This window comes from Gossypium arboreum, chromosome 1, assembly GCF_025698485.1.
Source record: "Gossypium arboreum isolate Shixiya-1 chromosome 1, ASM2569848v2, whole genome shotgun sequence".
Lineage (NCBI taxonomy): Eukaryota > Viridiplantae > Streptophyta > Magnoliopsida > Malvales > Malvaceae > Gossypium > Gossypium arboreum.
The window spans coordinates 9,558,545-9,630,633 of NC_069070.1; the positions used below are offsets into that span (position 1 = coordinate 9,558,545).

General features: G+C 32.9%; 2 protein-coding genes across 2 annotated transcripts; both read right to left on the reverse strand.

Annotated features, from left to right (window-relative positions):
• Window positions 1-37,712: 37,712 nt before the first annotated feature.
• On the reverse strand, window positions 37,713-38,411 carry LOC108482522 (copper transporter 1-like). The gene has a single exon (XM_017785656.2). It carries the CDS (start codon window positions 38,313-38,315, stop codon window positions 37,830-37,832), a length of 486 nt encoding a protein of 161 aa, XP_017641145.1. The 5' UTR covers window positions 38,316-38,411; the 3' UTR covers window positions 37,713-37,829.
• Window positions 38,412-43,896: 5,485 nt separating this feature from the next.
• LOC108480284 (copper transporter 6-like) lies at window positions 43,897-44,633 on the reverse strand. Its single transcript, XM_017783222.2, has one exon. It carries the CDS (start codon window positions 44,521-44,523, stop codon window positions 44,044-44,046), a length of 480 nt encoding a protein of 159 aa, XP_017638711.1. The 5' UTR covers window positions 44,524-44,633; the 3' UTR covers window positions 43,897-44,043.
• Between the last annotated feature and the right edge of the window lie 27,456 nt (window positions 44,634-72,089).

Sequence of the window (72,089 nt, forward strand, 5' to 3'; positions counted from 1 at the left end):
TCGGTTTATTTGATGATGCACTACGATATCAGATTGAGATGTAGGGAAACTAATTCATGTATCTGTTTTGGGTCTGTGTTGGTTAATAGGGTTGTAAACGAATGAATTGCTTAAATGATATGTGAAGTGATATATGAAATTGAATTATAATATGCAAAAAGAATTGAAAACGAGCCAACGGATTGAGTGAAAATGAGAGAGCCAATAGGCCCAAAAATAGCTAAAAATTAGGAAAAAGCCTAAAAATGATCCTCACGATTTGAAAAGATTGTTAAAACTCTTTTAAAAGAAAACTTTAAGAGAAATTTTAAAAAGAATTTTATTAACTTAAAGTGAACAATGAATGAATTAATTGAATTGTGTACAATGAATATGTCTTTATATAGGCCTCGGGTAAGGTTTTTCGGCTTGGGCCCGACTTGACCCGACCCAAATTTTCAAAAAAACCCTGTTGTTTTTGCTTTCCCACTTTTTCCCACTATTTTGCTACCATTTCACTATTATGTTGCGACTATTTTGTTGTTAATGTTTGGATATTATACAAAACTTGTTTTATTGTTAATTTTCTTTAGAGGCATTTGTTTGTTAAGTTGCACTTATCTTAATGTTATTTAAGTATAAAGAATTTTAAAATTTTTTTTTCAATTTGTTTGGAAAATTTTATTTTAATATTTTTAGTGTATTTGATATATTATGTTTTTTAAATTTTTTACATAAAAATAAAATTAAAAATTAATACTGGTTGGGTCGGGCTCGAGTTTTAGTATTTTTATTTGGGCCGAGCTTGTGCAAAAATTTAGGCTTATTTTTCGGGTTGGACCCGAGCCTAACAATCGGGCCTCAAAATTTTGTTAGAGCCCGGCTCGAGCCCATCACATGGACAACTCTAATTGAAACTCTAGTTAATCTAAACAACAAATAGTTTTAAACTAAACTTTTTATTAACATAAAACTCCTAAATAACTTAAAATACTTAAAATTTATCCAAAATTGAATAAATAAATAAACTTAATAAATACAATATTGAGTTCATATATAATAAAAAATAAGCCTAAAACTCGAACCTAATATGATCTAAACTTGAATTAAAAGGCCAAAACTTGTAATTTCCATAATAATCCTGTTCAGAAATTTTACCCGTCCGGTCTTCATTAAAACAACCATAACTTGAGTTCTCGAACTCGAAATCGAGTGATTCATAGTGAAGTGCAAAGCTAAGAGACAAGTCTTTGATCGATACGAAGACATATTGACTCAGAAATGCCTAGATCCTTTCCAAAAATGCACCGCAAGTCAACTGATTATAATATGACTAGGCGTGTGGGCTTAATTGGGGTCATTGAAGTGTAACGCCTAAACTTGTTAACATCTTCCATATGAGATTGTTATCATGGATTGAGGTTTTAAGTCCATGAACAAAATTGGTCCCTTCTAATTCATCCTTGCTCCATATTGAACTCCAAAGTTCATTGTTTTGAATCTTCAACTTTTCTTCTCAAAATTTTTTCGTGATAAAATTTTAAACGAATAAGTTGAATTTTGACTTCAGCTAATTAAATTTGGATCTCGCAATTCAACTTTGAGAGAAACTAAGCCCATTATGTTCATGAACTTGAAATTGTGCCCTTGAGACTCGTACCAAATGGAAAACTATAACATTTAAATATAAAATTTGATTAATTTAAGTAAATCAATTAATTTACTAATCGAATGAAATTAATTGATAATCCAATTATTATTTTTAAATATATCTTTCATTAAGGGTTTAGTCGGTTGAAACAAAATAATACACACCTTTACGTACCAAAAGTTTAAAGGGTAATTACAAAACTAGTCATTTATGTTTAAGTTTACATTCTGATCGCCGAATTTTCAATAATTACTAATTAGTCTCTAACAAAATTGATTTATCATGTTATAATTACTTAACAATTAAGGGTGTAAGGGCCTTTAATAAAGTTGGTATTATCATTTTAATTTTAAACACTAAATATAAAAGCATTTTTTTCTTTTTCATTTCTTCCATAGTTTCTACAAAAATGTAAAAACTCAATCAAATTAGAAAAAAAAAATCCAACAATGATTTGTTGAAAAATTAAAATTGTTGCATTGTCACCAACTAGAAATTGAGGGAAAGACAATCTCAGGGGAATAATTCAAAATTCCATTTTAGATCATCACTATAATTAAGGAGGTGTAAATTTGGTATTTAGTTCTTCTAAAATTTCTTACTATTATTATCTTGAATTTGTAAAATATTTGGATCAATAGGGCTTGGTTAGGTGTTGATGCCAAAATCAAGAGATTCTATTTCTCCATTGCTAAAATGAGTTTCAACCTTTCTTTCCAGGTTCCATCTTCCGGTAAATGCTACCTACACTTATATTCCCATATTCTCCATTCCTTTTTCTCTTTCTCCAATCTCCCATCTTTACTAATTTTTTTTTAATTTAACCCGATAAATTATGGCCCTCCCAAAAATATAAGTGGGCTCCCCTAAGGTTTAAGATTTTTGCAATTTCTCCTTTTGTATATATATTATAGCCCTCCTAAAAAATATAAGTAGGTTCCTCTAATATTTTTATAGTATTAAAAATAATATTAAAAATTATTCTTGATGAAAGTAAAGGAAAATCTTCTTGAAAAACTAAATTATTTATCATAACTTTTGAATGATATTTTTATTAAATAATAACTTAATATTTATTTAATATTTTACTTAAAATAATATTTTATAATTAATATAATAATATATATAAAAAGAAAAGAAAAGAAAAGAAAAGAAAAGATGGACATATTTCTATCATTTTCTTTTTCATATTCGTGCCTAGCAAGAAAAGAAAAAAAATAATTATTCACCATTTTCCTCTAAATTTTAAGCATAAGGTATGTTTTCTTCAAATATTTCATAGATTTTAAATCTTTAAAGCTTGTTTTACATATATGTACCAATAGTTTCTTTTTTTTTATCAAGTGTATTAAAAGTTGTTATTAAAGGATATTGATGAAAACTTATAATATTAAGTGAAATGTGTATGTTTTTGGATGGAAAATGATAATGAGACGGTTTTTAACTTGTTAGAAGTGTAAAAAATGAAACAAAAATAGCTAGATAATGTTATAGTAAGTTTCGACCAAATTTAAGGGGAGAGTGAAGGGAAGGAAGAAAACCTTAGTCACTTTGTTTAAAATTATGTCAAATGATAGCTTTTGAATACTGCTTCTTTTGAATAAATGGTTTGTATGTTTAAATCGATTGTCATATTGTATAATATTGCATGTTTAAATCGATTGTCATATTGTATAATATTGCTTCTTTTGAATCGATTGTTTTTATGTTTAAATCAATTGTTATGTTGAAATATTGCTTCTTCTTATTTTGAATCGATTGTTTATATATTTAAACCGGTTGTTATGTCGGAATACCGCTTCTTTTGAATTGATTGTTTATATATTTAAATCGAATATTACGTAGCACGTCTAATTTTAACTTGCCCCCTAAAATTAACATCCTAACTCTGCCACTGTTTACTATTTACCTTCAACTAATTTCACTTGATTTATCAATAGTAGTATATCAGTGTATGTGGGAAATAATTTCCAATTCACCTATGACTGGCCAAGGATGATATTGGTCCAACCTTTTTCCTTGTTTATCTATCCATAAAGCTTCATCTTGTGTTTCTTCGGTAGCGTCAAAGCTTCGCAAAAGATCAAGTCTAAGATTACATACACCATTATCACTATCAGCATTATTGTGACTTTCACATAATAATCTAAGAAGTATTCTGTCAATCCAATATAACGTTCTCTAATATGTTTATGCGTTTGACTTAACACCTCATTTCAATGACAGCACATTATTTTTAATTAATCACATATATTAACCTAAACATACTATTGTTGTTCCGATTCACAATAGTACTTGAAGAAGGAAAGTTCGAGATTTTCATACGATTCTATCAATAAATATATAGTTTATATTATATATATTTAAAATATTTACAGATATCAATATTTTTATTAATCTTATTTTATAATTTATTATTACATATAATTATTTAAATCTGATAAAAAATTTTTGATTTTTCAAGGTATCCACTAAAGCGAGCCTAGTGATTAATCTTTTCCATTCTGTAGGTCGATTAAGGGGTAGACATTAACCATAAGTTTTAAATCTGCTCTATACTCAAAGTGAGAATTGAACACTCGACTACTGGTTAAGAAATATTATCATTTATTTAATTCAGTATAACAATTTCATTTAATATTATAGAATTATGTATTTCATTCAACTAATCAAACTCGGTCTTTTCTAACCATGTTTGTTAATGACTTATTGCTAAGTTAGCAATCATTATTTGAACAAACGGCTAAGACAAATCTTGGGGCTCAAACTCCCTATTAGAAGACAATGTGAAAAATATTATACATTTGAGAGAATTTAAATGCTTAATTAGGGGTTCAACCTTTTTGAAAAGGGAATTTTAGTATCTAATCCTTTTGGACATTTGGGGATCAAATTCATGGCATTGCTAAAAACCATGGAACATGATAAATTATGCTCCCAAAAGAAGCAGAATCCAGTCCCATCAGCATGTGCAAATTAACCCTTTATATATAGCAAGTCAATTATCATAGCAAAAAGGGGGAAAACATAAAATGTATTTTTCTTGACACACTTTTTTTTTTTGGTATATTTGATAACAAACATTCCATTATGAACATAGCAAAAAATTTGGATATGCAAGTCATATATACATATCTCTTCCCACATATTTTTCTTAAGATTTTTATTTATTTATTGGCTATTATTGTATTCACCTTTTAGCATGTTTGATGCGACTTAAATCTTATTCCATGCAAAGGCTTCTACTTGTGGGAGGCAGAGCATGTAGGGTCGGTTCGGAGCAGCGAGGCCGATTACCGACCTAAAATTTATATCAACATAAAATGTGAAATTCACATCAACCTCAAATGAAAAATGTTTATACTTTAATTAAAATTAAGGGGTTTTATGGCTAAAAATCTATAAACATATTTCAAAGTGTTTTACTCAATTGGTATAATGGGTCAAGTAGACATTAACTTAGTTACTGAAATTAATAAAATACCTTCTTATATATAAATTAAGTTATATTGTAATGAGTGTGTTTTTATCTTTCTATATAATAAATCAATAAAAATTTGATCGTAATGGGATTTAAACTCTGAACACCATGCATAATAAACAACTTATTTTATCTGTAATGTCCTATACTAGACCCGATTTACCGGATCCAAATATACGGGGTCATAATTTTTACATACTTAACAAATAAATTTTTAAAACTAGCAAGGACCCTTTTGAATATATCTCTTAATTATTTATTTTCTAAGCCAAAGATTTTGACTGAAACATTTATAAATTACTACAGTTTCTCAAATACTAGTATAAGACATTACAACTTAAATATTTAAAAATAAGATTTAATATATAGTGGCTTAAAAATACTATAAGCTATATTTCCAAAAGTTCTTCTATGTATGCATAATATCGCCTTACAAATAGACACCAAGGCACATTCCTAAAGGTGTGCATGGGCCGGGTCACCCGGCCCAGCTTGAAGGCCCCCCGAAATTTAGGAGGGTTTGGGCAAAAATATAGGCCCGAAAAATGGGCTTAGGCAAAAAAATTAGGCCCATTTTAAAAACGGGCCAGCCCTCAGGTAAGGCATTTTTGGCTCGAGCCCAACCCTACCCGGCCCGAATTCACTACATGACAAAAATTCTATTTTTTAATATTATTTCCTTATTGTTTTCTCCCTATTTTGCTACTATTTTACTATTATGTTGCTACTATTTTGTTGTTATTGTTTGGATATTGTATAAAATTTATTTTATTGTTAATTTTTATTATTATTTTAAACACATTTGTTAATTTTGTTATTATTTTAGAAGCATTTGGTTGTTAAGTTGCATCTATTTTAGTGTTATTTAAGCATATATATTTTTGAAATTTATTTTCAATATGTTGAGAAATATTTATTTTAATGTTTTTAGTATTTTTGATAGTTTATATATATATATATATATATATATATATATATATAAAATTACATAAAAATAATATAAAAATTAATATAGGCGTAATGAATTGGGCTGGGTTTTAACATTTTTATTCGGTTCGGACTTGGGCAAAATTTCAGGCCCATTTTTCGCGTCAGGTCGGGCCCAGGCCAAGCAAACCGGCCTAAATTTTTAGTTGTGCCCTGCCCGAACCCAGCCCGGCCCTGCCCATGCACACCTCTACACATTCCTAGTTTGGTCCCTTCTGGCGAATTGGTTCAAACCTAATAACATACATTGCAAATAAACACTCATAAGTTCAATAGAGCTTAATGAGTCCTCAACTAGTGTTACCTTTTAGCGTTATTGTTGAAACCCTTGACTTTAAGATTCTGGACTTCCTTTCAGACATTGGCGGATACTTTTTTGATTCCTGGTTTGTGGATAATCATACGTCAATCTCTACACTTAACCATCTTATACATATTTTGCCCGATTGGCAGATCACAAACTTCACACCATATTTTGAATCCCAGTACACAATTTCTCTACAGATAGTAGTTGGATACACTTCTCAGAATGAGGCTCAACAGATGCTACTCTTGACGGATTACATTACAGGATCCAGCGATTATTAGAACACCAGTTACATTGTGTCTTCAAATCGATTCAAACAAATAGACTTGCTTAGAAGAATATAATATTTTAATTCAAGTAATAGAATCCCAAATGTCTTCAATACAAGACCTAATAAATCCCAGGTTTGGCGGAAACTTGCACCACCTAATATTCTAAATACACAAAGTTCCCTATCATGGCAGATCACTATGGCTGATTCCTCGATCGGTTACACTATCAAGAAGTCTATCATGTAACATTCCTAACCCATATCCGTCGCCAGACTAGGGTTACGAAGCATTACTGAACAAAAACATAATTCCGGACGTTATATTCAAACAAATTAATAATCATATTGCATTTACTAATCATACTTCAGATTTAACCGAATCTATACCATTCAAATAATCACATTTTCATTAACAAATATATATATATATATATATATACACGTATACTTTTATTATAAACCAAACCATTATGGCAAGCTTCATTCGAATACACAACATGTACATATATATATAATTAACATCTTATTAAAATTCATATATCTCCCATAGTGCATTATTACTCATATCACTATTCATTTGGTAAATATCTTTATCTCACTTACAATCTATATTCAATAACTAATCACTTTAAATATAGATACACTTAACATGCAAACCGAACTAAGTTCTTTTCATAAAAACAAAACATACCCTATATCATGCATATCAAAATATCTTCTAAACAAGCAACATATGAACTTCAATTTATAATTAACTATACATATTCCAAAATCAAATCATATTTATTTAAAATATAAATACTCATCATGATCGAAATATCAACCACAACCAATTCCAACTATCATTTTCAAGCTATTTCCAAAACATATAGCACCATTGACATATACTGTTCATCCATTTCACATAACATTATAATCAAAATGAGCATAAACCATTACCAAATATAACTGAATCCAAACTTTAAAGATAAGCCATATTCGCATGGCTCAATATATATACATATTCAAAGTTGAACAAAATACATATTAGCCTATACATGCCATAAGTTCAAAAATAGACTTTTAAAAGTACCGAAAGTTGACGATAGTGTGGATGACTTTGATAATGATCCCCGAGCTCGTAACTTACAACCAAAATCTATAAAACAGAGTAACAAAAACACACACAGAGTAAGCTAGCTTAGCTTAGTCTTAAACAAAATAAAAAACTCACTGAATAATCAAAACATTCAAACTAACCAAATTATATCAATAATGTTATACTTTAACATATTAAGATACCTTGGTCGAATGTTCAAAAATCAATTATATAACATCACATAAATAATATAGCCGATTATACAAGATCAATTATATCATCACATAGACATTTACATATAAGGTCGAATACACAAAATTTATTATATCATTACAAGTGGCCGAATATATAAAAGTTAAATAAAATATCACATGTAACTTATAGTTCAAATTCAAAAGAACATCACATATGGCCAAATATGCATATTTAAGATAACTTCACATATATCCGAGTATACAATTTCAATATAAGTTCACATGTAATCGAATACTAAAATTCAATTATAACCTCACATGCAGTAGAATATACAAGTTCAATATAAGCTTATATGTACTTACCTATGTGGCCGAACATATACAAGGTAATTTATCTCAATTTCACTTGCTTAATATCCACAATAATTTGAACTGTTATAATCACAGACTTGTAAACAAATCACCAGTATAAAACCTGCTAGGCATAAGCCTGAATCACACACCGGCACAAGGCCTGCTAGACCCAAGGTCTGATATTTATTCACCGACAATCAGTCTGCTAGGCAATAAGCCTGCTAAGCATAAAGCCCGATCAATGTCACCAGCACAAGGCTTGCTAGGCTCAAAGCCCGAATATCCCAATTATAGAATCATTCCACAACATTTCATATATCGAATAGTCAAATATTCCATGTAACACATACACATTTTCAAGAGTTTTGAATCAGTTGAATAAAATTCAACCACATTAAATCTTTGATATATCACATTAGGCTAATACTAACAAATTATAAAATTTAAATCATCTCAGTAGAAACAGTTTATATTCAAAATAAACCATGTTTAATTGCTTAAAGACTTACCTCGGATATCAACGGACGTTACAAATTGGCTATTCGACTATTTTTATTTTCCTCGATCCAAGTCTGATTTCCTTTGTTCTTGATTTATATAATTTCAAATTAACCTCATTTAAACACAATTTCACTCAATTAAATCCAACTTACCATTTTACCCCTGATATTTCATACTTTTACAAATCAGTCCTAATTGCACAAAACACAAAATACACTAAATCTCACAACAATGTAGTTGGGCCAAAATTTCTATATAACCATACTAATCCATATATTTCTTCTATTTTACATTTTAATCCCTCAATTTATTATTTTTGCAATTTAGTCCTAATAACTCAAAATCATCAAAAATTCCAATACAAAACATGTTAATCTAAAACATATTTTTGATATTTCATCATCAAACATCACAAAACACAAATATTCATCAATGGCATAACACAAGATATTCACTGAAATCAAAAATTCGAGCATGGGTCGGGTAGTATTCGAAGCAACGATCTCAAAAATGTAAAAATTATAAAAAACCGAAACAAAACATACCTTAATCTAGCCAAAACTCTTGCCGAAACCTATCTTGGTGTTTTTCTTTTCTTTCCTTGCTATATTCGGCCAAACTAAACATAAAATGACATTATTTTATGTTTTATTTTAACATAGTATAACATTTAATATAATTACCTAATTAACCTTTGTTAAAATGTTATAATATTATTTATTCCATGACCATTGCTGTCCATTAGCTTAGTAGTGGCCCAATTACAACATAAAAACTTCATATTAAAAATACATTAACAATTCAGTCCTCACACATTAAACCATCAAGTTTTCATTTTACGTGATTAAGCCCTTTTTTTAATTAAACACACAAACAATCAAATTTTCATACGAAATTTTCACACATGCTAATTCACATATAATAAACACGGATAATAATATTTAAAAATTTTTCTGACTCAAATTCGTGGTCTCGAAACCACCGTTCCGATTAGGGTCTAAATCGGACTATTACAACTCTCCCCCCTTAGGGATTTTCGTCCCCGAAAATCTTACCAGTGAATAGGTTCGGATAACGCTCTTTTATTGTATCCTCTGGCTCCCATGTTGCTTCTCAACTCCATGCTTATGCCACAATACTTTAACCAATGGAATTTTCTTATTTCGCAACTCTTTAATCTCGCGAGCTAGAATACGAATCGGTTCCTCCTCGTACGACATATCAGGCTTAATCTCAACTTCAGTCGGACCACTCACATGTGAAGGATCGGATCGATATCTACGAAGCATCGAGACATGAAATACATTATGAATCTTTTCTAACTTAGGTGGCAACGACAGTCTATACGCGACCGGCCCAATCCTCTCTATAATCTCATACGGTCCAATAAATCTCGGACTCAATTTGCCTTTACGACCGAATCTGAGTATTTTATTCCACGGTGAAACTTTCAAAAACATTCTATCTCCGATCTTAAACTCTATGTTTTTACGTTTCAAATTTGCATACGATTCTGAAGATCTGATGCTGCTTTCAAACTTTCACGGATCACTTTTACTTTCTACTTGGCTTCTTTGATCAAATCGACCCCGTGTATCTTATTTTCACTGAGCTTAGTCCAATACAAAGGTGTACGACATTTACGACCGTACAAAGCTTCATAGGGTGCCATTTTGATACTTGATTGAAAGCTATTATTGTACGCAAATTCAATCAGAGGTAAGTATCGTTCCCTCGTACCTTCGAACTCGAGAATGCAACATCTCAACATATCGTCAAGTATCTGAATAATTCGCTCGGACTGATCGTCTGTCTGGGGATGAAAAGCAGTACTAAATGTAGTTTAGTACCTAATGCATTTTGCAGTTTCTTCCAAAACTGTGATGTAAACCTCGGATCTTTATCTGAAACAATAGATATAGGCACACCATGTAATCTAACGATATGAGAAACATACAATTCAGCCAGTTTATCAAGTGAGTAATCTGTACGAATTGGAACAAAGTGAGCAGATTTAGTCAATCTATCTATAATAACCCAGATTGCATCTTTCTTACTTGGTGTCAACGGTAAAATGGATACAAAATCCATCGTGAATCTATTCCATTTCCATTCAGGTATCATGATCGGTTGAAGCAATCTAGAAGGTACCTGATACTCGGCTTCTACTTGCTGACAGGCTAAACATTTCGGTACAAAGTTAGAAATGTCTCGTTTCATACCTTGCCACCAATAATGCTATTTCAGATCATTATACATCTAAATACTACCTGGATGAACAGATAATCGACTGTTGTGAGCTTCATTCAAGATCATCTGAATCAACTCTGTATTTCTCGAAACACATATTCAGTTTCTAAATCTCAAACAGTCATCAACATCAACTTGAAACTCTGAATCTACATTTGAATCACATTGAACCTATTTCACTATCAAATCGTTGTCGATTTTCTGAGCTTCAAAAATCTGCTGAATAAATAACGGTCCTGCTTTTAACTCAGCTATCTTCGTACCATCATCTGACATAGCTATATGTGTATTCATTACACGCAAAGCAAACGGTGATTTTCGGCTTAAAGCATCAGCAGCCGCATTAGCCTTTCCCGGGTGATAGTCAATCACAAGTTTGTAGTCTTTTAGTAACTCTAACCATCGGCGCTGTCTCAAATTTAAATCTTTCTAAGTCATCAAGTACTTCAGACTTTTGTGATCGGAATAAACATGACATTTTTCACCGAACAAATAATGGCGCCATATCTTCGATGCAAACACAATAGCTGCCAATTCTAGATCATGCGTTGGATAATTCTTTTCATGAAGTTTTAACTGTCTCGAGGCATAAGCTATAATTTTGCCTTCCTGCATTAAAACACAACCCAAACCATTTAAAGATGCATCACTATAGATAACAAATTCTTTACCCGATTCTGGCTGAACTAACACCGGAGCTTCGGTCAAAAAAGCTTTCAACTGATCAAAACTTTTTTGGCACTTTTCTGACCACTCGAATTTGACATCTTTTTACAGCAGCTTCGTTATCGGAGTTGCAACCATAGAGAAACCTTTGAAAAACCGTCTATAGTAACCAGCAAGTCCCAGAAAACTTCTGACTTCAGAAACGTTTCTCGGAGGTTTCCAATCGAGTATAGCTGAAATCTTACTCGGATCAACCCGAATACCTGATGTTGAAACAACATGTTCCAGAAAGTTAACTTCGTGTAACCAGAACTCACTAAACTTCGCATACAACTGTTTTTCTCGCAAAGTCTGTAACACAAGTCTCAAATGCTCGGCATGTTCGGTTTTGTTACGAGAGTAGATCAGTATATCATCAATGAGCACAACTACAAACCGATCTAAATACTACCTGAAGATCCAATTTATCAAATCCATAAAAACAACAGGTGCATTAGTAAGTCCGAATGGCATAACTAGAAACTCATAATGTCCGTACCTCGTTCGAAAAGTAGTTTTTAACACATCGGAGTCTCTGACTCGCAATTGATAATAACACGATCTCAAGTCTATCTTCAAAAACACTGAAGCCCCTTTTAACTGATCGAATAAGTCGTCAATCCGTGGCAACGAGTATTTATTCTTTATAGTCACTTTATTTAACTGGCGATAATCAATACACATTCTCATAGTTCCATTTTTCTTTTTCACAAATAGAACTGGCGCACCTCAAGAAGAGAAACTCGGTCGTGCAAAACCTCTATCTGTTAACTCTTGTAGCTGTACTTTCAATTCTTTTAATTCAGTAGGTGCCATCCGATACGGAGCTATCGAAATCGGAGTCATCTCCGATACTAACTCAATACCAAACTCTACCTCTCGGATAGGTGGCAAACCTGGCAATTCTTCAAGAAACACATCTGGATACTCGCACACAACTGGTACAGATTCAATCTTCTTTTCAGTTACTTTACTATCAAGTACATAAGCAAGGTAAGCTTCACAACCTTTTCTCACATATTTCCAAGCTAACATGAAGATATTACCATTGGTAAACCATTCAAATCATTAGATTCAATCCGAATAATCTCGTTGTTCTGACATCTCAAATCAATGGTCTTTCTTTTGCAATTATCAACAGCATCGTGCAAAGCCAGCCAATCCATACCCAAATTTACATCAAACTCATCGAAAGGTAACAACATCAAATCGGCTGGAAAACATGAATCTCGAATCATCAACGGGCAATTCTTACACAGTTTGTCAACCAGAACACACTAACCCAGGGGGTTTAATACTCGAATCACAAACTCAGTAAACTCAACAGGCAAAGTCTTACTGGATACTAATGTTTTACACACATATGAATGAGTTGAACTAGGATCAATCAATGCAATAACACTAGTATCATAAAGAGTGAAAATACTGGTAATAACATCTGGGGAAGAAGCCTCCTCGAGAGCTCGTATAGCATATGCTCTGGCAGGTGCACGAACTTCAGATCGAATGGCTGAATCTTTCATCCCTTTCTGACTACCACTCATATTACCCGAATGTCTGGGTGGTCTGCCTCGTGCTAACATGTTACTCGGTCTCACGTTCTGAACAGTGTTTTGCTCGACTAACATCAGAAAATCTCGGATGAAATGATCCATTGATCTACATTTAAAATAAGACTGATCATGCAATCTACAACTTCCAGAATACCATTTACCACAATGCTTACACTCGAGTTTGTTCTTCCGATCATTGCCAACACTAGCAATCGAAGTGGCTTGTGAACTCACAGGAGATCAGTCTCGATCTCATCTAGAAAAGTCCGAAGGAGCTTTAAATCGACTAGAATCATCTCAAAACTTCTTCAATACTGATTGAAAAGTCTTGTTCGATGATATTTTACGGGAATCTCTGGCTTCAAAATCAGCTTTTCTTTTCTCTTTCCTGAGCTATTCGGCATTACAAGCTCGCTCAACAAGTACCACGAACTCTTCAATTTCAAGTATACCAACCAGCAATTTAATGTCTTCATTTAAACCGTCTTCGAATCTTTTACACATGATAGCTTTGGTTGAAACACATTCACGAACATATCGACTAAGTCTCACAAATTTCCGCTCGTACTCGGTTACGGTCATACGGCCCTATTTCAATTCCAGAAATTCTTTGCGTTCCTAGTCGATAAATCTATGGCTGATGTATTTCTTACGGAACTCCGCTTGAAAGAATTCCCAAGTCACTATCTCTTTCAGGACCACTGATACTAGTGTATTCCACCAGTGGTATGCAGTGTCTCGTAATAAAGATATGGCACACTTTAAACATTCATCCGGAGTACATGATAACTCGTCGAACACACGGATAGTATTATCGAGCCACAACTCGGCCCGTTCAGCATCATCATCATTATTAGGTTTAAACTCTTCGGCCCCGTGTTTTCTGATTTTATCTACAAGAGGCTTGTTGAATCTCATTGGATCAATCATCGAAGGTATCACAGGTATTGAAGATGGATTATTCAGGGGTGGAGGTTGTTGTACAGCCAGATTAGTCCGGATATACTAAGTAAACCATTCGTTCATCATTTGGTAGAAGGCTTGTTTAGCCTCCCCCTCATGGCTACTCGAGATAGGTCGTCATTCAACTGGCACTGTCCCATGCACGGGAGCAGGCGCTACGCTCTCAACATCATCAGCCACAGCTCTATCGGAATCCATTTACTATATAAAAGCATATTTTCAAATGTCAGAAGTCATCACACTATCTCAATATAATTTATGGCATGTATAGCTAAACTCACACACGCTACGGTAGTTCTAACATCGACTAAATCGTAGCTCTGATACCAATAAAATGTAACACCCCTGACCTATATCCGTCGCCGGACTAGGGTTACGAGGCATTACTGAACAAAAACATAATTCCGAACGTTTACATATTCAAACAAATTAATAATCATATTGCATTTACGAATCATACTTCAAATTTAACCGAATCTATACCATTCAAATAATCACATTTTCATTAACAAATATATATATGCACATATATTTTCATTATAAACCAAACCATTATGGCAAGCTTCATTCGAATATACAACATGTACATATATATATAATTAACATCTTATTAAAATTCATATATTTCTCATAGTGCATTATTACTCAAATCACTATTCATTTGGTAAATATCTTTATCTCACTTACAATCTATATTCAAAAACTAATCACTTTAAATATACATACACTTAACATGCAAACCGAACTAAGTTCTTTTCATAAAAACAAAACATACCTTATATCATGCATATCAAAATATCTTCTAAACAAGCTTAACGTATGAACTTATATTTATAATTAACTGTACATATTCCAAAATCAAATCATATTTATTTAAAATATAAATACACATCATGAAAAAAATATCAACCACAACCAATTCCAACTATCATTTTCAAGCTATTTCCAAAACATATAGCACCATTGGCATATACTGTTCATTCATTTCACATAACATTATAATAAAAATGAGTATAAACCATTACCAAATATAACTGAATCCAAACTTTAAAGATAAGCCATATTCGCATGGCTCAATATATATACATATTCAAAGTTGAACAAAATACATATTAGCCTATACATGCCATAAGTTAGAAAATAGACTTTTAAAAGTACCGAAAGTTGACGATAATGTGGATGACTTCGATAACGATCCCTGAGCTCGTAACTTACAACCAAAATCTATAAAACAGAGTAACAAAAACACACACAGAGTAAGCTAACTTAGCTTAGTAAGCCTTAAGCAAAATAAAAAAACTCACTGAATAATCAAAACATTCAAACTAACCAAATTATATCAATAATGTTATACTTTAACATAGTAAGATACCTTAGTCGAATGTTCAAAAATCAATTATATAACATCACATAAATATTTCCTATATAGCCGATTATACAAGATCAATTATATCATCACATAGACACTTACATATAGGGCTGAATACACAAAATTTATTATATCATTACATGTGGCTGAATATATAAAAGTTAAATAAAATATCACATGTAACTTATAGTTCAAATTCAAAAGAACATCACATATGGTCGAATATGCATATTTAAGATAACTTCACATATATCCGAGTATACAATTTCAATATAAGTTCACATGTAATCGAATACTAAAATTCAATATAACCTCACATGCATCCGAATATACAAGTTCAATATAAGCTTACATGTACTTACCTATGTGGCCGAACATATACAAGGTAATTTATCTCAATTTCACTTGCTCAATATCCACAATAATTTGAACTCTTATAATCACAGACTTCTAAACAAATCACCGGTATAAATCCTGCTAGGCATACGCCTGAATCACACACCGGCACAAGGCTTGCTAGACCCAAGGTCTGATATTTATTCACGGGTAATAAGCCTGCTAGGCATAAATCACAATCAATGTCACCAGCACAAGGCTTCCTAGGCTCAAAGCCCGAATATCCCAATTATAGAATCATTCCACAACATTTCATATATCGAATAGTCAAATATTCCATGTAACACATACACACTTTCAAGAGTTTTGAATCAGTTGAATAAAATTCAACCACATTAAATCTTTGATATATCACATTCGGCTAATACTAACAAATTATAAAATTTAAATCATCTTAATAGAAACAGTTTATATTCAAAATAAACCATGTTTAATTGCTTAAAGACTTACCTCAGATATCCACGGACGTTACAAATCGGCTATTAAACTATTTTTATTTTTCCCCGATCCAAGTCCGATTTCCTTTGTTATTGATCTATATTGTAACACGCTGAAAATTTCTACAGTAAGATATTATCATAGTAAAATAAGGAAATAAAGTGACATTAAGAGGAAAATTGAGTTATGTCACTGGGAAGTATATTATGACATATTGATTCAAGAAAGAACTAAATTGTAAAAGTGAGAAAAGTTTTGTGGCCCAAGAGTAAATACTCAAAATTTGAGGGATTAAAGTGTAAATATGAAAAATTTGAAGGACTAATAGTGCAAATATCTTAAGGGTGGAAAGATCTAGAAACCAAGGAAAATTGATGAATTAGGACCAAATTGAATAGGTGAAGAATTATAAGGGACTAAATTGTAATTTTACCAAAGTAAGTGATGACTCAAGAATGGAATTTTAAAAGATCATAAAAGGCAAAATGGTCAATTAGAAGAGAGAGAAATCTAGAAAGTAATGATGATGTTGGTGATATTTTATAATTATTTAATTAAATAATTATTATTTATTTAATATTTTAATAAGATATTTTATTATTTTATTTAGTCTATATATATATGTGTGTGTGTGTGGAAAAAACAGACACACACACACACCATCCATCATCTTTCCCATGCACTAACGTGAGAGGAAGAGAGAAAGAAAGAAAATTTACTTTTTTTACAATTTGGTCCTTCTACCAAAAATTCACCATTTTCACCCAAAAATCAAAAGAATTTCCATAGTTACCAAGAGAGAAAAATATTAAGGAGACTATGGGAAATTATAATATCAAGTTGAATTCAAGAAAAGGAAGCTGAAGGAGAGAGAAAATCAAGTTAAAGATTGATATCAATGGAACAAGGTAAGAAGATCAAGATTTCAATACATTTTTAAGATTAATATTATTGAAAAAGCATGAAATTTGTAGAAGCCCAAATAACCCCAACCCACTAAACTAACCTAACTACCCACCCCATTATATCAGCCCAACCAAACCCTAGCCCAAACAAAATCAGAAAAAGAAAAAAAAACACCCTAGCTTTCCCCCCTTTGCCGCCGCTTCTGTCCCATCACCTCTGTCAGCCCCATTCCACCGTTCAACCACCATCTGCAAGACAAAGAGAACACGCAAGCAGCAAAAATAGATTAGAGAAGCAATGTAGACGGCTATATAAGCTGAACAAAGTAATGTAAAAAGGGATTTTTTTTTTCCTTTGCAAAAAAAAATACAAAAACATTCGGCAAGGTTTCTTAGCAAATACGAAGCATTCAATTTTAAATACAAGTGAAATAGTGACTTTAGCAACACCAAAACAGGGAGATAGCCTCAAATCAAAGAAAAATACTGAAGATTAAACCAAAAACCCAAGGTGATTTTATTTTTTTTATCTATTTGTTTTCAAATTTATTCATTTGCATGAACATATATACATTACAAAAATAATATATATATATAAAACGGTGGTCTGGCGATCGGACTGATGACCAGCCCATGGCCGGAAATCCCCTTCCCCCTCCCTTCTCTCTTCCTTCTCTCTTTTTTTTTTTTTTCTTTCTCTCCTCACCAAATGGTTTTTTTTTGTTAAATTTAGAGCTTTTATGGCCTCCCAAAACGACGTCATTTTGGGGGCTGCCCTTTAACCCCAAAACGACGTCGTTTTGAGCCTACCCGACCCGACCCGATCCAAACCCGCCTAGGATCCGCGTGTTTTTAATTAAAAGGGAAAATTGCGTGCGCGATCCTTTTGCATTTTTGGTGTTTTAAATCAGGTTTACATTTATTTATAAATTGGCCCTGAAATTTGTTATGATTCTCAAATTGATCCTCCATGATGCGCATCGTTTTAAATGTTTTTTAAAATTACTTTTTTGGCCCCCACTGTTTTCATGCGTGTTCAAATAAGCCCTTTCTTTTTTTTATATTGCAAATCCACCCCAGAATTCTGTTATTAATTTATTTTTTAATCCTTTTTTGTTTATTTTCACTTCTTTTCTGTTAGGTTAAGTTTTTATTATATATTGCTATTATTTATATTATTATTACTATTATTATTATTATTATTATTATTATGTTATATTTAGTATTATTTTTAATATTACATTTTTACTATTATATTACTATTATCTTTGTTATTTTCTCTATTAATATTTATTACTCTATTTTTAACATTATTATTATATTATATTTGTTTTTTATATCTTATTATTATCGCTAGTATTATTATTATCATTATTAACACATATACATATACATATACATATACATGTATATATTTCATGAACATATCATTATTATTTTACTAACATATTCTATTATTCACATTAATGTATCATTTTCTATTATCTTTATAACTATTATTAGTTTTGTTATTATTTCTTAAATGTATGTATATCATTTCTGTTTTTAATATTATATTTTAATACCAAACACATTGTGTATATTTTTATTACTATTTATTATATATATTTTAATAACCATACCACATATATATATATATATATATATATATTATGTACATATTTTAATGTTTTCATGTATATATTTCTTATACTATTCTATGTAATGTATTTTGATCATATTATGTACGTATTCTTAAATACTATGCTATACATATATATATATAATATAAATTCTTAATACCATATTATGTATATATTTTAATACTACATTATATATATATATATATGTATTTTTATGTTATGTATATATTTGTAATATTATATATTAAGTATTGTTAATATCCTTATTATTTATATCCATATATGTATGTATCTATGTAGCGTATTAATAAGTTCTTTTTATATTTTTATTATTTCTAATGTATATGTATATATCGTATATCGTTTTATATATATTATGTATATATTTTCAATATTATTAGTTATATTTTATATACTATTCCATGTACATATTTCGGATCATCTTATGTATATATTCTTAAACACTATTATATGTATATGTATATTTTAATACCATATTGTGTATATATTATTATTACATTATTTTATTCCTACTGTATTTATTATTAATATTGGTACATATATTTTATTATACTTGTATACATATTTTATTTATAGTATTATTTTCAGTATATCATTATATTTATTATTATACCTATTATTTTCACTATTATCACTTATTATTTTATTTTAATGTTATTATGTATATATTTTTCATATATGTCATGTACATGCATTTTCAATATTCATTTTATATATATATGTATATATTATGTATATATTTTAACATTACTAGTTATATTTTTACTATCTTAGGTATATCTTTATCGTTTTTAATATTATTGTCACACTTATATTTGCTTTAATATATTTCTAGCTCTTTCTTTTATTTATTTTTATTTCATATCAATTTGCTTTGCATTATTTTGAAAATCTTATTCTTGTTTCCTAATTAATTTCAATACATGAGGCAACGTATCGATTTAACATTAAGTCGTTGATTTCATCACTATGTTGGGTGAATCATATCGGCTCGTGTTAAAAACGGAACGCCCTTCTAACGAACCAAAATTTAAAAATTCTCGTCTTTTCAATCGAATTACGGTTCGCATTTTTGAGAATTAAGACAACACATGTTTAACAAGATACCAATTTTGGGCGTCGCGAGGGTGCTAATACCCTCCTCGCGCGTAACTGACTCCCTAACCTTATTTTTCCTCTGGCGTTTAACGTAGACCTAAACTCGGCCTTCAATTTTGTTCAAGAATCAATTTTCTTTTCAAAAAAGATGATTTATTAGGTGTCCGATCACACCTAGAAAAAAGGATCGGTGGCGACTCCCTTTTCTCTTTAAAACTGAAAGTTGGTTTTCAAATTTCCCATAAATCACCTCAATTAGCGACCAAAGCAAAAAATTTTACGTAGCTACAGAATTGATGTTAATGTAGAATTTTCTTATATATATGGTATTATGTTCTTGATATGTTAGTGAAGAAAAAAATAAAAGAATGTAATGAGAAATAGTGTAGAGAAAGAAAATAAGGGTGTTATAAACATGGTAAACAAACATCTTGCACTAAAACAGTTTTGGACAGCAGCAGTAGGCTAAATTTGAAAAATCACAATAAATTATGGATATCGAATTAGAGGATGAAAAAAATATGGAATTAAATCTTATTGAGTCTAGTTTCTTATAGAAGAAACGGTGTAAGAAATGAAATCGTAAATTGTGAGATATAATAAGTTTAGTGAGACAAGGTCAGGATGATTTTGGGTTCCCCTGTTCTAACTTTGGAAAATTATAAAAAATTGGAGAAAAATAATTAGGTTCTTAAAGTTACATTTTTAAAATCCTGAATGAGTATATTTTAAATATAAATAAATGATAGCATCATCTGAATCCTGTACAATGAGATAATTAATTTTTAGTAAAGAAGGGTTGGAACTGTCAGACAGCAGAATAAGGGTGACTTTAAAGAATAAACTGTACTTATTGACTAAACCAAAAATTCTGAAAATTTTATGGTATGAAGATACATAAGTATAGTTTCATATAAAATTATCAGATTTTTATTTTGAGTTCTGAAGCTCAAGATATAAATAATTTAGTGACTATGACGCAAATGGACAGTTTTGAATATACATATAAGTAAATAGTGAAATTATTATTAATGTTACCTATAGCATGTTATATAAATATAGGATGTGAAATGAAGAGGAGGAGGAGGAAAATATGTATGAATATTCAGTTAGTATGGCTAATTTGCATGTTTTAGGCTCAAGGACTAAATTGAATAAAAGGAAAACTTTATGGGCAATTTTGTAAAAATGTTAGAAATGACCAATTTGCATGAAATGGATTATTTTATTATTTCAAATTTCAAATTTGAATGAAATTATTAACTTAGTTCAAAATTGGGGAAAAACATGTTTTAAGGATTAAATTGAAAAGTGTTGAAATTATGGAAAATTCTGATATTTTATAGAATTCATGGGTTGCTATCAATTTGTATGAGAATAACGGCTGGAAATAAGGATTAAATTGTAAGAATTTTATTTTTTTGAGCCTAAGGATGAAATCGTCATTAATTAAAAGTTTAAGGGTAAAATGGTAATTCTGTTTAGAGCATTAATTGAATGTATTAGAACATGAAATAAATGAAAACGACGATCAAATTTATTTATAAAGATCCGGATGACTCGAATACGAGACTTGAACGTGGAAAAGAAAAGATATCGGATTAATGAAATTATAAACATGAACAAGCCACGAGTTAAGTTAGTGTAACTTGAATTGCATTTTTAAATGCATGAAATATCGATATAATGAATTATCTGATTTATGTTTAAGAAGAAATGGCAATAGAATGATATTTATCAAGATATGTAAATATGTGATTATCTTTGATATGTTGATATAAGGAAATTAAGTATATTGAGACGAGTAATAAATTCAAGTAAAACATGTTGAGAAAAATAAGTACGTTTAAGGGACAATATGTTTGATTTTAATTGGTTCCAAATATGAACGTTAGATGAAATAAAATATCTAATAAATAAATTGGTAACTCCAGTAATGTTCCGTAACTCTATTCCGGTGATGGATTCGGGTTAGGGGCATTACATATATAATTTCAAATTAATCTCATTTAAACAAAATTTCACTCAATTAAATCCAACAACACATAAATGGGCAAATTACCATTTTACCCCTAATATTTCATACTTTTACAAATTAGTCCTAATTGCACAAAACACAAAATACACCAAATCTCACAACAATGTAGTTCGGCCGAATTTTCCATATAACCATACTAATCCATATATTTCTTCTATTTCACATTTTAATCCCTCAATTTATTATTTTGCAATTTAGTCCTAATAACTCAAAATCATCAAAAACTCGAATACAACACATGTTAATCTAAAACATATTTTTGATATTTCATCATCAAACATCACAAAACACAAATATTCATCAATGGCATAACACAAAATATTCACTGAAATCAAAACTTCGAGCATGGGTCGGGTAGTATTTGAAGTAACGATCTCAAAAACGTAAAAATTATCAAAAACCGAAACAAAACATACCTTAATCTAGCTAAAACTCTTGCCGAAACCTATCTTGGTGTTTTTCTTTTCTTTCCTTGATATATTCGGCCAAACTAAGCATAAAATGACATTATTTTATGTTTTATTTTAAATATTATAACATTTAATCTAATTACCTAATTAACCTTTGTTAAAATGTTATAATATTATTTATTCCATGACCATTGCCGTCCATTAGCTTAGTAGTGGCCCAATCACAACATAAAAACTTCATATTAAAAAGACATTAACAATTCAGTCCTCGCACATTAAACCATCCAGTTTTCATTTTACGAGATTAAGCCCTTTTTTTTTAATTAAGCACACAAACAATAAAATTTTCATACGAAACTTTCACACATGCTAATTCACATATAATAAACACGGAAAATAATATTTAAAAATTTTTCTAACTCAGATTCGTGGTCTCGAAACCACCATTTCGATTAGGGTCTAAATCGGACTGTTACATATCAAAAAATGCCTCACAGACCTAACCAGATCTCACACAAGGCAGACTAACATCTCACCACTTAGGTTTTACAGAATTCGTCATACAGAATTTCCATGTAATTAGCTACTAAGGCTCTTCTAGTGTTTATTGTCCGGATAGACTAGCTTTGTTCCGTAATTACCATCCCGATAGACTAACACAATGGATGCCATGGAGCCTCATTCACATGGTCTTACACCTCATATCATATTTATGGATGCCATGAAACCTCACTCACATGGTCTCACACCTCATATCATATCTATGGATATCATGGAGCCTCACTCACATGGTCTTATATTGTCTCACCTTCTTGGCGTATTAATATATGAAGTCATGATACCTCAACCACATAGTCTTACACATATCGTGTTCGCCCGCAAGGCTGGGCTGTGATTAGGCAGCCCAGTTTGCAATATAACTTCCCTACTGAAGGCTATACAGACATGTCTTCTTCTCATGTTTTTACAAAACATAGACCTGTCAGTACTAGAATCGTGTAACAGGAAGGTATTAGACAATGACTATACTCATGTCTGCAACAACAAATTATATTACACACATCCAGACTCCATGAACTAACTCATTACATTAGAGATTCCTTTATAAATCTCATTCATATTCAGGACAAAATTATACTTTCTAACACATAATTTCCCATACATGCATACCACAACGTCATATCATGCCACACATTGTTCACTTCATTTACATACTTGCAGATAAACACACAAACACATATTTACATCACTATACAAGAATACATACTCATTCACAGGAACATCAACCATACCATAACTGATAGCAAGTTAATTTTTGGCTAATTTTTTAATAACATGCTAATAAACTTGTGCTTTTCTTATTAGGGACGAAATTGGAGTGCCAAAATTAAAAATAAAAATAGGATAAATTGGAATGAAAATAAAGAAGAGGGTCAAATTGAAGAATTAATGGTTGACTGATTAAAATCAGATTTTTTTTTTTGAAATTGTCAAAATTCTATAAATAGTTTAAATCTGATTTTTAGTTGATATTTTTAGGAAAAAAATCTTGCTAAATTTAGCATGAGGAATGTGTATAAATACTTAGTGTTGGTCATGAAAATACACATTGGAATACAATTGGAAATTGAATAAATTCATTCATTTCTTTTCTTTTACGCATCAATGCTAAAGTGCAGACATTCTGCCATTTTTTTCTATTTCACTATTTTGGAAAAAATGCTTCCTAAGTCCTTTTCCCTTTCCACTTTCCACAATTTTCATTTAAAATCATTTTTATACACCAACTAGCATCATTAATCTCATGCTTAACTAATTCCCTTTTAGCTTTAGTCTGGTTATCGCTCCAACAACTGAGATACTAACTCTCACTAAAAACTTTTCAAAAGAGTATTCATTATCCCTCCAGAATATGGGATAGTACAAATTTGTTCCTTAAAGTTAATTTAATTTCAATTCAAAAAGTGCACATTGGGTTGGAGTTGTTTGGCGTATAGTTGGGAAGTCGAGTCGTTCATGTTGTACTCGAAATCTATCGAATAAATTGGTGTATCTAGGTGGGAAAAGGCCAATTGGATTCCGTTAAGAGAGATAGTGATCGAATTTAAACGACCCACATGATTGAGGCCGTTGATTCGAGTTGGGTTCTTCATAACACAAGGCTACCGAGGTTCTGATATTGCAAACACGTGTATTATGATTAGACAATCGATAAGGGTTGGTTTGCAAGTCATACCGGAATCAACTACGAAAGAAAAAATTAGTGGTTAGGACATTCTTGATCGCTATAACCAACTTATTGCTTGGAAGGGAAAATCTATTTTTCAAGGATAGATTCAAGTTTGGAGTGGACTAAGGTTGAGGCTAAGCTTTAATATAATTAGTTCATCCATTTAATTTAATTCATTTAATTTTATTTTGTTACCATGATTCTGTTTTTATTTTATTTTATTTTATTTTCTCTATCAACTAAATTTCCCCTTTTTGTTCATTTTACAGCTCTGCACACACAAGTCGAAAGCATGACAGTGGCCTAGACTAAAAAATCTGGTCACTAAAATAAGAAAATTAGGAACCCCAGTCCCTATAGGATCAACCCTACTACTATATATTACTATTTAATTAAGTTAGAAAGTAGGAATTTATATTTGGTAGTTTCGACGCTCATCAATAACTAATATAATATGACATGCATGAGTCAGGTTTAGAGACTCACCTTTACCTCGACCTAGAGCTTCTATTTTGACAGTCTTTCTCGATCCAGTAGGAGCAATTGCTTAAAAGATCATGGAGCTTCCATTAGAATCCCCATTTGCAGTTAGTTTACTAACATTTCAACTACGTGCGACCCCTTTCATTCATACCCTATTGTTCTTACACCTTTCATCATCCTTACTCATACCCTATTGTTCTTACACCTTTCATCATCCTCACTCATAAACAATCATAATACACAGGGCTATAACACTTACCAGAATGTTGAATTATCCATTGATAAAACGAGATCTTAGCCCTATCTTACGGAAGAAGAAGAGAACATTTAGGTTAAAAGAAAAACCAGAACGTACAGTAGAAATTAAAGTCATCAAGAATGTCTTCCCCTTTTACTATATATAATTTCCTGTCCCCCTACTATGGGCCTTGACAAATAACGATGCCTACCTAAACTAAAACTTCTGATTTTCCCACCAAAAAATGGGGGAAGGTAAAGAGAATCCAAAAAAGATCTACTTTACTGTTGACCAATCATGGAGAGGATCAAATCAATCCAACTGACTCCCAACTAACTTTGTCACTTGAACCAACTTGAACAGTGCTCCAGTAAACTAAGCGTACTATACCATGGTCATGACTCGTATATGGCGTGATCTTAGAGAGAATTAAGTCTCCTACAACATTCTCATACACTTGATAGGCTATTAGTGCTCAACCAAAACTCTGGGCGTAACCTTTCTTCACTTAAAGATACCCTGTAACTAAATCCTTAAATACCCCCAACGGGCAAATACTTTAGCTCTAATATGAGCCAATACCTTCACTCGTCATTAGGCCAACAGAGTGGCAGATTATGCTACCACAACGTGCCAAACAATTTGCATACATACTTTACTCACCTTTTTAGGATTCGTCGCCTTTGGGGTGTCACATTATCATTGTAACCAAAGCGTTAATATATTTTTATGTGAATTTTTAATAAATATATTTGTTATATAATTAAATCTTAAGGGTAAAAAAACCCTTAGTAAAAAATGAAAAAAAAATCAATTGAGCCCTTAAAAAGGTGCACCCAAATAAGTCTTATTCACCTCAAAAAAATCATGTTACCTCTTCTGTTAACGAAAATTGCCGTTAACGTTAATTTCTGCTGTTGTTGCTAAAGGAACTAATATGCGCGTACCACATGTAAAATTGCTTATGTGGAAAAAAATTAAAATTTGAGATGGAAATTCACTTATTTCCAACTGTTGGAAAAATATAAAGGTAAAGTAAAAACCCAAAATTGATACAACGTATCGAATTTAAAAAAGGGTCTTCAAACTTATGAAAAGAATTCCCAAAATTTTGCAAACCTTAAATTGAGAAAGTGTCAAATATTGCATCCGAAGAAAAAATCTAGTAAGATTTAACTTGCTTAACCCTTCGAAATAGTAAGAGATTGGTATTTTCTAAATCATTAGGGTTTGGGTATTTTGAAAACACTGAGTGATTTTGTTTTGTCGGTTACGATTAAAATTGGCTTTCATTTCAAAACATTTTTTTTAAAATTTTTTTTTGTTTTATTCTTTCGTTTGATTGGGTCATTGGGTTATTGAATTTCTTGTCTAAAATTTGGTTTTATTCCTTTTTTTAAGGTTGGTGAAATGAGTTCTTATTCTTCATCATCTCAAAGCAATCGTAGCAATGTCCACTATCGAATTTCTTTGGAGTACGAGGGAGAAGATGTTTTATGCTATTGTGGTAAAAAAATGTCCCTTATGGACGACATGGAAGAGGTCCAATAATGGGAGAAGATTCTTTAGTTGTCCAAACTATAATGATGCGATCCCAGCCGCATCATGTTACGACACAACTCGATGTCACCGATATTGGCCTAAACATGAGGGGCCCAAGTGCAAAATGAAATTTAATTTCAGTTTGTTAACTTCTGTGCAGGTTTTAATTGTTCGAGTTTGGGGTGGAAACCATTGCTAGAATAATTGAACAATCAAGGATGTCCAGCTCAAGTGTTCCATGCAACTTGAAACAAGCTCATTTAGCTCGTTTATAGCTCATCCTAGCTCATTGAGCTCCACATTATTTGTTTTTAGCTTGTGCATCAATTTGCTAGAATATCTAATTCAGTTTAGCTCAATTATAGCTTTTTTTAGTTTATGCATTAAGTTGCTGGAATAAATTTAAATAATATTTAGTTTTTAAGTATTAAATGAGTCTTAGTAATGTGTTTAGTTATTTTAGTTTAAGTAATTAAGTTGTTTTAATTTTATTTAGTTGTTTAAATAATTTCAACAATTAATATGTTCCAGCTTAATTAATTTGCTACAGCCATTTAATTTGTTTAATTGTGATTATAGGTGAATTAATCATTTGAACCAACTGTTACATGGATGGGCATTTAAAGAGAGGAATAAATTCAGCTGTTATGGAGATGAATTAAAGGCCAATAGCTGTTATAAGCTTTTCCAAATGACTGTTTGAGGAGTTTAATGGACAAGGAGCTGTTCACACAAGCCCATTCAGTTCCTAAACGTTTTCACATAATGGTGGCTGTTTCAATTCATACATTCACACCTTTTGACCATTTATATTCAAGCATTCACACAAAGGGGTTGTTCGTGTGCCAAATGACATTAAGTTTTGGCTGCTGTTCATTTGACTGTCCAAGGAGAAATTAAAAGGCTATTATGACTCTTTAGCTGGTCAAGCATTGAATCAAGTTTATTCAACTCATTAGAGTTAATTATTAGCTGAATAGGAAGACCAAACATGCTATCCATTGCCGTTCCTTATGTTAGAGTTCATCAAAGATCTTGTAGTTTTTAATTAGCTCAATTAAGTTCATTAATAGCTCAATTCAGCTGAGTGTGTGTGTCTATTCGATTAGGATTTGTCTCATGCCTATAAATACTTTGTTTTCTACTAGTCGTAGACAACTTTTTGCCAATTTTATGAATCAATTGAAACTTGTGGGAATTCAAATCTCCTTGTTATCTTTGGGACTGATCTGACTTATCAAGCTAGGCTTGTGGCGTCTTATCCTTCCTTTGTTTTCTGAACTTATCACTTCAACTGTGGCGTTCATTATACCTTTGGTTTTTATCTCGTTAGATTGTGGGTCAAGGTTTATTTGTTGTTTTCATCGATCATTATCCATCTAAGCACTTGTAAGACTTGGGTCAACAATCTTTCATATTGTTGGTTCGGCCTTTGCCTTAGCTAAACCTATCCATTCCTTCCCTAAACATTCTTTGAACCTTTGTTTGAGCCTATCTTCTACCCGTTTTCAGCCTTTCTTGAAACAAAGCACAACTTACTCAATTTCTCGATTCGGCACACACATACGACTCGAAACCACATCAATCGAGTTTGTATTATATAATGTGTTTGATTGTGGGTTTTTCCAAATGGCATGATGAGGAGCTAAGTTCTTGATTTATGAATTGAAAAAGGAAACAAGGAGCTAAGAAAATTTTTATAGGGAAATACAATGCATTATAACTCCTTCTTAGAACCTACATCAACTAACAAATCTTGCATAAAATCCTAGCGAACTCTGTCATAGACCTTCTTGAGGTCAATTTTTATGGCTATCCATCCCATCTTTCCTTTTCGGATACGAAAAGAATGAACCACCTTTTGAATTATCAAAATGTTATTTGTGATATTATGCCCAACCATAAAACTCGCTTGATCCGGTTGTATTAGCCCCAACATAAGTTTCTTGATTCTATCAACAATAATCTTCGTCAGTACCTTATAAAATATTGAACAAAAGTTTATGCGTCTAAATTGAGAGATTTCCTCTGGGTGAGCAATCTTAAGAATAATTACCAAGAGAGTTTTATTAAAGAAAGAATTTATGCACCCATCCTCAAAAACATTTCGAAACCATTTGACAGTGAGCTACCAACTATATCCTATTGAGATTAGAGAAAACACTTGGAGCTAGTATTGTCCTTCCCTCATTTATGAGAACCTCGCCCATTAAAAAATGTTCGATCAATCTCATCAATAGATGGGAATCTACCTTGAAAGGGAAAGCTTCCTTAAATAAGCCCCCAACAAAATACAAATTCTTAAAGAATAAGATAGCTACCATCTTCTTCATAGCTCCAATCACCATTAATTTTCAAGGATCTAATTTAATTTTGAACTCGACGAGACACAATGCGCCCATGGAAACACTTGGTATTTCTATCACCATGTATTAGCCAGTCACATCTCACCTTTTGGCGCAAAATAAGCTCCTCTTGATCCAAAATGTCCTTCAACTCTATCAACAATCATTTTTCTATTTTGCAAAGCCCATTAGAACAGCGCTTCTCAATAGCAACTTAAACTCCTTTTAAGTCTTCCTAGAACATGTTTTCTTGTAGCAAATATATTCCCAAAGGTCTTCTTGTTCCAAAGCTTAACCTTCTCAATGAAGTAAGCAATTGTATCCGGAAGAGAATTAGAAGCCACCCATTCGTTCCTTACAAGATTAGTGAACGACTGATGGGAGAGCCACCCAACAAAAAACCTGAAAGGTAGCTCATCTTTTTTATTGTCACGATTGCCAATTTCAATCAAAATTGGACGATGGTCCGACTTTATCTTTAGAAGTTGAAATACCAAGGTGTCGGGGTTGAAACGTGACCAAATTTCATTACAAATTGCACTATCTAACTGCTCGAAGGTATCACCTCGACTCCACGTAAAATTCATATCTTTAAGCCCCAAATCCTTAAGTCCATTGCAAACCATAACATCCTGAAATAAAGCACAACCCCCATAAGACATTCGAGCCCCCTGCCATCACTACTCAAAATCACATTGAAGTCCCCAGCTAATAACCATGGATCCTGCACATTCTCAACAAGCAAATTTAAGCATTTCCATAGATGCCTATGTTTAGAAGCATTTGGACTCCCATAGACAACGGTTAAGAAACAAAAACCAGTCCTATTTGGCAACGAAACTTTCATATGAATGAACCAAGTATGATTATAAATAACCTGATCTGACACAACATTAGACCATAATGCCTAAAATTCGCTTGAAAATCCACTAGCCTCAACACGATGAGAAAAACACATGCCAATTTTCATTTTAGGGTTTATATTTAACGCATCAATATTGTATTAAATATAAGGGTGATTACAAATGTTTTCGATTTTTTTTTGTCATCCGATTGTTAAGTAACATTTCTTTAGTTGGTACAATAACAATTTTAATCCTTAAATTTTATATTTCCTATCAATTTGACTTTGATCCTATATGAAAATTATAAAATAAAAACTCAAAATTATTTAAAAATAGAATTTATAGAAAATAAAACCTCAAAAATATTGCATGCTTCCTTGATGTTTCTAAAACCAAACTAGTATTACAAAGGCTTGTGAAAATGATTCGGTAGAAAAAGTACAAATATACCACAATTTTTTTTCAGATTAAATGCAAATTTTCAATTCATTTAAATGTTTCAAAATCCAAATTGTAAAATAAATTATATTTTGAATTTTCTCCTTTCTTATAAGGAAAAAGCTATACCAAGAAATAAAATAAGTAAAAACAAAGAACCAGTAATTTTGCTTAATTTTTTTATTTTTTTCTATGTTTTCTTAAAAATGGATATTGGATATCTCTATAAGATAAATACAAGGAGAAAATTTAGAGGGTTTAAAACAATTTTCCTTATTTTCTCTCATTTTATTTATTTTTGAAATTTTTATCTACTTTTATTTAAATTTAAATTTTAAAATTTTCTAATTCTTAAAAGAGTTTCAATTTTATCATTTTATATACAATCAAGTTCAAATTGAAAAAATATAGAAAATGATAACTAAAATTGTTATTATACTAATTAAAAAGTGTCACTTAACAGTCAAGTGACAAAAAAAACCATTTCCAAAAATATTAGCGACCAAATTATAACTCTTTTAATTAGTGACTAAAACGAAAATTTACTCATAATTTAATTAATTTAATAAATAATGGTATAATTTATCTTAAATGTAAATGTTTTTGAATTTATACAGTATTAGTGAATTATATATGGGCATATGATAATAAATTTAAATAAATATTAAAAGATTGATAATTGATATTTGTGGACATGCCATCAATCTTACAGATACATGAATGTAGGATCCATCAATAGTGAAGGATGCTAACATTTTCTATTTGACAAGTCTACCGACAATCAAGTCTAATCTACCACTTGGCATTAAAAAGGAACAGTAGGAGCAAGCAGATTGTTTAGAAGGCAAACAAAGACAAGGCCAATGTGATATCTGCAGCTATTTCTTGATTTGGTCTGCAGTTTGGACTTAGCTACAAGGCAATAATAATTAAGGGACCACATCCATATATATTATGGGGTCAATGAAACAGGCCACTGGCCCTGTTTGGAAGCCTGGAAAGTCATGGAAAATTGTTGGGGTCAACTAGATTCTGAAATGATTCTATGAGATTAAGAGATGATTTTTGTAATGCTATGTACTGCTAATATATTGAGCGGATTATGCGCTGGATTGCATGAACTCGAAAATTTGACTTGATTAATTTAAATTTAATTATAAAAGTTAACGAATTGATTTATCTAGCTTTGAATTTGGATTGACTTAAATTTAGATTGAGATACTCAAGCCAGAAAATTTTTCTTGGGGAGCCCGAATTGAATTGTAAATTTTTGAAAGGTTGAAATGCAATTTTACTATTGTATTAACTTACAATTATAATTTCATCTCAAAGCCTTTTGTCTGCTTTCAATCTCAAATACAAAATTAATTGAATTTGAAATTAACCTAAACTCAAAATAATTCGAATAAAAAATTGTCTAAAAATTTTAAACCAAATTTATTCAATCCCGATACAAAACTAATCTAATCAGATTTGGCATAAATTAGGAGGTCTTTGTTGAAAGCTTAAATCTGTACCATTGTTGAAAGATAGTCCGGTCCTTCCTGCGTCACCATCTAGAAATTAAGGGAAAGCTTAGCCGATATCTCAGGGGATTAATCCCTTTACAACGAGCAAGATTAGAAAGAAAACACTAACATATTGCCAGTGGAAAACCATCCCACTGAAAGAAGTTTGCTCTAGTCAACGCAGCACAAGCCAAAGTGTGCGTTACCCGATTAGCAAGCCTTCGAACCTATTGAAAGGGTAACATACTAAACTGCTCCCTAAACTTAAGACAGTCAGGTAATAAAATTCCCCAGTCAGAGCGGCAAGCATAATGACCTGTTAAAGCTTGTACCAAACGGAAACAATTGACTCGATGATGACCGTAGCAACGGGCAAAGAACGAAGCCATGGTCGTGCTTCCCTAACCACCAGCACGGGATTCAAAATTGCACCCAGATGTCCTGTGCAACAGGGAACTAACTCACCACGCGAGTCTCGGAGCACAGTAGCCCAGTAGTCTGCCTTAGCTGCACCTGATCAAACAACACATTGGCCTCCCTCCACTCCTGCAAATAAGCATTAAAAAATAGCACAATATGGGAAACAAGCACGACTTTTTGCTGCCAGTAGAGCAGGTTATGATGCTACCAAATGCTCCAAAGAATAGTAAGTAACCGATCCCTACCTTGCCCAAGCTCATCATCAAGTAATGTTCAAAAAAGCCAGTGATAGTAGCCTGCGACACAGAGACACCAACAATCTGCCAGACCTGGATAGCACGTGTACAATGGAAAAAGACGTGCTCCATATCTTCAAGCTCGCCACAGCAGATACAGTCCAGGGAGATAGCCAACCCTTTCTCCAACAAAAGAGCCTTACAAGGAACAAAATTACATAATAGACGCCAAATGAAATCTTTAACCTTTAGAGGTAACAAGTTGTTACAAAGTCGAGACCAAATGCCCGATTGCAGCCATATGCCGATTTAAATTAATAACAACCATCGTGAGTGTATTGCCAAATAATACTATCAGCAGGAGGATACGGTGAACATCATACGGCGCCATTAATCCCTCGATCAGGTTCCTATCCCATGCCCAACCATCAATGCTCAGAAGTGCCATTGGTTTCATATCTACCATACCTGGCTGAGGAATAGAGTCAACAAAAAAATTTGTTGTTGTCACAAAGCCAAGGGTGTTCATAAACTTCAATCATAGCTCCATTACCAAAAAGCCAACAAGATCCATCATTCAGTAATTGCTTAGCTACAATGATGGCTGTCGATGCCACCAATTATAAATTTGGTGAGCTCTAACTAAACTAAATTGTAGTATAGAGAAGCAAGGTTGATCTTGAGGTTGAGATTCTTAATATTATTTTTGTGCGACCAAATTCTAATGTCATGATAGCTATCATGCCCACGACTTAAAATGTGTTGTGCTAAAAATAAAACGAATGGGGTTTTAGTTTGTTAGAGTTAAAAATATAGAAATATATAGAACAAAATAACAGTTGAATTATAAATGCAAAATAAAATTAAATAACTGAAATTAAATTAGATAATCAAATTTGTGAATTCTTAGCCTTAGACTCGGAATATTCCAAACTCGAGTCTATCTTTGAAAGTGAAATTTTCCTTACAAACGATAAGTTGGTTATAACGATCAAGAACGCATTAACCGTCAACTTTTCCTTGTGTAGTTAATTCTGGTACACCCTGTAAACCAACCTTTACCAACTATCTAACCACGTAGCATGCGTCCACAATTTAGGATCTCGGCAGCGTTGCAATCTAGAAGAGTCCAACTCGAATTAACGGCCTCAACTGCGTGGATTGTTTAAATCTAATCACTATCTCTCTTGATGGAATCCAACTGGCATTTTCCCATCTAGACACGCCAATTTGTTCGCGGGAAGCCAAATGTGATAGACGGCCGACTCGTTTTCCCAATTGTACGCCAAATAACTTCAATCCAACGCGCACTTTTTTAATTGAAATTGAATTAAATTTAAGGGACGATTGTAACTATCTCATATTCCGGAGAGATAATGAATACCATGTTGTAAGGTTTTTGTGTGTGTTCATTTCTCACGATTCTCGATTGGAGTGATAACCAGCCTAAAACTAAATAGAGATTAGTTGAACATGAAATTAATCATACATAATTGGATTATAAGAGTGAATTTTTATGAAAGATAATAGGTGAAGAAGGGAGAGAACTAAAAGGACAATTGCACCAAAATATAAAACAAAAAATGGCAAAATATTCAAATGCTACTGACACAAGAATATGCTAATTGCCTTTTAAATTCAAATGTGTCATTTCATGCCACAATTACAAGTCTTTATATACACCTCTCAAAGAACCAATTTCACATGATTTACTCCTAAAATCATGCTTATATTAACAACCCACCATAATATCAAATTTTCTAAATATATAATTTGTCAAAGTAAAAGTTGATATCTTTTATCAGCTCAAAAATAATTCTACAATTTTCAATTCAGCCCCACAGCTTGCTTTTTGTTCCAATTTAGCTTGATTTTTTTTTTGTTTTTGAACTTTGACACTCCAATTGTGTCCTTGATAAAATTTAAGTAAGAAATCACAAGCTTAGTAGCATTATATTCAAAAATTGACAAAAATTAGGTACATTAAATATATAAAGTTAGCTTGCTATCAAGCAACAATACTCTTCCAAAGAAGAGAAGGGTATCCATAAAACCACAAGATGAAATATATTTGACTTTGAAAGATTTGAAAAGAAAGAGTATCAGTTCAGAGATAATTTGAAAGATTTGATAAAAAAAGTATCAGTTCAGAGATAAATCTCTAATCTTATTTAAAATCGCCAAGTTAAAATAGTTAAGATCATGAAACCCTATACCTCCATACTTCTTGGAAACTCAAAGATTATCCCACGAGGCCCAATGAATCTTCCGTTGATGACCATTGCTCGAACCCCCACCAAAATGAGTTCATCATACTTTTTGGAGTCACATATATTGATCAGAAGTAAAAACAAGCTCATACAATATATTGGAAGTGCTTGAGCCACAATTTTCAACAAAACTTCTTTACCAAGATGAGAGAGGAGTTTGTTTGATGGTCACTAAACTAACTAAAAATTCGACTTAAGGCAAGCGCACCTATCGAACAGTAGTATAGTTATGGTGAGACCAGAAATATCGTATCCACAAAGATTAAAAGTACTAGTAATTACTATCTTTTTATTATCTAGCCTAAAAATTAAGGGAATGTTTACCTAAAACTAATTATTTAATTAGCTAAGATTACGACAGAGATTAAGGTTGGAAAATACTTTTGAAAAACTGATTGAGAAGACAATACCCAAGAAAGAATCCACCTAGACTTCACTTATTACCTTTGAATTAGACGATTTATTCACTTGACTTATTCTGTAGAAATCCCCGATTTATGTTAATATCCCTTTCAAGACTAAAAACAACTGGCTCTAGGTTGATTAATTGAAATCTCTTTCTAATTAAAACCCCTATAGTCGCATTAACTAGATCTATGGATTCCCTTATAGATTTGACTCTAATCCGGCAAATTTATGTCGTCCTATCTCTAGGATTGCATACAACTCCGCTTAATTATGAATGCTCTACTCTTAAACAAGGACTTTTCCTCCACTGAGTAAGCACATCAAAAACCTGAATTAATATCTTGGAATATTAAAGCAATGACTAAAACTCACAATTAAGAATAAGAACAAATATTTATCATATAAATCAAAAAGTAATAAGATTCGTCTTAGGTTTCATCTCCCTTAGGTATTTAGGGAGTTTAGTTCATGATAATAATAGAAAACATCTCAAAGTATGGAAAACAACAAAACATAAAGAAACCCAAAGGACTTCTAGGAAATTGGATGGAAATCTTCAGTCTTGATGTAGACCCTGCCTCCGAGGTGATTTCGATGGATGTTCTTGAGTACTTCCCTACCTTCTACTCTCCGTGTTCCCCTTTTATCCTCTTCTAGGGTTTTTATATAGACTTTGCAATGCTTCAAGACCCTCAAAATTGGCCTTTTTCGAGTAGAATTAGACTTGGGCTCGATAGGGACACGGTCATGTGCCACGCCCGTGTGAAGGTGCTCAAGCCGTGTGCAATTCTGACTTGGTTTAATGTTGACACGGCCATGTCACATGGGCGTGTGGTCTACTCGTGTGTCACACGCGGGCGTGTGGATCACCCGTGTGGAAGTGCCTAGGCCGTGTGAAACACTGAATTAGGCCCAATTTGTCCGTTTCTTGTTCTTTTTGCCATCCTAAGCTCTCCTGAGTATAAAACATGAAATTAAAAGATTAGGAGCATCAAATTCACTAAAACTAAGGAAAAATCATTCATAAATATGCCAAGTATGGGGTAAAAATATGTATATATTACGGTTTATCATTATTCTTCCAACTAAACAGTCATTTCATTAATTTGTCTCTATGAACGAGAAGACCTACTTTTTATTTCTTCCCTCCAACTAGAGCAAACCATGATCCAAAGGGGAACTCACTCTCAGCAAAGCGCAAATCCTGCCTCTAACTAAACATAATGTTCGATTTCTAAGAGTTAACAGCTTACCTCGAAGTCGCTTCAAATGTTGATAGAACATTCTTAATTGTTCGACGTTCTAAATACACGACAGTAAAAAAGAAGAAGCTATCATCAACAAACAACAAATGCTAAATAGATGGCCCAATCTCCTCTGCTTCCCTTATAAAAAGCTAAGGCCTTCTGTGCAAAGAATAAATAAGTACAGGGATAAGGGATCCCCTTGTCCAAGTCCACGGTTGGGAACAATCAGGCCTACTTCATATCCATTAAACATAATAGAAAAAGTAATCATTATCACACAGAGCATCATCCAGGTTACTCACTTCACATCAAAACTCATCTTTTCCAATATAAATCGGAGATAACCTCAATTCACTTTGTCATATGCCTTGCTAATGTCCGATTTCAACGCCACCTCCCTTTTGTTACCACGACCCTTATGCCTTTGGTGATGAATAGTCTCAATCTTATCAGTAAAATGATTTAGTGTTAAGTGATATATATAAATAAAATGATATGATATATGTTGGAATTGGAATGTTAAAATCCAAGTCTAATCCATGTTTTAAATAAGGGGTGGTGTTATTGGATGATAAGATCTTAATCCCTAAAAAATGTGAAGTTATATTTTAACATTTTAAAATTTATAAAATTATGATTTAGTATACGGGAAAATTGTACATTAACCTTAAAATATGATAATATTTAATTTTAATTTTTAAACATTATAAATTAATAAAATTATAAAATTATATTTGAACTCTATGAAAATATAATCATTTTAGACACTTGGCATTTGGATTGTGATGAGATGAAGTTCAAGGCATTACCAAAAGTCAAAATCCTTGGAACAACACAAATTATGCTTCCAATAAAAGCAACCATTCTACTATTAATCCTTTTATATAGTTAGGCAATTATCACAGAAAAAAAAGGAAAAGAAAAAAAAAACTTTTTCTTGATAATTTGATTCTCAATTAATGAAAGATATTCAATGAAGAACATAGCTTATATATTGACCCTAAACAATTTGTGGCATTTTTCATTACAATAAAAGAAGGATTCAATATCAGCAAGCCATAGGGGGAGGATCAGATGTATTATCATCAAGGAACATTTCAGTGCTTTTCTTGAAAACCCTACTTCCAAACAACAAAAATCCCAATGCATGGCCAGCCACTGCCATTAAAAACACCCCACCATTAAAAGACATGACAGCAAGCATTACCAAATAAGCAAGACCAACCCTAATGGCATGCAACAATGTTTGCACAACGCCAGCCAAGACATTGCTCGATCCTTCCCCTAGCAGCTTGATCAGTCGAGAATGCGAGAGCCATTCAACGAGGAACGCAAGCACGAAGATGAATATTAAGGCTAATGCATACATGCCGGCACCTCGCCGGCCGGGCCAGCCGGAGAAGAGGATCTCGGCAATGTTGCCCCAGAAGAAGGTCATATGCATCATCATCATGTTGTGGTGATGCATACCAGAGGTTCCATTGGTTGACTGAGATGTTGGTGCCATGCCTTCCATGCCATGTTCATGATTCATTGTTGATATATATAGTATAAGTACTGTAAAAGAAATTGTTTTGATGGATATATGATGGAAATTTTAAGTTCAAAGACAAACGTATAAATATTTGTTTCAAGTTTAGATTGGTGTTAATAAGACCAAAATTTTAGAGGTTTTGGAAGGTTAAACGTATAGTATTAGTACATTATCCTTTATTGTACTATTAGATTTTGTACTACAATTTAGTTCATTTTTTTAAAGATTTTTTGTCCCTGCAATTGGCAAATTCTACTTAGAATTTTCTTCCCAAAATAATAGCATTGACCCAATTTATTTTAAAAATTAAAGGGTAAAGTACAAGAATTGACACCTAATTATTAGTTCATTTTATTTTGGTCACTTAAAGATTAATTTTTTCGATTTAGCTACTCTTATTGTTAACCTAGTATTTGAAGTCTAATATGGGTTTTGTTTCATCTAATAATAAATTTAGCCCATACATTCTATTAATTTGATCCTAAATATAAAAAAAATCAATAAATTTAACCTTCAATATTTACAAATTTTGTCATTTTAGCTCTAATTCTAAAAATTATAGAATATATTTAAGGCATCTTTAAAATATTTTTATATTTACTTTTCTTATCAACCATGCTCATTTTTTCATCAACTAAACATGTCAAAAACCCATAAATTAAAGCTATTTTTTTATCAATCTCTTTTGATTTAGTTCACTTTTCCCTTTGCTACATTGTTTTGTCTCAAATGTCTAATTAAAACCCAATAAAAGAATCTGAAAATTAGGATCTCTTTAAATATTTTTATTTTTTTATAATTAGGACTAAAATGATGAAACTTGTAAACATTGAATGATAAATTTGTTGAAGTTTTTAAATTTACTATCAAATTGATAGAATGTGTAAACATTGAAAAGTTTAAATTTATTATTAACCCAATAAACAAAGCCCATGTTAGATTTCCATTAGACAACTAACGAAAGAGTGATTAAAATATATAATTTTTAAAATTAAATGACTAAAAAGAAAAGTTGTAATAATTAGATAATCGAAATAAAATAAACTAAATAATTTAGTGACTATTCTTGTTATTTACTTTTCTTTTTGAATCATCGTTCTAATCATATCTGCTATTTTGACACAATACCTAGAACTATCCATAGTTCTTCTCCACCCTATAAATAGTAAGATGTGCTTTAGTGCATTTGAACCCACATCCTCCTTTATTGGAAACAATGTCCATGTCAATCGAGTTAAGACTCAAACGACTTACTTAAAATTTTAAATGGTAAAAATCATTATTTTTAACTTGATTAAGTCTTAGTTCAATTGTAAAAAAAAAATTAAAAACTCTTATTTTATCCTTTTCATTTTTACAAAGTATTTTAAATGAAAATAATTTTTTATTTTCTAATTTCTACATATTTTCATTTTCAATTTTAAAAATTTCAACCAAACACATTTTTAAATGTTTTCTATTTTCAAGAAAAAAAAACAAAATGGCCTTTGTTTTTTAAACCAAACGAAACCTTAATTTCACTTATGTTTTGACTTATTAAATATTTAAATAAACTATATAATATTTATTATAAATTATTAATATTAATATTAATTTAAACTAAATTACATAGTATTTATTATTAATTATTTATACTCGTGAAAAATCAACTGATAATAACAATGAGTATGTTTTTATGTTAGAAAGGAAATAACTTAACAAATATGAAATAGAGTAGTTAGATAAAATCGCATAATATGTTTATTTTTCTTATTAAATTCATTAGTAATTATATTACATGATTTGATTTTAAGTTTTGTTTTTGTTAATTTTTATAATAATTAATATTATTTTTAGAATTTAAAATTATTTAGTTGTGTAATTATATTTTATATTGTCAAAGATGATATAAAAATTACGATATAATTACACTATGTTAACTAAACATATCTAAAGAATTATATTTTATAATTATACTTTGGTGCAATTAATTTATGGTATCTAAACATACCCTTAGTATAAAACTATGTTTGTTTCTATTTTAGGCAAAATAATAAATGTTTACCTTTTTTGTCACTTTAGTCCTAATTCTTATTTTGTAGGTTAAGGGTATGAAACAAACAAATTAAAATATTGTTATTTAATATTTTAAGAATATTATATTTAATTTCATAAGGATAATTTAAGTAAAATATTATTTTATTATCGAAGAGATATTTATTAAACCAAACATGATATTAAAGTACAAGATTTAGCTTGAGAAATGCTATTTGGCATTATTTTCTTACAAGAGCAAAGCCAAAAAAAAAAAATTTGCTTTGAAGGATCATAATGAATAATAAATAGTTTTCCCCCAAATGAGCATTTTGTTATTTTTTAATGTACATAAACTTTGGTGCTCATTTTAAAAGGATAGGGATTAAAATTCAGTTTACACTATAATATAAGGACTTGTACAACAATATTTCCATGTGAAATAAGGTAGGTTGTGGTCCCTATCAATTTATAATCTCTAACCATAGCAATTAATATCTGACCACATACATTACTGAAATCACAGCTAAAAACCACAACCCAAAGCATAATTAATTGATGACCTTAGTTTTTCAAAGAAGTCAACAATTGGGGAATATGGCAATGGATATCACAAGAGAAGAGAAGATTCAAGAATGAAGGAGAAATCTATAAAGGTCCAATTCTGCTCTCAGTCCCTAACCTATTCATACATTTTAAATTTAATCTCCTTTTAATTTCATACAACTTAGTCCCTCTACTTTTTTTTTTTATTTAAATCGAATAATGTTGTGTTTAAAAACAATTTACTTACATGGCCAAGTTAAAGCCGTGTCTACTCTACTTCTTTGAACCAATTAATGTTGAAAAACTCAAAATTGAAAACTTCATAATCCTATATTCAATATATTCATTTGCTTCTTTAACGAAAGTTCTTTCACATTATTATTAAATAAAAGTAGAAGGATTAAATTTTAAATATACAGAATATAACAACTGAGAGCAGAATTAAACCATTAATAAAAGTTGAATTTATCACTTGACAAATTAAACCACCGCCCCGTTGTTGCTCTCATCAGCACACGGCAGTACGGCATGCACCTTGCCTTTTTGCACACACATTTTAATATCCATGGACGTAATAAGGAACATCAAGTATGCATTTTTTATAATAATATATAATAAAATAAAATAAAATGTGTAGGGGTGTTTAGTAAACAAAGTTTTGGATCTTCTTTAATTGATTTAGGTACAAATAAAAGATTTGATAGTAAAAACTTTTAATTATAGTATTTGGTGAATGAAAGTTTGTAATAACTTGTTGAGCTAAAACCTTCAAAATAAAAAATGCAATTATGGACAACTTTTTCCTAGCCGATTGAGAATGAGATCGTAGAATGACATATCTAACTATATTTACTCAAAATTTAATCACTAATTAATTTCCATAATGAATGTTTATTTAAATAAAAATACTTTGCAAATAAGGAACTTAAGAAATTTATTTATTTAAATTTTTAAAAATATTGACTAACTAATTTCCCATAATGAATGTTTTAATTCTTTGATAATAGTGTTTTATTTCAATAATTTCACTCAATAAAGATAAAATTATTATAAACAAATAAATATTTAACAATAAAATATGTCATACTTTTATTTGTCATTTTACATTCAGATATCAACTTTCAACTATCAACTAATTTTTTTAAACAATTTTAAATAAAGAGTTAATAGAATCAATTGCTAAAATCAGTCACTACAATCAATTATAAGTCAATTGTCAAACAACCCGTGTATATATATATAATATCCCACTAGCGTAAGTGGTATTTCATGACAGTAACATGTTAGTATACACAGATAAAAAAGGAATGCAAAGATTTTTTTCCTAAAATCATTGATTGGCTTTTGAGTATTTAGGAAGGTTGCTTTAATTGATGGGTTTCTTTGAAAGTACATTTTTGTTCATTTTTGTACATTTTTTTTTAATTCAACAAGTTAAGTTTTTTAAAAAAATAATAAATAAATAAATAAATAATTCCTTTTTAATTCTTTACTATGCCATTTGCATGCATGCATGCTCATCGGCAGCATGAATTATAAGGTAGAAGTTCATTACGTTTCTTCCCATGAAATTAAAAGTTTGAAAGTGCTAACAAAAGAATATAATGTTTCTGAAAAACCAATTGAATACTGAATGTTAAAAGATTTTTTTTTTAAAAAAATGTTGCCATTAATCAGTTATATAAATTATAGGTCTAATTTTGTTTTCAGTCACTATACCTTTACTATATTTGAAATTTAGTTCTTTTACTTTCATAAATTTAATCTACCTATTCTTATGCGTATGTGTTTTATAATGTCTAACGAGTGGGAGTTATCCAAAGATCGGGCAGGATGTCAATTGAAGACATGCACAAATCTTTTGTCATTTCATCTAAAATTCAAACAAACATTTATTATTTTGATTTAATAATTGAAACCACCATAAAATTACTTCCATTTAAATTATGTGAAAAATTGCTCACCTCGCCAATTTAAAGTTGCATGTAATTTAGTCATGGTACGAAAAATAAAAGTGTTATTAATTGAATTTTAATTATTAAATCAAAATAGTAGAGTAATTAAAGAACTTGAATTAAAAGTAGAGTGACTAAAATTTAAATATATAAAAAGTACAATGATCAAGAGTGTAATTAGACCCAATAAATATTTTTTTGTCGTAATTAAAGTATCTACCACTAGCGGCCAGCGGACAGTGACTAGTCCTTTTATTGTAATTGTTCTCCGGTAATATAAATAGTTAACAATAAAATAAACTCTATTTTCATGAGTAGAAATTGAACTCAATTATTTAGATAAAAGCTCATGGTTATAAATTTGTGCATAAAAACAAGGTATCTTAAATAGTGGTGCCCACTTGCAAAATGCAAAATATCATGATATTAGAGAAAATATCTTAAATGCAACCCTAAATATGGATCCCTACATACTTATGGATGGTACACATTTTATTGAATCCTTGATGTGAAGGTAATAGATAGAAGAACCACCCATCAATTGCATTCATTGGACAATGAGTTGACCCGCAACTTCCTGCTAATTCCATCCAACAAGGAACCCAAACCCTAATGACTTCACCTATCATCAAATCATAATCAGCGTTGAGTAAAAAGTGGTTGGAGTTAATTAAATTTAATTCTTTTTATCCCTTCAGTTAAGTTGATTAGCTTAATAAAATCGATTTTATAATTAGTATACTAAATTAAAATTGTTAATATTTTTACACAATTAATATTTTAATAATTTTATTGTCAGATTTATAATCTATTTATATAGATCATATATATGACCGAAAATTAAGGTTTTGAGCTATTCAATAAATATTAACATAAATAATAATTTAAATTAATTTATAAATATATTAAATTAATTCAAAATTTATATACATAAATATATATATATATAATTATATTAATAGATTCAAACACATGTCTCTTTGCACTGTTTTCACCACAGCCTCATGCTAAAGATAGGAATCAATAATAATCCAAGGATATGAATGGGTAAAATGTATACTCACTGGTTCTTAAGCAATCTATGATTTTTTTTTTTTGTATCAAATGAAAAACAAATACAGAGCAAAGCACAGATTAAAAGATAAAAACAAAAATCTAAAACCATAAACATAAATTCTTTTAGACCCAAACCCGAAAGAAATAAACCCTAATATTCAACAACTCATAGGCGGAAGATCGGATGTTTTGGCGGCGGGGACGGTGGCGGAAGGTTTGTTAAAAACACGACTGCCAAATAATAAAAACCCCAGAGAATGGCCAGCCACGGCGGCCAAGAAAACGCCACCGTTGAAAGACATGATAGCCAACATCACCAGATACGCAAGTCCAACCCTCAGAGCATGCAACAAAGTCTGAACCAGACCGGCGGTCACGTGTTTGGTGGAACCGGGTTTCAAAAACCGAGAGTGAGAAATCCCCTCCACCATGAAAGCAAGCTGGAAGACAACTATGAGGGCCAAGACGTACATACCGGTTCTGGTTCCTGGCCAACCGGAGAAGAGAATCTCGGCATCGCTACCCCAGAAGAAGGTCATATGCATCATCATCTTATGGTGGTTCGTCATGTTCATGCCGCCATCTGATGTGTTGTGCATCATCATGCCATGCATATTGTCATCATTCATGCCCTCCATGGATGAATCTTTTTCTCAGTTTGGCTCTTTAGAGTGTGGGCCTGCTTGGGAGCTTGTGAAAATGTACTGTTAAGGTTTTAATGAAATGGCAGTCTCTTAAATATTCGCTTTGGTTCATATAAAGGAGAGTAGCTGTTATTGCAATCTGATCGTACATTTTTTACATACACGCTGTAATGTGTAGTACATACGCTCAATGAGGAAATGTCAAGTAACATGGCAACCTTCTCAATGGACTACATTAATTTTATTTTGGAATTTTATTTTTAAAATTTTTATTTGATTAAATTCCAAAATAAAAATAAAGTTAAATTATTAACATTAAATTCTATATATATAAAATTATTTTTTAGAAAAGTTTTACTTATTAAAATAATCACTTATGTTTACTTCAAATTACATTTTAATTATTTATATTTAAAATATTATATTTTAATCACTTACGTTATCGTTTTGTTATGAAGTAGTCACTCTACTGTTAAGCTCCGTTACATCCCTACCAGTGGTCCTACGTGGCAGTCCAAGTTGGCATTTAAAACCCATTTGGACTGCCACATAGGACTATCGTTAAGGAGGTAATATAATTTAACGGTAAAACGACCACTTCGTAACAAAACAATAACATAAATGACTAAAATGTAACATTTCAAACATAAATAACTAAAATATAGTCTCAAGCAGACAAAAGTGGTTATTTTTATAGTTTACCCTTTTATTTAATTAAGATTCAAATAACAATAATCAAATTTATATAGACCCGTTTTAGTGCTAAAAGGATAGATGTTATCAAATTTATTACTACTTCATAATTAATATGTTTTGTCCTACTATTAATCTTGATCCGCTATAAATATATAATTTTAAAATAATTATTTTTTAATAAATGTTGAATACATTCATTCTTTATCCTGTTGTGCCTTAATTTATTTATTTTAGTTGTTTTTTCATTTTTAATTTTTAAATATATTTTTTCAGTTTGTTACTTTGGAAAAGAATTCTGGTCACTTTACCTCCTCTATTTTCCTTCAGCTTATCAAGTTACCTCATCTATGTTTTCTGTCTAAAATTACAGGCTGCCATGTATCAAAAGAAGCAAATATTCCTTAAAATTTCCAAAAGTATCATAAATTTCATTAAAATTGCAAAAAATTAATCTACAAAACAGAAAATTTTAAAATTTTCTTCATAAAAACTTTATAATTTTCTAAAACCTAAAATTCTAAACAAACCAGAAAATTACATTTTTTAAAAATATTTTAAAATAATATATAATTATTAAAATGTATTTTTAAATGCATCAAGACATAAGCACGTCTAAGTTCGCCTATCAAAATTACTAAAAAGTATCACGTTTTCTATCTACATTTCCACCACATGTAAAAAACTATATTTGATTAAAATTATAAAAAAATTAAAATGTCAAAAAAATTTAAAACCCAAAAACTCTAAAAACTTTGAAAATTCTAAAACTACAAAATTCATAATTTATTTGCAGAAAATATTAAAATTATTTTAAAATGCAGAAATAAAAAAATCCCTAAAACTCCATAAATTTAGAAAATTATAAAGAATTGGAAAATTTTAATTTTTTATAAAATAATTAAATTTATTTTAAAAATACCAAAAATTATAAAATGTAAAATAAAAGATTAAAGATTAAAAATTTTGTAAGCATAAAACTATTGAAAAATGCAACCACGTTGAATACGAAGTAAAATATAGTTTTTATATTAGTAAGTTTCAAGTTTAATAGTAAGACACATCATATTTTTTAAAGAGTAAACACAAATATAAACTTTAAAAATCAGACATTATTGGGAGAAATAAAGAAAAACTCCAAATATAAATAATAAAATGAAAATACTTCCAGAAAAAAAAAAAAAAAGGAATCTGTTTCCTCACCGCATGGTAATTTAACTTCGTGAAACAAGAAAATTTGAAAACCCAAATTTAGAAGGCCATAGTTTACAGCAGGGACCAATTAGTAAACGCAATATACAGTACACCACATATTTTTCAATTTTAAACATCCTTTCACTTATTTAATTAAACACCCATAAATATTTGTGGCTAAAATTGTCTTTTAAGTCATAAAACAATTTCTCATTTAGTTAAATTTTGCTATTAGTCCCTGTAATTTGTAAAAGTTGTGGATTTAATCCCTATACTTTGATTTGGTCAATTTTAGTCCTTATACTTTTTAAATTTTAAAATTTCAGTTATCACAAAATGATAACTGTTAAATTTATTAAATTAAGTTTTGTTATTTTCAAAATTTGAAGTGCCAAACATATTATCTTATGTACAATGCCATTTCACCTTGTTATGTTCATACATCAAGACTGGAATTTCAAAATTCACACCTTAGAATGATCCAATTGAAAAATATGGACTAAATCTACAACTATACATATAATACAGGACTAATAATTGAATTTAAACAAACAAATTTAACATAACAACTACTACTTAGGTAAGGACTAAAATTTCGAAAAGTACATAGACTAAAATTGACCAATTCAAAAAAGTGCAAGGACTAAAATAGATCAAATTAAAGTACAAAGACTAAATTCATAACTTTTTCAAAGTATAAGGACTAACAGTAGAATTAACCTTTTCATTTCTTTCTCATGTTGGTTCGTGTAGGCGAGTTCAATCAAATCAAGTAAAAAAAATTCGAGTTAATCGGGTTTATGAGTCTTATTTTATCATCCTAACTTGAGTTGAATTTTTTTTCAAATCAGGTCGAGCAAAATGAAATTCAGGTTGAATCAAATTGAGTAAAATTGTTCGGGTTAAATTAAAAAATTAAAAAAGTTAAATTAAAATATTGTTACTATCGTAACCATATTTTTTTTTATAAAATGGGGTCGACTTGATTTTGAAAACGAAAACAAACATGGGAATCGTCACCAATCCTTTTTGATAAGGTGTGATCAGACCATCTCGTAATAGTGGTTGTTTTTAATAAATGATTTGATTTATTTAAATAACGATTTTGGTCCACGAAATTCAAAAAGACGGGTTCGGGAGTCGATTACGTACGAGGAAGGATTAGCACTCTCATAACGCCCAAAATTGGTACCTAATTGATTAATTAGTGTCTTTGTGTCGAAAATTTGAGAACTTTAAATATCTTAAAAGTACGATCATTTGAAAAATACTATTTAATATAAATTTTTTTTGAGAAAAATGGCGTATTTCACGTTAATCAAGGAAAATGATTATATCCCGTAAGTTAGGACACAATGTCTTGAATTCCCAATACGCGAATAAATGCCGAAAATTTTATTTATTTTGAAAGATATTTGATTTTTTTGGTTTTTAGAAAGAAATCATACTCTGTAAGTTAGAATATGATTTTTCGTAATACCGAAATTATTTAAAAAAATAAAATTTTAAAACATTCGTATATTCAGATTTATCGAGAAAATCGAAACCCTATGAGTTAGGGAACGACCTTTCGAATCTCGAAATACGAAATATTGCTTATTTGAAACAATGTTTGTAGCACCCCAAACCCGGCCCAGACGTTAAGGCCGAATCCGACATGCCACTTTGAAGTCAAAAACCCGTGTTCCCTTTTTAGTGTTTTAAAAAAAAGCTGAATTTTGTCAAACTAACCAAGTGAATGGAAGCTGGGCACCAGGTAGGTATCCATAACAGAGGAGGTGAGCCATGAAGGCTTCTTAAGTACCAAGCTCTCCGATTGGATCCAATCCTAGACATGTCCACATCCATTGCCACACTTGGTTATAACAAGTTGAAATTTCTTTGAGTGGTTATCTTTGGTAAATTGAATATTCGTGTCATCATGTTATTTAAAAAATATCGTTTTGAAATCGTGCCCTAAGTCTAGCCCATTTGAATTATTATTATCCATCAATTTAAAGTTGTTTAAAATAATATAATCTCGAAAAATCAAAGAAGAAAATAAAGTTAAAATGGCCTTATTACAACCCAAAACTTAAATAGTAATTAAAATAACTTAAGAAAACCAGTCTCTTTTCAAACCCAAAAGTGTTCACAATGGCCACTCTGAATCCCTCCGGCTCCAAGTCACCCATATCAAGACTCACCTGCAAGGTTAAAGAAGGGTGAGTTTGGGAAACTCAGTGTGTAAGGAAAACCTATTCAAAACCCAAGTCACTCAAGCCCATTGGGCCTAAACCCATTCAAGTAACAGTGGTCTTGGGCGAGCCCTTTTGATTACAATAAACCGGGCCTTAGCCCTTATTCAGATAACAATATGGCCCATAGGCCCATTTCAAAATACATGCAACATCAAGAAACATATGCAAGCCCATTTGGGAGACTACTCAACCCACCAACCACTACACTCCACCGTACCAGCCATACACTCCATGTGGGAATAGCTCAACCCACATTAACACTCACAGCTTGCGCCTTCTTTGCTCGATTATCGATAAATTGAGGCAAAGCCTCCAGTACGTGGACAAGCCACTTTCAGTACTTCCTCCGTCAATATCCCAGTCCCATGCACCAGATAATAACAACATGGCATGCAGTAAATAACAACAGTCAAACATGCATTTAGGTCAATTTAACCTAGGGGTATTTGGTTATTTATCTCCTGAGGTTAAAAGCGTAAAATTTCCACTTTTAAAGGTATTTCAGTAATATATCTATTTTAGGGTTTTCATGCATATTCCTACCTTTCACGTACTAACAGAATCACTACTGAGGGTTCTTACGAATTGGGCCGTTGGCCCATCATTCCAATTTTGGCCCATTAAGCCCAAAAATATCGAGAGCACGAAATCATGCACTTTGCGGTCCAAACATTGCAGCTTACCAAAAACATTAATCGATTTACCTCACGAGCATTCGCACACTTGCAAATCTACAAAATACCGGTTTTCGCATTTCGCTTTTCGACTTTTGCCGATCTAGACTAAGAAAGAGGGTGTTAGTTACACACATTTGCGACGATATGTTGACGAGATCCACACGAACCGCCTACAATTGGATTACTAACACGTTAATCTAACTATTCAAATACAAACTACATATTAACCCCTTACAATATTCGGCCAACCACACCTACAGATCATAGTGAGCTTATAAGAAATTAATAAGCAACTCATTAACAAATTTTTGTCAATGTTTACCACATAATCATAATTTCACTGCAAGCTGTCTTCCTGAGCAACAGTCACTAAATCATTTATAACTGGAGCTACAAAACTCCAAATCAAGTGCCGTTAATTTTCCCTGAAAATAGACTCATATATCTTCTATCCATAAAATTTTCAGAATTTTTGGTTTAGCCAATAAATACCAGATTTTTCTCAAAGTTTCCCATGTTTCACTGTTTGACTAATCTGACCACTCTTCATTACGAATCAAATTTATCATTGTACAGAATTCAAAATATGTTCTAGTTTATTTCATTTGAAACTAGACTCATTAAGCTTTAATTACATAATTTATTCAGCTTCTAATTCATCTCCCACAATTTATGGTGATTTTCCAAAGTCACGTTACTGCTGCTGTCTCAAGCAGATTTATTACCAAATCACTCTTTCACACCTAACTTGCATGCTTGTTATTTAAACATGTATATCACCAATCAATCATCACATATCTATGATTTTACTTAAGCATAATCTCCATTTCATCATTTTAAAGCACAACATGTTAGCCGATTTCCCTTTAGCATCTAAGGCACATGCATGCTCATTTGTTTGGCTCAACTTCACGTATCTTCCATTTTTCATCAAAAGAACATGAAACAACAACCATTTCCTTCATTTTAATTCATGACCAAATGCTCACAACACAACCAAAAATCAAAATATACTTCAAGAGTTAAGGTAGAATCAAGAAGAACTCATGAACCTCAAAATAAAAGCAAGGTACCAAGAACTTACCTTCAATTTTCCTCCTCCTAATGACCGAATACTCAAGAGCTTTCTCCTCTCCTTTCTCTTCTCTAACTTTCAGCTATGATGAACAAAGATGGACAAAACTTTGTTCTTTTCACCCCTTTTTCTTTTAATAAAACTTCATATTTCATCCATTTAATTCTTTAATACAAAAGACATGTAATTCTTATCATGAAACATTTACCTAACCCATTATCATGAAACATTTACCTAGTATCATGGAATATTTACCTAATCCATTGTCATGGAACATTTACCTAACCCATTATCATTTTGTATCAATTTGTACCATAAATTATGGATATCAAGTGTACATTTTGTCTACAACAACATGATGGCTGGCCACTTCATGTAAAATGGGAGGTTTATCATGCAAATCCTCCTATTTTGCACTCCTATTTATTTGGCCACTTCAATTTAGCCTATCGCATTTTCAAACATTTTCACATAGGTCCTATTTCATAATTTCACTCACAAATGAAAAAATCAAAGTATGAAATTTTGTCAACATTCACAGAATTCCCGAAAATTGGGGTGTTACAATGTTTTAATGTATCGAGTAAAAATATGACGTGAATTATAGTGAAATATAAAAGTAAATTACGGTGCTAATACGTGTAGTAACATGATCATAAGTGCGACAATGGCGATAATAAAAATATGAGCAATTATATGAAAATGAAACAAAAACAAGGCTAATAATATAAAAATAGAAATAAATAAACAAGCAAAATAAAAATATTAAAAAAACCTAAACAAATAAATAAGAAAAGTGAAATAAGCAAATAAAGGGTAAATAAATAAAATATAAAATTTGACAAAATAAAAATTACAATAATAATAATAATAATAATAATAATAATAATAATAATAATAATAATAATAATAATAATAATAATAATAATAATAATAATAATAATAATAATAGTAAAAAAATGATGGTAAAAATAATAGTAATAATAATATACTAAATAATAGTAATAACAAAACAATAGTAATAGTAATTACCAAAATAATAATAATAATAATATGTATAGGCCAATTTTGGGCCATTTATAAGACTCAGACCCAAATGCATTACAAATAAACTAAGCCTAAACAACTAAACCCGAAGCCCAACTACCCCAAATTTCAATAACCTAAACTCAGCATTCGAAAACCCTAATCCCACCACGCCCCATACCCCCTGCCATCGACTTGCACCACGCCCACGCTCGACACCAAAGATCGGCCGTCTGCTCCACCATGCCTCGCCACCATTGTTCGCCCATGCCACGCAAGCAAGGAAGAAGACAAGACAGATATAATAAAAATATGTGTAAAAGGGTTATAAAACCCAAATCAAAAAGCTGTAAAAGCTCTCTTTTTGACAAGTTCTAATACATACACTATATTTTTCAAATACAAGATCGATGAATCAACAAGTCAAAAATCAAATCAAAACCCTAAGGTGATTTTTTTTCTTTTTTTCTTTCTATTTTCGATTTAAATCTGTTTTTACACCCATAAATACATATAAATAAATAAATAACATAAAAAAAAAATTTACCTTTCCGCCACCGCGTCTGATGGCCGGCGCCAACGTCGACGGGCTCGGTGGCCGTCCGGCGACCGTAGATGATCGCCCGTGACCGGAGCCCTCTCTCCTCCCTCTCCTTTCTCCCTCTCATTTTCTCTTTTTTTTTTTCTTCTTTCCCACCTCACAAATGTTTTTTTGATTTTTAGGCTATTTATAGCCCGGTGAAAGCAATACCGTTTTGGTACCAGATTTAAATAAAAACGCGCCGTTTTGAGGCGGGCCGACCGATCCGATCCGCTCCGGACAAGGATCCGCGTGTTTTTATAGAGGGTTATTTGCGTAATCAGTCCTTCCGCATTTTTATGTTTTAAATCGGACTTATAATTTTTGCAAATTGACCCTATTAACTGTTAAACTTCGCAATTTGGTTCCCTTGATGCGCACCGTTTTAAAGGCGTTGGAAAATTTCTCTATTGGTCCCCACTACATGCAGCGTGTTGAATGAGTCCCTCTCTTCTGCTTTTTATTCTAAATTTGCCCCAAAAGTTTCGATTATAGTTCATTTAGTCATTTTCTTACTTTTTCTCATTTTTAATGTATTGTATTTATTATTATTATAGATCTTATCATTTATATATATATATCTTAATATATATATGTACGTATGTATGTATATATTATTATTGATTTTTACTTTAATGATATTATTACTTTCCTATCATGTTATGATGTAAATATTTCAATATTATATTATATACGTATTTTTATACGTACTATTTATATATGCTTCTAATATTTTACAGGTATTTTTACGTAAATGTTTAATATTATATATTTTCATATATGTTATATATAAGTCTTTTAATATATATTTTATATATATTTTTAATGTTACTAGTTATATTTTTATGTATACCTCTAATATTATATTATATATTCCTAATACTTGTATTTATATATATATGCATGTATGTATTTATGTAATATACTAATGGTCTTCTTTTTCATATTATTATTTCTAATGTATGTATATATTTCTATATTTATAAATTATACATATACATTTTAATGTTCTTTATTGTATACTTCTTTACTATTCATACACTTTTATGTATGTGTATATATCTTTTATATTATTAGTTATGTATTCTTTTACTATTTCATGTATATTATTATATATGTATACTATATATGTTCATATTAAATATATTATGTATATATATTTCTCACGTCGTTACATACATACTCTTAATACCATTTTTATATATACATATATTTATTGTTTTCTCGTATCTTATGTTATTATTACATTTAATCTTGCATGTATTATTGTTATTTTCTTATATTCTTGTCACACTCGTTATTAGCCTCAATATATTTCTAGATCCTTTAATTATCTTTATTTCGCATCAATTTGCTTAGCATTATTTGAAAATCTTATTCTTGTTTTTAAATAAGCGAGGCAATATATCGATGTGACATTAGGCCATGAGTTTCATCGCTATGTTGGATGGAATTTTTAGGCCCGTGTTAACACGTATATCCTTCTCAAAATAAAAATTGAAAGTTTTCGTCTTTTGAATTGGATCACAACCTGAATATTACTTTGAACTCATATTTTTGAAAATCAAGACAACACTTGTTTATGAGATACCATTTTTGGGCGTCGCGAGGTGCTAATACCTTCCTTGCAGCGTAATGAGACTCCGAACCCTAATTTTTCTCTGGCTTTTTAACGTAGACCTTAACTCGGCCTTTTTCTCGTTTTTTTTTAAAAAAATTTAATAGGTGTCCGATCACACCTAGTAAAAAGATCGGTGGCGACTCCCGGTTTAATCTAAAATCAAATTTCAAATTCCAAGTTTTTAATCGCCACAATTAGCGACCCGAAACCAAAATTTTTACGTCGCTACAGCTGGCGACTCCACTGGGGAAATAGCCTTGCGAGTCGAGTCGAATCAAACACGTTTTGTCAAAATTTTCAAATTTCTTTGTTCAAAGTAAATATTTGGTCGTGATCCGAAAATCTCGTTTTCAAAATTCATGCATTTGTATCATGTCGTAAATGTTTCTTCTAACTTGCTTATTTGGTTGTTTTTTAGTTTTCGATTTTTATGGTTTTAATTTTGGTTTGGTTTAAGTAAAACGTAAAGGTTCATGAGTTTTTCCCCACACACCATGCACTTGCATTTTCGCATAACATGAGCTCTTTACCCGGGCCCCGTCCGTTTAAGTGAAAGTAAACACTACGCCTTCGTGAGTTAACTCGTCCCTCCGCACAGCTAGTGAATACTTTGGGTTACATATGACTTATGCTTTCGTGAGTTAACTTGTCCCTCCGCATAGGCATAAGTAAATGTAATCCTCGAATTGAACTCGTGAGCTGTGATGGGTTATGATCGAGGCTTCGTACTAATCTTAGCGAGATGATAGTACGAGCAATTGAAACTGTCTAGAACCGAGACTGCATATAATGAACCATACGAGCTATCCAATTAGAGCCATGCCGAACCTCTGTCCGCTTATAGTCACCAAAATAAGTACACGGGGAAAATGCCTTTTACCTTTCATTTACACTGTTCATGCAAAATAATTGGATTGGGTAGTTTAGTTTGTTTTTTAAATTATATTTGTTGTGTCTACTAACCAAGTTTGTTTGTTTTTATTTTCATCATGCATCATAGGCATCATATTAGGAAGGTGTTGATTAAAGGTTGGTTGCCAAAAAACGGGTTTCTGATGGAGGAGTCAATTACACAAATCACCGAGAAGAATGCTTGGTGGTGCGGGATGGTCTCTAAAAACTCGAGAGAAAAGGGGATAGTCTAGTGAAAGGGTGTGTCGCCAATTTGTCCGAACATATAACGTAAATGTTCGCCAAAATAACTTTGAGGACTTGGTTGAATTTGGAACCAGTGGGATTCAGACACTAGAAACGTTTTCACTGAGAGGTATGGAGATATAGCTCACCTGATCACCATCCGTGTAGACGAACAGTTGATTCAAGCCATGGTTCGGTTACGGGACCCGACTTATCGTTGTTTCACCTTCAATCAAGAAGACATGACTCCAACCATAGAAGAGTATCTTTGCTTTACTCGCATCGACAATGTACAATTGGCAAAATATATGTGAAGGAGCCTAAGCCGATGACCTTCAAGAAAAAGTTAGTAAGATTGACGACATGACCGATGCATGGGCTGAAAAAGCAGATGAAGAAGAAGAACGAAACCATTTGCATTCCATGGTCCTCCCTACGAGATTTGACTCGAACCATCCCGACATCTTTGAAAAGGGTAAATCTATTCGCTTTGGCCATTTATGGTCCGGTTATTTTCCCAAAGATTCTCGGACATCTCGAAGTGGCGATGAGTCGATTTCTTGAAAGGTTAAAACAAGGAATCAACCTGTCCCAACCATCCTAGCCGAGACCTTGGTCCCCGAGTAGTTGTCGAAGAAAGGGAGGGACAATTTATCGGATCTTGCAGCTTGCTCAATGTTTGGATTTTAAGTCACTTACGGAAGGTAGAGCGCACTCCATTCCATATGTTTTCTAAAACATTCTCCCGCTAGAAGCTTTCCTCAAGAAAGAATGGCGAAGGAAGTTCTTGAGCAACATTGGGTATCGATCTTTCGAACCTTCGTGCGAGAGGATATAACATGGAGAGCACCACGGATCCGTCCTTGGTCTTTGCTATACAAATGTGGAAGCCAAGATTGGGTACCTTTACTTGGGTTATGGGAGGAGTTGGATATGCTCCGCTATTGGTCCAAAGGCAATTCTCTTGACAATTCCTCCCCGAATCGGAGGATTAGCACGATTCGAGTTCGCTTTCACGGGTGAAGGATATATGAAGAGAGTCCGAGACACCGCAAAATCTTGGAAGGAAATTCATTTCATGGAATTAGCCTTGTATGCTGATACCCTTACCCAAGATTACAACGTATGGAGGAAGCAACGGGTGAATAGTCGACAAATCTCGACAACAAACCACCCCATCCGAATCCTTTCTCGAAGGAAATGCCGCCGAGCTAGAAATGGCAAGACAAGAATTGACGAGAAAAGGCCAAGATGTCTCGAGACCTTAGTGCCCTTCAAGAAGAAAACTATCAACTGAAGATTGAAATTCAGGTTGAAAGATCCAGAACTGAAAAGGTACAAAGAGAAGCCGAGATTGTGAGAAACGACTTAAGGGACCTTCATTTGGAAAATAAGAAATTAAGAAACACTATAAAGAATAGCGGGTTGGGCAAGTCGACAGCAGAATGGAAGGAAGAAATTAGCAATATCAAGGGAGGAATGGAGTTTTGGAAGGGAAAAGCAAAGAAAGAGGAGGAAAAGGCTGCGCGCGCTTTGATAGAGTTAAGAAGGAAGAACGCCGAGTATGAAATAGCGACTGCAGAATTGGCGAAAAGTCAGTCTGAACATCAAGAATTAAAAAGGAAAACACGAGATCTAGAAAATATGCTGCAATCTCATCAACAACAATTAGATAACCTTCTGAAGGCTCTAGAAGAAAAGAGTGAGCGATACGATAGGGACATTCACGCGTATGAAGGAACTCTCAAGGAAAAGGAAATGCAACTCGGCTTCTTGATCAATGAAATTCGCAAAGCGGCTATGCAAGTTGTTCAATTATCAGATGAAGCCGAAGTTCTCAGTTACCAATTCCCTCCGAGCCAAAGATCGAACATATCAGAGTTTTTAGAGCAAGTAAAGAAACAAGGCAATGTGGCTAGGAAATTTGTGTAACCATTGAAAAATGGAAACTTTGTGTAATAGGCTATGTTAATCAATGAAATGCCTAAATATGGGGCTACCTTGAAATTAACACCAATTTTTTGCATTCCTTGCATAATTAACATGTTAACATTTTGACATTTATACATTCATTCATGCATTCATCCATACATTGCATATCCCATACTCGGTCGCTGAAGACAAAATATATAATTCGCAGTTGTAATACCACAAGACTAGAACCACGTCATCAGTATAAAACGCGCCGACAAGCTAGAGTGATGGAAGCTGAATTCAATGAGAGAATTGAAAGGATGGAAAGGACTCAAAAAAAATTACAAGAACAACGGCCAAATCACAACAAGAGACGAGAGACCTAATGATGAGATCTCGAGAGGAATCACTCGAACAAAGAGATCAAATGGCCAAAATGATGGAGATGATGTCGGTTCTAGTTAAAGGAAAGGACCCATGCGAGCCACGACATTGAAGAATCTCGATCAAGAATTCACCACGATCGGGATCCACTCTATCCCCGTGATTCACTCCACCATTCGCATATACAACACAAAGAGGGTGCACCAAGGGAACCCACGGCTTGGAACATCGACCCATGCCACTGCTCCACCCACTAATTTGGGGCAAGGAATATTCGCGTCAAGCCGGGGATAGTCCTGCCGATCCACAAGTTCGGACACTGGATGACCCAAAGAGGTAGCCAAGTTGAAATCGGATAACCATGACGCAAAATATAGGAGTCTAGAGGAAAGACTCAAAGCGATAGAAGGCACAAGTCTTCTCCGCACTAGGTGCCAAAGAACTCGATCTGGTACCGATCCGATTTTGCCCCAAAGTTTAAAGTACCGATTTTGAGAAGTATGATGGGACAAGATGTCCAAAGGCGCATTTGGTCATGTTTTGTCGAAAAATGACTGGTTATGTGAGCGAGGATAAACTACTCATACATTGCTTCCAAGATAGTCTAACGAGGTCACTCTCGGTGGTACAATCAACTTAGTAGAGAAAAGATTCGATCTGGAAAGACTTGGCGTCGACATTTTGCGATCGAGACAAGCATGTATCGGAGATGGTGCTTGGACCGTATGACCTTGCAAATGATGGAGAAGAAACCAGCAGAATCCTTTAGACAATATCGCAAAGATGGAGAGATATCTCGGCCCAAGTGGAGCCTCCATCGACTAAGGCCGAGATAACGATCCTTTTCATCAATACTCAAAAGCACCGTTCTATGACAAGTTGGTGGGAAGTGCTACGAAGGATTTTTCGGATATCGTAATATCTGGTGAACTCATAGAGAATGCCGTCAAGAGCGGCGAATGGAAGGATCGAAGGCTCAAGAAAAGCGACACCGTAAGGAAGAAAGAGCGAAGCCCACATGGTGGGAACTGGGAGTCATTACGTCCCAATTTGTATTCTAACCAACCCCGACCTCGAAATTATCCACCCACAATTTCCATTACCCTCCTCAAACACCTTACTACCAAGCATCACATCCGTCCTACCACAGATATACCATGAATAACCAAAGGCCCGTCACCACATTTCCACAAAACACTCGCCCACTCAAAGCCAACCCAGAAATGAACCAAGACCAACAAGGCCTAATCACGAGAGCGACAATTCACCCCTATTCACATGTCATATGGGGAACTGCACCCAAAACTTCGGAGAAACAATTGATATCTCCCCATTACATGGCCTCCTTAAACCTCCATACCCAAATGGTACGATCCAAATGCTAGTTACGCCTACCATGCGGGGAACCGGGGCATTCTATGAGAATTTTCTTGCTTTCAAAAGGAGAGTTCAAGGGCTCATCGATGCGGGCATTTTGCGATTCGATGGTACTGGCGAGAAGGCCGGAATCCATTCCCAAACCACACCAAGGGAATGTGGCCTTGATGGGAGGAGGATGAACAACAAAATAGAAGATGGGTTTAAGTACGAACACCTCTGCAGAGAATCAGGAGATACTAAGTGAGAAAGGGTTGCTCTGTCGTTTTAACGGAGTATCCAAAGGAGAAGATGCAAAAGGTCACAGCTTTTGCAAGCTCCATGGTATTGGGGAGCATAACATTCGATCTGTAAGGAATTGAAGTTTATTGCAAAGTATGATGGACAATAAGGAGATTGGGATTTTTGTAAAGCCAAAGAGGTGACAGTGGAGAAATATGTGCCTCGATAATCAATCATCGGGTTTCCCATATAGCGCCGAATCGAATCGTTAATAATCTATTATGGCGCGAAGAAGGAGCCGTGAAACCAAAATGATAATTGAAGTACCATCTCCTTTCCCTATAAGGACAATAAAACAAGATCAGTGGAAGTACGATGTCAACATCGTTACACGAAGATGAAAAGCTTGAAGTCTGGCGAAGACATTGGGGAAGTAGGTCATTTTACCCATGATGGGCGGTGCTATTCTAAAGAAGTTGAACCGATAAAGAAAAGTAGCGACTTGAAACAAAAGGGAAAGCGGTGATGCACGAAGTCGAGGTCGAGCAAGAAATTCCACCCGTACAAGAAACTAAAAAGCCTGTGAATGAGGAAGAAGCTCAAGAATTCTTGAAATTTATTAAGCACAGCGAGTATAGTGTGGTGGAACAATTGAGCAAACAGCCAGCACGAATCTCAGTTCTATCTCTACTGTTAAATTCAGAGCCACATCGGAATGCTTTATTGAAGGTGTTAAATCAAGCTTATGTGGCCAACAACATATCTGTCGAAAAGCTTGGTAGATGGGTAAACAATCTGAATGCGGACAATTTCATCTCTTTTAGTGATGATGAGATACCGCCAAATGGTAGAGGCTCGATGAAAGCGCTGCATATCACGACTCGCTGCAAGGGCTATATAATACCGAACGTACTCATCGATAATGGGTCAGCATTAAACGTCATGCCATTGGCCACGCTTTCCGAATCTGATGGATTTGTCCTACTTAAGGCCTGTCATTCCATGGTAAGGGCATTCGACGGAGACGGGCGCGAAGTCATGGGAAAAATCGAAATCCCTTTGGAAGTGGGCCTTACATCTATGAGGTCGAGTTCCAAGTCATGGACATTACACCCTCTTATAACCGCCTTTTGGGAAGACCTTGGATCCATTCTGCTGAGCGGTTCCATCATCCTCCATCAAAAGTTGAAATTTATCATGGATGGTTGTTTGGTCACGATCGAGGGTGAAGAAGATATTGTCGCATCTATCTCTGCTGATCGCCATACCTAGAAGTAAGTAAGGACGCGATGGAATGTTCCTTTCGATCCTCGAATTCGTCAATGCCACTTTCATCGCTGAAGGAAACAAAATTCCGATGCCAAAACTGTCGGAAAATACCATAATGGGTGTCAAGTTGATCAGGGAAGAGGAGCTCGTGCGAGAAGAGGTTTAGGGAGACATCTACAAGGAATAGTTAGGGCTTTAAGGCGATGCACCACAAGGCCCGATACGGTTTGGGGTTCCAACCTGACATGCGTCAAAGAAGAAGACAGTGGAAGAAGGATCAAGAGAGAAGAATTGCAAGAACTTTAGGCCGAGAACCAGAATGGGAACCGATAGAGTACCCTCATTTGTCAAAAACATTTACATCTGCATGGAATGTTGTACCTGGACAAGATGATCTACGAAACATCTTTGGGGTTAATTGAAAGGGGTTTTAATGTCGATTATAAGTGTCATCGACAAAGAAGTTGGTGCAAGTAAAGATGTCTCGAGGATACACCTTTGCCCTCCGGTTTTATGTTGAACAATTGGACTCCTGAGGAGCTTCTTGTAGTTTATAAGTCTTCAGAGTAATGCTAAACATTAACCTTCTATTGTGTCCTTAGATATAATAGAATTCTTTTGTAAGAGCTTTCATTCGCTCTTTATCATTTAAATGAATATCGATGAAGATGCATTTTGTCACGATTTTTCGCGTTATCACTAATTTCATGATCATTCTCTCATTTCATAGCCTATCTTTACATTTGCCTCATTACCATGACATAACATTTTGTTTGTTGTTTCCAATACTTGGATGTCCCCCTATAGCTTCCTTTTCCATTTCAACTTTCAGGTGCTCAGATATTGACGACATGAATAAGCCCGTTACGAATCTTGAAATCGATTTTGAGAAGGCTGTTTGCTTAGGAGAATTTGAAGCCGAAGAAAATGCTGAAGATTATGTCTCGTCTCCTGAATTGTTAAGAATGGTGGAGCAAGAGGATAAGCAGATTCGCCTCATGAAGAATCTGTGGAAACAATAAATTTGGGCATCAAGAGAGGAAACAAGAAGTGAAGATTGGGACTTCTATTTGAGAGAGTACCGGGCATAGTTTGATCACTTTACTCATGAATACAAAGATGTTTTCGCATGGTCATACCAGACATGCCGGGCTAGATGAAGATTTAGTGGTCCATAAGCTCCCATTAAAGCGAATGCAAGCCCATCCAAAGAAAAATTAAGACGGATGAGACCCAAATCTTTGTTGAAGATAAAGAGGAAGTCAAAAGCGGTTTGACGCTGGCTTCCTACAATCCTCCAAATATCCGAATGGGTGGCTAACATAGTCCGGTACCAAAGAAAGATGGAAAAGTACGAATGTGCGTGGATTACCATGACTGAATCGAGCAAGCCCAAAAGATAATTTTCCTTGCCACATATTGACACGTTGGTGGACAACACAACAAAACATTCATTGTTTTCTTTCATGGATGGATTCTCGGGGTATAATCGGATCAAGATGGCCCCGAGGATATGGAAAAACTACCTTCATAACAATGTGGGGAACGTTTTGCTACAAGGTGATGCCATTCGGGTTAAAGAATCTTTGGGCAACATATCGAGGGCTATGGTAACGTTATTCCATGACATGATGCACAAAGAAATAGAGGTCTACGTCGACGACATGATTGCTAAATCCCGAGGGGAAGAAGAGCATGTGGTGAACCTCAAGAAGTTGTTCGAGAGGCTGAGAAAGTTTCAACTAAAGCTTAATCCACCAAATGTACATTCGGGGCTACCTCGGAAAGTTGCTAGGCTTCATTGTCGATAAAAGAGGTATTGAGGTTGATCCGGATAAAATAAAAGCCATCCAAGAATTACCACCTCCGTACGCAAAAGGAAGTTACAGGATTTTAGGAGATTAAACTACATTGCCCGATTTATCGCTCAACTTACCAACCAATGCGACCCAATCTTTCGCTTCTTCAAAACATAACCCGGAGAATGGAGCGAAGAATGCCAGTGGCCTTTGATAAGATAAAACAATATTTGTCTAGTCCTCCGGTGTTAGTACCGCCAACCCCGGAAGACCTTTGATATTGTATTTGATTGTGTTCGAAAGTTCAATGGGTTGCATCTTTGGGGCAACACGACGAGTCGGAAAAAAGAAAAAGCGATCTACTACCTCAAAAAAAGTTCATGAATATGAGGCAAAATATTCGTCCATTGAGAAATATTGTTGCGCTCTGGTTTGGGTAGCTCGGAGACTCGGACAATATATGTTGTATCACACGACATGGCTAATTTCAAAGTGGACCCAATAAAATACATGATGGAATCGCGGCATTATCGGGAAGAATGGCGCGATGGCGATCCTCCTTCGAATATGACATTGCCTATGTAAATCGAAGTCGATAAAAGGAGTGCAATAGTGACTTCTTAGCAACTCGAGCGACAGAGGAATATGAGTCTTTAAGATTCGATTTCCCAGACGAAGACTTAATGTGTATCACAGAAATAGAATCCGAGTCATCAAAAGAGAAGTCATGGAAGATGTGCTTTGATGGTGCGTCAAATGCTCTAGGGCATGGAATTGGAGTAATCCTGGTATCACCAGAAGGGAATCATTATCCGTTCACCACAAGGTGAGCTTCTTACGTACCAATAATATCGCAGAATATGAGGCTCAGATCATGGGGCTTCGTGCACTATCGAGCGAAACATCGAGATCTTGGAGGTGTCTGGGGACTCAACCTAGTGATTTACCAGATTCGTGGAGAGTGGGAAGTGAGGATTCAAAATTGATTAAGTACAGACAATTTAGTGGTGGATTAATCAAGGAATTCAAAGAAATAACTTTTCATTACTTCCCACGAGAAGAGAACCAATGGCGGATGCCTTGGCCACTTTGGCTTCAATGTTCAAAGCAAGTAAAGAAGCGAAATAATGCCCTCAAAATGAGCATATATGAGGTCCCCGCACACCGTTGTAGCATTGAGAAAGAGGCGACGGACGACCATGGTTCTCGATATCTTAGAATATATCAAGAATCAAAGCTATCCCGAACAAGCAAATGAGAACGACAAAAGAACAATCGGAAGAATGGCGGTGGATTCGTTCTTGATGGGGATATCCTATATAAAAGGGAAAGGATCAAATACTTTTGAGATGCGTGGATGATGTCGAAGCGAAAGATACTTGAAGATGTCCATGAAGGAATCATGGGACACATGCCAACAACTTCAAGATGGCGAAAGATTATGAGACTCGGTTACTACTGGTTGACGATGGAAAGCGACTGTATTAGTTTTGCCAGAAAATGTCACAAATGTCAAATCTATGGCGACAAAATTCATGTAGCCCCTTCGCCCCTTCACGTCATGACTTCTCCTTGGCCTTTTTCTATGTGGGGCATGGATGTTATAGGGCCAATTTCTCCAAAAGCATCCAATGGACATCGATTCATTTTTGTGGTTATCGATTACTTCACAAAATGGATAGAAGCTGCTTCATTTGCCAATGTGACGAGGACTGCAGTTTGCAAGTTTTTGAAGAAGGAAATCATTTGCCGGTATGGTTTGCCTGAAAGAATCATTTCAGATAATGCCACGAATCTGAACAATAAGATGATGAAAGAAATGTGCGAGCAGTTCCAAATAAAGCATCATAATTCCTCGCCCTATCGCCCAAAGATGAACGGGGCTGTTGAAGCAGCTAACAAGAACATTAAGAGGATCATTGGGAAAATGGTGAGACATATAAAGATTGGCACGAAACTTCCATTTGCTTTGTTTGCATATCGCACATCTGTCGAACATCTACGGAGCAACTCCTTTCTCTCTAGTCTATGGAATGGAAGTCGTGCTACCCATCGAGGTTGAGATCCCTCTCTGCGAGTATTGATGGAATCGAGTTAGAAGAAGCGAATGGATTCGAGCTAGATATGATCGGTTGAACCTCATTGAAGAAAAACGTCTAAAGGCAATTTGTCACGGGCAAATGTACCAAAAGAGAATGATCGCACCCATGACAAGAAGGTACGACCAAGAGAATTCCACGAAGGAGAACTCGTCTTTGAAAAATTCTCCCAATACAAAAAGATCTGCGAGGAAATGGGCACCAAACGGGAAGGACCGTGCGTCGTAAAAAGGCATTCTCGGGAGGAGCTTTGATCCTTACCGAGATGGATGGGAAAGAGTTGTCGAATCCGTGAACTCGGATCACAATGAAGAAATATTATGCTTGAGATGAAAACTCGAAAGGGCATCTAAAAAAAAAAAAAAAAAAGGAGGAAGGGATCGGGCGAAAACCGAAAAGGCGCTTTGGTTAAACATAAAAGATTAGAATGAAAACCCAAGAGGGCGTTCTAATGAAGCAAATATTCGGCCTTACAAGGCAAGGCGTTCTAAATCTGTCGACAAACGGTGAGACTACATTATTTGAAGCATCTCTGAAAGCTCGAAATCTTCTACGAATGAGCCATACTCTAAAAGATTCTTGATTGAGGAGCGTGAAGTGTTTATGTGTCGAATATCTAAAGCATTTGTATTCATTGAATACGATCTTTTCTTTGCACATTTGTACTATCATTAGTTAACTTTCTTTGTTTGCCACATTTGAAATAAAGGAATATGAGATATCCTTTTTGTCCCTGCCTGACCATTTTCATGCATATCATTATGTGTTTATTTACATGATAAATGGTGAAATGACATGCTCTAAACAAAAGAAATGTTAAGCATTACCCGGATGAAAATTTAATAAGCGCAAGAGCCTCAAAGTAGGAACAAAGTTCAATTGGGGACAAAAGAGTGACACCGGAGAAACGTCGATTACCCGTGAAGCTTGAAGACATGTACATGGCAAAGAGCCGAAGTAATGAATGCAGACCATCACAAGAATCGAGATGAAAAAGACATCGACAAACATACTTAAAGAGCACCTTTGCATAATCATGTAGGCATAAAGGTATTTAAGACAAACATGTGCATCATGCATGGCATATCTGGTACTCAATGAGCAAGAAATCGGAATGAGAGTCACATTGAATCAAAGGAAAAGACACTTGAATTCTACCAAATGACAGGTTTTGATATTTTTGATGTTCAATTTCAGTCCTCCAATTTTGTTTTTTCCAAAAATCAACTCATATCGCGAGAAGTGAGTTGAGCCTCGAGAACGAGGTATTTTCAATTTCTACTTTTTAATTCATGTTTTCCAAGAAAATCAGCTCATATTGCGAGAGGTGAGTTGAGCCTCAAGACACGTTGAGGTAATTTCAATTTATGTTTCAAAAATCAACTCATATTGCGAGAAGTGAGTTGAGCCTCAGGGCACGCTGAGGTATTTTCAATTTTTGCTTTTTAATTCATGTTTTCCAAGAAAATCAGCTCATATTGCGAGAGGTGAGTTGAGCCTCAAGACACGTTGAGGTAATTTCAATTTATGTTTCAAAAATCAACTCATATTGCGAGAAGTGAGTTGAGCCTCAGGGCACGCTGAGGTATTTTCAATTCCTGCCTTTTTAATTCATGTTTTCCAAGAAAAACAGCTCATATTGCGAGAGGTGAGTTGAGCCTCAAGACACGTTGAGGTAATTTCAATTTATGTTTCAAAAATCAACTCATATTGCGAGAAGTAAGTTGAGCCTCAGGGCACGCTGAGGTATTTTCAATTTTTGCTTTTTAATTCATGTTTTCCAAGAAAATCAGCTCATATTGCGAGAGGTGAGTTGAGCCTCAAGACACGTTAAGGTAATTTCAATTTATGTTTCAAAAATCAACTCATATTGTGAGAAGTGAGTTGAACCTTGCGGCACGCTAAGGTATTTTCAAATTCTATTTTCAAAAGTTAATTCATATTGCGAGAGGTGAGTTGAGCCTTTAATTTTCGTTTTTCAAAATCTACTTTTCAAAGATCAACTCACATTGCGAGAGGTGAGTTGAGCCTTTAATTTTCGTTTTTCGAAATCTACTTTTCAAATTATTAACTCATATTGCGAGAGGTGAGTTGAACCTTTTAATTTCTACGTTTCAAAAATCAACTCATATTGTGAGAAGTGAGTTGAACCTTGCGGCACGCTAAGGTATTTTCAAATTCTATTTTCAAAAGTTAATTCATATTGCGAGAGGTGAGTTGAGCCTTTAATTTTCGTTTTTCAAAATCTACTTTTCAAATATCAACTCACATTGCGAGAGGTGAGTTGAGCCTTTAATTTTCGTTTTTCGAAATCTACTTTTCAAATTATTAACTCATATTGCGAGAGGTGAGTTGAACCTTTTAATTTCTACGTCTCAAAAATCAACCCATATTGCGAGAAACGAGTTGAGCCTCAGTTCACTTGATGAGGTATTTTCAACTTTTGTTTTTGATGTCCATTTTTAAAGAGTCAATTAATATTGCGGGAAATGAGTTGAACACAAGATCACACGCCAAGCAAAGACTAAAGATTGAAGCTGATGGGAAACACCAGATTTGGATACCTTGAAGTTGCAGTGGAACTGATCGAGGATATCAGATCTTGCCTCTCTAAAGTTACAGAAGAGAAGACCACAAATCGCATCTCAACCAAAACAGTAGAAGAGCAGATCGAAGCTGTAGATCTTATCCTTCTGGAGCTACAAGTGAAGCAGATCGAAGCCCCAAAATCTCATACAAGTGAAGTTACATTAGAGAAGATCGAAGCTGCAAGGCATATGTCGGAAGATACAGTGGATTGAACCAAAGCTACAAGATACAGTGGACTGGAAGGAGATTATCAATGAAGTCAAGACCCAGCAAGACCGGGCAAAATTGGCCTTTCATTATGTCTTTGCTCCATTCCCGTTACACGACAATGAGCAAAGAGGGGCAGCTGTATAGGCCAATTTTGGGCCATTTATAAGACTCAGACCCAAATGCATTACAAATAAACTAAGCCTAAACAACTAAACCCGAAGCCCAACTACCCCAGCCCAATAACCTAAACTCAGCATTCAGAAAACCCTAATCCCACCACGCCCATACCCCCGCCATCGACTTGCACCACGCCCCACACTTCGACACCAAGATCGGCCGTCTGCTCCACCATGCCTCTGCCACCGCTGTCGCCCATGCCACAAGCAAGGAAGAAGACAAGACAGATATAATAAAAATATGTGTAAAAGGGTTATAAAACCCAAATCAAAAAGCTGTAAAAGCTCTCTTTTTTCGGCAAGTTCTAATAAATACACTATATTTTTCAAATACAAGATCAGTGAATCAACAAGTCAAAAATCAGAAATCAAAACCCTAAGGTGATTTTTTTTTTTTTCTTTCTATTTTTGATTTAAATCTGTTTTACACCCATAAATACATATAAATAAATAAATAACGCAAAAAAAAAAATTTACCTTTTCCGCCATCACAGATGGTGGTTTGCGTCAACGTCGACGGGGCTCGGTGGCCGTCCGTGACCGTAGATGACTGCCCGTGACCGAGCCCTCTCTCCCTCTCCTTTCTCCCTCTCCTTTTCTCTCTTTTTTTTTTCTTCTTTCCACCTCACAAATGTTTTTTGATTTTTAGGCTATTTATAGCCCGGTGAAACAATACTGTTTTGGTACCAGATTTAAATAAAAAACGACGCCGCTTTGAGGCGGGCCGACCGATCCGATCCGCTCCGGACAAGGATCCGCGTGTTTTTATAGAGGGTTATTTGCTTAATCAGTCCTTCCGCATTTTTATGTTTTAAATCGACTTATAATTTTTGCAAATTGACCCTATTAACTGCTAAACCGCAATTTGGTTCCCTTGATGCGCACCGCTTTAAAGGCGTTGGAAAATTTCTCTATTGGTCCCCACTACATGCACGCGTGTTCGAATGAGTCCCTCTCTTACTGTTTTTATTCTAAATTTGCCCCAAAAGTTTCGATTATAGTTACATTTAGTCATTTTTCTTACTTTTTCTCATTTTTAATGTATTGTATTTATTATTATTATAGATCTTATCATTTATATATATATATATCTTAATATATATATATACGTATGTATGTATATATTATTATTGATTTTTACTTTAATGATATTATTACTTTCCTATCATGTTATGATGTAAATATTTCAATATTATATTATATACGTATTTTTATACATACTATTTATATATGCTTCTAATATTTTACAGTATTTTTACGTAAATGTTTAATATTATATATTTTTCATATATGTTATATATAAGTCTTTTAATATATATTTTATATATATTTTAAATGTTACTAGTTATATTTTTATGTATACCTCTAATATTATATTATATATTCCTAATGCTTGTATTTATATATATATGCATGTATGTATTTATGTAATATACTAATGGTCTTCTTTTTCATATTATTATTTCTAATGTATGTATATATTTCTATATTTATAAATTATACATATACATTTTTAATGTTTTTATTGTATACTTCTTTACTATTCATACACTTTTATGTATGTGTATATATCTTTTATATTATTAGTTATGTATTCTTTTTACTATTTCATGTATATTATTATATATGTATACTGTATATGTTCATATTAAATATATTATGTATATATATTTCTCACGTACGTTACATACATACTCTTAATACCATTTTTTATATATACATATATTTATTGTTTTCTCGTATCTTATGTTATTATTACATTTAATCTTGCATGTATTATTGTTATTTTCTTATATTACTGTCACACTCGTTATTCGCCTCAATATATTTCTAGATCCTTTAATTATCTTTATTTCGCATCAATTTGCTTAGCATTATTTCGAAAATCTTATTCTTGTTTTTAAATAAGCGAGGCAATATATCGATGTGACATTAGGCCGCGAGTTTCATCGCTATGTTGGATGGAATTTTTAGGCCCGTGTTAACACGGTATATCCTTCTCAAAATAAAAAATTGAAAGTTTTCGTCTTTTGAATTGGATCACAACTGAATATTACTTTGAACTCATATTTTTGAAAATCAAGACAACGCTTGTTTATGAGATACCATTTTTGGGCGTCATGAGGTGCTAATACCTTCCTTGCGTGTAATCAACTCCGAACCCTAATTTTTCTCTGGCTTTTAACGTAGACCTTAACTCGGCCTTTTTCTCGTTTTTTTAAAAAATTTAATAGGTGTCCGATCACACCTAGTAAAAAGATCGATGGCGACTCGGTTTAATCTAAAATCAAATTTCAAATTCCAAGTTTTTAATCGCCACAATTAGCGACCGAAACCAAAATTTTTACGTCAGCTACATAATAATAATAATAATAATAATAATAATAATAATAATAATAATAGTAATAATAATAAGACCATAATAATAATAAAAAGAAATAATAGCATGTAAATAATAATAATAATAATAATAATAATATATATTAATAATGACAATAATAGAATATAATAAAACAAATATACTATGTCAATAAGGATAATAGTAGTAATAGTAATAAAAACAATAATAATAAATATAATAATAGAAAATAATAATAAAAATAATTAATTTGAAAATAAAATAGTAAAATAATGAAAAAAGACTAAATTGAACTTAAAACAAAAGTTTGGGGTAAATTCAAAATAAAAAGAAAGGGGAGGACCAAATTGCAACACGCTCACAACGTGGAGGGAGAAAAAAGAAAATATCCCCGTCCCTCATAATACAGTGTTTTTCGCGGGACCAAAATGAAATAAAAACAAAATTTCAGGGCAAAATTAAAAATAACGAAAGAGTCAATTGTAAAACTAAAAAAAAAGGAAGGGCTACACGCGCAAATAGCCCCTTTATCGAAAACACGTGGATCCTGAGGCGGGTTGGGTCGGATTAGGGTCGGCCAAGGCAAAACGACATCGTTTTGGGTGTTTAAGGCCAGCCCCAAAACGACGTCATTTTGAGGGCCTATAAAAGTCAGATTTTTTTTTCTAAAAAAAATCATTCTTCATTTGTTATTTTAAAAAAGCTTCCCCCCTATTCTTCTCTCTATAGGGGCTGAAAGTTCGGCAAGGAACCCGGCCTATCGCAGTAGTGGTCGCCATCGTCTCTTCTTGTGCGGCGGTTAACTCCTAAAAGTTTTTTTTGTTTTTTATATAGTTATATAAACTGTTTTTTTTTAAGAAAAATAAAGAAAATATAGATGTATGAATATATTTGAGTAGATTCGAAAAGAAGAAAATAAAAAAAAATAAAAATGAAATCACCTCTTGAGTTGTTGACTGGAATTTTGTTTTTGGTTCTCTTTTAAATATTCACTCTCTGTTTTGATTTTGAAAATATATTGTTTTTGTATTGATTCTAAAAAAAAAAAAACCTTCTACATTGATAGATTTTGGGGCTTTTTATAGCCATTTACATTTGATTTTATTTCTATTATTTCTCTGCTTTGCCTGTCCTCTTTTTCTCCGTTTATAGGTGGTAAAGTCAACAACGGCAGTGGCAAGTAGCCGACATGACAGAGTGGCGACGGTGGCAGACTGGCAGACGCTAGGGTAGGTTGCGGCACCATTTGGATTGGGGGCGCTAGGGTTTTTTTTTTTTCTGAAAATGTTGTGGGCTAATTGTAATACCCCGTACCCGAGCCCGTTACCGGAGTCGAACACAAGGTGCACACAAACTCAGCTAAATTGTTTTCACAGTCCATAAAAATTTTCCAGACTAGCTGGTTACTGCATCACTGTCGCTTCAAAAATCATATCTTGAGTTTTAAAGCTCAAAAATCAGTTTCGTAATTTTTCCCCGAAACTAGACTCAAAATTCCATCAACATATTTTTTTCTAGAATTTTTGGTCAGGCTAATTAGTACAGTTTATTAGTTAAAGTCTCCCCTGTTGCAGGGATCGACTACACTGACCTTCGTGCGTTACAAATTAGATATCTCCCTGTAAAGGGCTTCAATGCTGATGCTGTTTATTTCTATAGAAACTAGACTCAGAGAGGAATCTATACATATATGGCATGACTCATAATTATCTCTGGTTAATTTAAAATGAATTTCTAAATTCGGAACAGGGGATCCAGAAACCGTTCTGTCCCTGTTTCACGAGAACTTTAATATCTCTTAACATATAATTCATATGACCGTTTCGTTTCTTCCATATGAAAGTAGATTCATCAAGGTTCATTTACATAATTTATTAACTATTTAATTCTATTCCTACAATTTTTAGTGATTTTTCAAATCCACACCACTGCTGCTGTCAGCATCTGTTTTTCAGGTAAACCTTACCTATTTCGTGGTTTCTATGGACCAACTAAAGTTTTGTCATACATAGGTCCACATATAATCATTTTTAGCCATTCCAATGGCTGATCATTTGCTCACACTTCCATTCAGTCCGTAGTCACATCATAATACCATACATATATACATAAGCACAAATGGTCTAATGCCATACTCCACTTTTACGAGCCATTTTCGCATGGTCGTACACACATACATCACAAAAGTACTTAAAACGCAACAAAAGGGTAGTCCTATACATGCCATTTCAAAATCCAACCAAAATATATACCGAAAGGGACTTTGATAGTGTGGGAGACTTGACTTCCAGAAATCCCGAGTCCGATAGGTGACGAGCCAAAATCTATAGACAGAGAAATAGAAAGCGGAGTAAGCAATTTATGCTTAGTAAGTTAGAGCAAGGGATTCCAGCACAACAAAAGCATAACATTCATATAGCTAACGGATAATTTCATATGCACAAATTCTCAATATCATACTTATTTCACATTCCAACCCCTATATTCATACATAAGGGTTCATCTTAGCCAAATACCGAAAGCTCATTTCTCGATTGAGCGAATATTATTCGAAGGGAATCAACTATTCCAAAGCACATACGAACATACCTCGTTGCTGGAATTTTCAAGAGTATTAGCTGAAATTTTACAGCAGGTTCATTCATTCTTGAATCACGTATCTTGAGTTTAACCGGATATGGCTACACATTCAAATGCCTTGGGACATAGCCCGATTCTGATAACTTCGCACGAATGCCTTCGGGACTCAACTCGGATTTAGTAGCTTGCTCGAAAGCCTTCGGATCTTAGTCCGGATTTAGTAACTTCGCACGTATGCCGTCGGATCTTAGTCCAGATTTAGTCACTTAGCACAAAGCCTTCGGGACTTAGCCCGGATATCATTCAATAACCATGTACATTTATCAATAAACCATAACA

Bases quoted from the DNA above. Each gene is read 5' to 3' on its own strand.
- LOC108482522 (XM_017785656.2), bottom strand. From the start codon at position 38,315: ATGAATCATGAACATGGCATGGAAGGCATGGCACCAACATCTCAGTCA.
- LOC108480284 (XM_017783222.2), bottom strand. From the start codon at position 44,523: ATGGAGGGCATGAATGATGACAATATGCATGGCATGATGATGCACAAC.